This window comes from Mustelus asterias, unplaced genomic scaffold, assembly GCF_964213995.1.
Source record: "Mustelus asterias unplaced genomic scaffold, sMusAst1.hap1.1 HAP1_SCAFFOLD_2060, whole genome shotgun sequence".
Taxonomy (NCBI): Eukaryota; Metazoa; Chordata; class Chondrichthyes; order Carcharhiniformes; family Triakidae; genus Mustelus; species Mustelus asterias.
This window is the reverse complement of record NW_027592005.1, coordinates 1-66,000: the sequence shown is the minus strand read 5'-3', so window position 1 is coordinate 66,000 and position 66,000 is coordinate 1. Positions and strand designations below refer to the sequence as shown.

The 66,000-nt window shown below is 45.4% G+C and overlaps 5 protein-coding genes across 5 annotated transcripts; 2 read left to right on the top strand and 3 right to left on the bottom strand.

The window, feature by feature from the left end:
- Positions 1–15,832: 15,832 nt before the first annotated feature.
- Positions 15,833–20,247, bottom strand: LOC144489249 (uncharacterized). The gene has a single exon (XM_078207116.1). The coding sequence runs from the start codon at positions 20,166–20,168 to the stop codon at positions 18,063–18,065; it is 2,106 nt and encodes a 701-aa protein (XP_078063242.1). The 5' UTR covers positions 20,169–20,247; the 3' UTR covers positions 15,833–18,062.
- Positions 20,248–22,990: 2,743 nt separating this feature from the next.
- LOC144489252 (uncharacterized) lies at positions 22,991–23,838 on the top strand. Its single transcript, XM_078207119.1, has one exon. It carries the CDS (start codon positions 23,167–23,169, stop codon positions 23,821–23,823), a length of 657 nt encoding a protein of 218 aa, XP_078063245.1. The 5' UTR covers positions 22,991–23,166; the 3' UTR covers positions 23,824–23,838.
- Positions 23,839–30,685: 6,847 nt separating this feature from the next.
- Positions 30,686–31,900, bottom strand: LOC144489253 (uncharacterized). The gene has a single exon (XM_078207121.1). It carries the CDS (start codon positions 31,898–31,900, stop codon positions 30,686–30,688), a length of 1,215 nt encoding a protein of 404 aa, XP_078063247.1.
- A 4,170-nt stretch (positions 31,901–36,070) lies between these two features.
- LOC144489250 (uncharacterized) lies at positions 36,071–62,351 on the bottom strand. Its single transcript, XM_078207117.1, is given in 6 exon segments — positions 36,071–36,488; positions 36,654–37,251; positions 48,266–49,239; positions 54,341–54,878; positions 60,463–61,058; positions 62,219–62,351. Coding segments are annotated over 5 exon segments (2,985 nt in total). The 5' UTR covers positions 60,959–61,058; positions 62,219–62,351; the 3' UTR covers positions 36,071–36,109.
- LOC144489251 (uncharacterized) lies at positions 42,378–65,585 on the top strand. The gene is made up of 3 exons (XM_078207118.1): positions 42,378–43,077; positions 64,612–64,762; positions 64,847–65,585. The coding sequence occupies exons 1-3, from the start codon at positions 42,378–42,380 to the stop codon at positions 65,583–65,585; spliced, it is 1,590 nt and encodes a 529-aa protein (XP_078063244.1).
- The last annotated feature ends 415 nt before the right edge of the window (positions 65,586–66,000 follow it).

Here is a 66,000-nt window from a genome sequence, read left to right as displayed (position 1 = left end):
GTTCAGCAGCTGAGATCCTGGAATCTGTGAAAAAGGGGTCTGACTAATCAACAGACCGGGGTAGGTAGCTGACTAAGAAGTTAAGAAGCATTCTCAGGCATGTTTAAATTATTTTATCATAAATTTGTGATAACTGTGAGGGACTTGTGACCCGGTAGTCGGTGAAGTGACGGTACACTCCAAGTAGCACTGGACTGAAAAGGGGACCTCTAAGAGTGGATTCTAATGGTTATAATCTTACCCAAGCATGGCCAGTGAAAAATCAGAGCTCCAGTGGGGACTGGACAGGTCTCTTACCTGTCCTTTGGAAACTAAGAGCAAGAAACTTATCGATAAAATGATTTGAGAATAGAGCCAACATTTTGAGTCTAAATGAGACTTCATAGGAGTTCTCATGAAGGATCATCCAGACTTGAAACATTGGCTCGATTCTCTCCCTACAGATGCTGTCAGATCTGCTGGGATTTTCCAGCATTTTCTGTTTTTGTTTTACTTTTATAATAAATGATTTGGTCTGATTGGAATCCCCACGACCCTCCCGCAAAACAGAGAGAAAGTGGTGACAAAAGGAGAAAAAGGATATGGATGATAGAGTCTGGGTTCTGATTCCCGAGCCCATGTTGGATTAACAAAATGAGTGAACCAGTTTATAAAGAATAGAAATTACCCATCCCTAACAAAAAACTGATCAAATTAAAATAGGTTGAGAATATAACAAAACAATTAATAGATGAAGTTTAAAATCAAGTTTCTTTTGTTGTTAGAGAGGGGATTTTTCACAGTAACTTCATTGCAGTGTTAATGTAAGCTTACTTGAGACTAATTATAAACTTTAAGTTTTTTAAAGTTATTTAGTTAGAGGGGTTCAGAATACCTTGAGATTAAAAACTAATAAAGGCTATTGAAACAGGGTGGACTGACTTAGACTAATGTAGAATAAGGATCACAATGTGCCTTATTTATATTATACAAAGGTACTGTCTGCATAGAGACACATATAACCACTGGTAGAGAATTTAAACATGTATTTCAGATTTAAATATGTACTTTTTGTACTAAAATGTATACCTTGGCCAAACTGCAGACTGCCCTAAAGCATAATGGGATAAAAGCTGAGTGAGACAGGCCACATTCTTTCAGAACAGTGAAGCCACAGAACACAGTTTTTATCAGTATGAGTTATAGAAAATACGTGCTTCCCAGACATTAGAATGAATAGAATTATTCATTTTTTACTGATAAGGGATGGCTCAGCAGACAGTGAAAGGAACTTTTGAACCCTATAAGCTATGTAATAGAAGTTATCACAGAGTCACAGAATCCTACAGTGCAGAAGGAGGCCATTTGGCCCATCCAGTCTGCACCAACCACAATCCCACCCAGGCCCTATCCCCATTTACCCTAGCTAGTCCCCCTGACACTAAGGGGCAATTTAGCATGTCCAATCCACTTAACCAGCACATCTTTGGATCATGGGAGAAAACCTGAGCACCCGGAGGAAACCCACGCAGACACAGGGAGAATGTGCAAACTCCACACAGCCAGTGACCCAAGCCGGGAATCGAACTCGGGTCCCTGGCGCTGTGAGGCAGCAGTGCTAACCACTGTGCCACCGTGCCGCCCGTGCTGAGAGTCAGTCAGAAAGCAACCTTTGAACCCTATGGACCTCCGTAAGTGGATGTTGCAAAGTAACAGTGGGCAGGAACTATCAGATTCTACAGACCAATGAATTCCCATTCTTCCAGAAGAAAGGATGTTATTGGCCAAGGTAAATATTGTGCACAAACATGATTGGAGCATCCAGTTAGGATGACAGAGTGGGCGGGTGAAATTAACTTTCAAAATAGTATAACTACACGGCCAATGTATTGTAACTTTAGAAAGGAATTGGACTGCCCAGCTGCCTTTCTCAATAAGTAATGCCTTTAACCAGTATACTGTCTTTTGCAAATCATTGTATTAGCCGGGTTCAGCTCAATACTTAGCCTCCGAGAAAAACCCCCATCATATGTAAAGTGAAGTAATTGTGGGCCAAGTTTTTTCTGCTCACTCCCGACCCCTTTAGGTTCTGTAGAAAAGTTAACCCTTTCAGCAGACAGTTCATTTCTTTGTAAATCACCTGGAAACTCATGTGTCTATTTTAGTTTTTGATTGAGGATTTGTGGGAACCAGTGAAATGTGAAAATTTTATGTGGCGCCTGGAGGAATTTGGAAGAACTGTGAGGATTTTATCATGTTGTCACCTCAACCCCAGGTAAAGAACAACGATTTTGCAGCTGGCAACATGTTTGGGATTTTAAATCAACAAAGACTTGATGTTTCCGATAAAATCAGGCCTTGGAAGTTGGCTAAAAAAAAGTTTAAGTTATAATGAAGGGGAATGAAGGATCTTGTGTCTTATTTTAATCAAGGAGCAGAAATAGGCCACCAGACCCATCGAGTCTTCTCCGCTATTCAATCATGGCTGATATTTTTCTCATCCCCATTCTCCTGCCTTTTCCCCATAACCCCTGAATAATCCCCTTAATAATCAAGAACCTATCTATCTCTGTCTTACAGACACTCAATGAACTGACCTTCACAGCCTTCTGCGGCAAAGAGTTCCACAGATTCACCACTCTCTGGCTGAAGAAATTCCTCCTCATCTCTGTTTTAAAGGATCATCCCTTTAGCCTGAGGTTGTACCCTCTGGTTCTAGTTTTTCCTACCAGTGGAAACATCCTCTCCACGTCCACTCTATCCAGGCCTCGCAGTATCCTGTAAGTTTTAATAAGGTACCCCCTCATCCTTCTAAACTCCAATGAGTACAGGCCCAGAGCCCTCAACCGTTCCTCATACGACCAGCTCTTCATTCCAGGGATCATTCTTGTGAACCTTCTCCGGACCCTTTCTAAGACCAGAATATCCTTCCTTAGATGTGCGGCCCAAAACTGCTCCGAATACTCCAAATGTGTCTGACCAGAGCCTCATACTGTCTCAGGAGTACATCCCTGCTGTTGTATTCTAGCCCTCTTGACATGAATGATAACATTGCATTTGCCTTCCTAACTGCCAACTAAACCTGCACATTAGCCTTAAGAGAATCTTGATCAATGACTCCCAAGTCCCTTTGTGCTTCTGATTTCCAAAGCATTTCCCCATTTAGGAAATAGTCTATGCCTCCATTCCTCCTACCCAAGTGCATAATCTCACACTTTTCCACATTGTACTCCATCTGCCACTTCTTTGCTCACTCTCCTGGCCCATCAAAGTCCTTCTGCAGCCCCCCTGCTCCTTCAATACTACCTGTCCCTCTACATATCTTTGTATCACCTGCAAATTTAGCAACAGTGTCTTCAGTTCCATCTTCCAAATCATTAATGTATATTGTGAAACGTTTGTGGTGCTCTGTCGCTTTAAGAAGCTATAGCTGCGAGAGAGAATGCTGAGGATTCATTTGAAATTTACGAGCTGTGAGAATCTGTGTGTTTTGTTTGTTTTATGTGGATGTTTGTCGATGTGTTTTATCATTGTTTTGGGCTACATTTGTTAAGGTTTATCTTTCTGGAGAATTAACCTTCTCTTGAGTCTTTAATTAAAGGCATTTCTGGAAGTTTAGAAACAGAACCACAAGAACGCTTAAGGAATTAATTTCAGTTATTGTTGTAAAGCACATGCTAAGTTTCTCTGTTTGTGTGGATGATATTTGTGGGTTGAATGCTTCAAGCTTTGAGGTTTTCTGTCTGTGATTTAAATCAAACAGATTTAAATAAAGGACGTGTAATTAATGAAGCTTTTTTTCACAAAAGTTGTGAACCTAGAACCACATTCACTGGCCAGAGACATGATTCCAGGATACTGTGCTAAACTTGTGGGAATTTTAATCCGGATTCAAACTCACACATGTGAGAATGAGAGAGTTTTAATTGTAATGGTTATTTAAAATTTGGGACATGTGAAATGATTCTGACCATTCCTGTGTTCATTGAATCATAGAATCCCTCCAGTGCAGAAGGGACCATTCGGCCCATCAAGTCTGCACCGAGTCTCTAACAGAGCACCTTACCCAGGCCCTCTCTCCCTGTAACTTACACATTTACCATGGCTAACCTATCTAATCTGCACATCTTGGGACACTAAGAGGGAAATTAGCATTGCAAATCCACCTAACCCGCACATCTTTGGTCTGTTGGAGGAAACCGGAGCACCCGGAGGAAACCCACGCAAACATGGGGAGAACATGGAAAGTCCACATGGACACTCACCCAAGGCTGGAATTAAATGGGTCCCTGGCGCTGTGAGGCAGCTGCGCTGACCACTGTGCCACCATGCCACCCTATAGTTGAGGCCAAAACATTATCTGATTTCAAGAAGATATGAAATATAGCTCTTGGGGCTAAAGGAATCAAGGGATATGGAAGGAAAGTGGGAATCAGGAAATTGAATTCAATGATCAGCCATGATCAAGATGAATGGTGGAGCAGGCTCAAAGGGCTGAATGGCCTACTCCTGCTTCTAGTTTCTATGTTTCTCTCCACTGGGCCAGCATTCCACCCAGTGGCACAGTGGTTCGCCCTGCTGCCTCAAAAAAGCAAATACAGCAATGGCTTTGGCATCTGCTACAATGTGACTGACAGTTTGACAACGGAGTCAAGGGCATCAGGAATAAAAGATACCCTGGGAGGTGGAGAAGAATGTGACGGAGATTACGAGCGGGTCCTTGATAGGTTTCCTAAAGAGATTCAGAAAGGAAATAGTGAGTTGGAAAAAGTCCAGAATAAATTAATTTCCAGTTACATTGGAAACCTGTTGCCTCACAGCTGAGTACAAAATATAAAGAGTTGAGGGAACTGGTGGATAAGCTGCAGAATGGAGCTGATTGCTGGCAGGAGAGCACGTCTGACCTGGACAATCAGTTACATTGGGAACAGGGGGCAGATGATAGGGTGAGTGGAGCTCAGAAAAATCTACTGCTGTTCGGCCAAACTCTGGAACAAGATATTGATTTACAGTCAGAAAATATCAGATCAAGTGAAGAGTTAGAAAATGCAATGGGGATTTTGAGGAAGTTAACTCAGCCACAAAGAGACACCTCCCTGAGACAGACCACTCCCCGTGTTTAGCTAACATCAAACAACCTGAGACACAAATCAGTCACCGGTGAGAAGATGTCGTTGTTTTCTCCAAAAAAAAGAATCACTGAAAGCACTCCTCCCTCTCCTCTGCCTCTCCTGTGTGATAAGGGAATGCAGGTGTGTGAGGTTAGCCATGACTTCTGCACCGTCATGATCCACAACGCTTACTCCAAGTTGGTTTGCCCAGTTGAAGGAATACTGTACATTTGAGTCATAATTGTTGAAGCAGGGTGCTGTTTGAAAGCATCATAGATTCGAAGAATTAGTTTGGAAAGGGAATAAAAATTAATTTGAATTGCACTGCCGTGTGTTTCTGTTTGAAATAAATTCAGAATGTACTAAAATGTGAAAGGAATGTATTTGGGTTTGAATTGTGAAGGCCAATTTGCTCCCAAAACACAAAGATAAGGCTGCAGTTTGGCAGCAAACCAGTTCCAACTTTCCAAAACATCTGAGTTAAAATTGTTGAGATTCGGTTAACAACACATTTCACAAAGTATTTCTTTCAACTTTGATTAAGTAACAAATATTGAAAATTGAAATTGGTATTCAAAAATGGATAGAGAAAAGAGATGAAATTTGAACAAAATTGAAGAAAATAACATGAGGGAAGTTTTTTAAATTATGTAAGTTGATGCAATTGCCAAGTTTCCTCTGCCCACTCCCCGCCTCTCTCGGTTCCACAGAGAAGTTAACCCTTTCAGCCGACAGTCGATTTTTATAAATCTCCACACAGCCTTTGTTTTTTAATGTAACCTGTGATTGGACATATTAACTCACTGGGATCTTGGCCAGAGCCAGATGGATTGTTTGTGTTTTTTTTAAACAGGTGATGATGTTTTCCAGCTCTGAGTGAAGTCAACAGTTTTGAGAATTAAAGCAGAGAATAAAATACTTTACTTTTCAGAAAACCACCAAGCCTGCTTAGGATATTGGAATTGATAAACATCTGACGTGAGTTGCTATTTCAAGCATTGAAAATGGAAATCACCTGTTGTTTAAGGGAAAGAACAAAGTTGATAATGCCTGGAATCAAACACAAATTTGGGGCAGCACGGTGGCACAATGGTTTGCACTGCTGCCTCACAGTGGCAGGGAACAGGTTCGATTCCCGACTTGGGTCACTGTCTGGGTGGAGTCCCAGAGTCGAAAAGACGTGCTGGTTAGGTGCATTGGCCATGCTAAATTCTCCCGCAGTGTGCCAGAGCAGGTGCCGGAGTGTGGCGACTAAGGGATTTTCGCAGTAACTTCATTGCAGTGTGAATGTAAGCCTACCTGTGACGAATGAATAAACTTTTACTTCAAATATTGTTAAAGTTTTTAAAGTTTATTTATTAGTGTCACAACTAGACTTACATTAACACTGCAATGAAGTTACTGTGAAATATTTGGTTTCTTTTTAAAGTTATTATGAGTATATTTCATGTTTTAAAAGATTCTCCAGAACTCCGGAAAGTGTAGTTTAAAGGAATGCATACATTCGGGTACGGAACATTCTGGTAAAGGGGAAGTATAGACGAGGTAAATGAGGTGGCATCTTTTTCTTGGAGATATTTAAAGTTTATTTATCAGTGTCACAAGTAATGCTTACTGCAATGACGTTACTGTGAAATTCCCCGAGTCACCACATTCCGGCGCCTGTTTGGGACAATGCTCCTAATCAGCACGTCTTTCAGTCTGTGGGAGGAAACCGGAGTACCCGGAGGAAACCGACGCAGAGACGGGGAGAATGTGCAAACTCCACACAGACAGTGACCCGAGCCGGGAATCAAACCCAGATCCCTGGTGCTGTGAGGCAGCAGTGCGAGCCACCGTGCCACCCCTTGTTTGTTTCTTTGTCCATGAACTGTTTGAGAGAAGTGAATTTTATAATCTGGCCACCATCTGAGACATTGGGATTGTGCAGGGGGAAATCAGCAAATATGTCGAGATGGAAAACCCCTTTGACCCCGGCTTTTGACTTTCTTTTGAAGTTTCCAGCAGAATTATTGAATGGTGCATCCTTTGAAAGAGAGTGGAATTCAGGATGATGATTGGTAAAATACCCAGCACCATCGCTATAGACCTGATAAACCTTTCACAAATACAAAACAAGGATTTGTGGGAGAGGACAGAGAGATAACAACAAGCAAGACAAAGTACATGTCTAGTTAATAACAACAACATGAGAGACAACATTTAACATGCAGGGAAATGTGTGAAGATGGCTTATGAATGTGAGACTCCAACAGAGAATTAAAGAAGGAATTGGAACACTGATGTGAGAGTGCAGAATTGGTTTGTAAGTTGTGAATGAACTAACATCCGAGAGTGCACAGTGCAGCTGTGCTGAAGAATGAAGTGTGGCACGGTGGCACAATGGTTAGCAGTGCTTCGTCATAGCGCCCAAGGACCCGGGTTCAATTCTGGCCTCGGGTCACTGTCTGTGTGGAGTTTGCACAATCTCTCCGTATCTGCGTGGGTTTCCTCCAGGTGCTCCGGTTTCCTCCCACACTCCAAAGATATGCAGGTTAGGTTGATTGGCCATAGTAAATTGCTTCTGAGCGTCAGGCGAACTAGCAGGGTAAATAAATGGGGTTTTGGGGATAGAGCCTGGATGGGATTGTGGTCGGTGCAGACACGATGGGCCAAATGGCCTCCTTCTGCACTGTAATGATTCTATGATTCAAATGGGACTTTCTCAGCTGCTTGACTAACAGCGTGACATGAAATGGTTAATATGACTTGAAGAGTAAGAAATCATTTTGAAATGATCAAGGCACTGACACAGACTCCAGAGAAACTGACTGGAAGAACAAATTAAAGTAAATGGAATTTTGGACTGGGACAAATGAAGGCGCGGGAGAAATAATACTGAATAAGAATTATTACAAGATGGAGCAGGTTAAGGGACAGCTTGAGAATTGTTTTGAATCTATGCAATTTATACAGCAATTATATGTTATCACTGCTTTTATATCCAATTATACCATTTCAATTATGTCTGAAAATTAGTTGTGAGAAGGAGATTGTAAAGGGAATGGAAGTTGACTACCTTGGGCTAAGCCAATGAGGAAAAGGGGGAAAATGCCAGAGTGAATGAATAGATTTAGTAAAAGGGGTGATCGATGTAACACCCCTGCATTAGAGTAAAATCACATGTTAATCAAATGCTCCACATCAAGGTTCTAATATCAGCAAGGTTGTTTACTTGTTTGAGGAACAAACAGTTTCTGGATTACAGACAAGTCTTTGGGTGAAGTTTTAATAATAAACCTACATAGGCAAAATAGGAATTTTTGAACAATGTTCTGTGCTCTGACTAACAGTATAACATTTATAGCTGTATTGGAGCTGGGAGCTGTGTTAGAATGCTCAGTGGGATTTGTGAGTGATCTTGGGCTTTGCAGGTTGGACTCTAGTTGTGGAGGTACTGAGTGTCCCTGGGGCAGGATTTTGGGAAATCGCCTTTGGTTCAGGACCCCGAGGAAGATTCACATTTCTACTTGGGGTGGTCACTCAATGGAGTTCGTGAAAGTCATTATTGTTATTCATAATTTTACCTTTCTAAAAATAAACTTTGAAATGGGAATGGGAAAATGAGCTGTAGTCCAGAAGCCAGTGTTGAGTGTTGTGAGGTACTGAGGAGGGTATCAAGGTTGCAGGAGTGTACCGGCAGACAGGAAGGTGGGTTGAAGTGTGTCTACTTCAATGCAAGGAGCATCTGGAATAAGGCAGGTGAACTTGGAGTGTGGATTGGTACTTGGGACTACAATGTTGTGGCCATTACGGAGACATGGTTAGAACAGGGACAGGAATGGTTGTTGGAAGTTCTGGGGTATAGATGTTTCAGTAAGAGTAGGGAAGGTGGTAAAAGAGGTGGAGGAGTAGCATTATTAATCAAGGATAGTTTAACGGCTGCAGAAAGACAGTTCGAGGGGGATCTGCCTACTGAGGTAATATGGGCTGAAGTTAGAAATAGGAAAGGAGCGGTCACGTTGTTAGGAGTTTTCTATAGGCCCCCAAATAGTAATAGAGATGTGGAGGAAGAAATTGCAAAGCAGATTATGGATAGGTGTGGAGGTCACAAGGTAGTTGTCATGGGTGACTTTAACTTTCCAAATATTGATTGGAACCTTTATAGGTCAAATTGTTCAGATGGGGCAGTTTTTGTACAGTGTGTGCAGGAGGGTTTCCTGACACAATATGTGGATAGGCCGACAAGAGGTGGGGCCACATTGGACTTGGCCCGTTTCATTACCCAGTACCAAGTGTTCGGTTTGTTTGTGGGAGAGCACTTTGGAGATAGTGACCACAATTCGGTGTCTTTCGTTATTGCAATGGAGAGGGATAGGGCCATACGGCAGGGCAAGGTTTACAATTGGGGGAGGTGGAATTATGATGGGATTATTTTGATGCAGCGAATGGTAATGACCTGGAACTCGCTGCCTACGAGGGTGGAGGAAGTGGAGACAATAAACAATTACAAAGGAAATTGGATGAGCGTTTGGGGCATTTCAAAAATAAATGCTGACTAAATATCTCTGAACTTCCTCACACCCGGTCACTCTGTCATTCTTGTGAAATTTGAAATCAGGTATTTGCAACAAGACTCAAAGAGCATCAGCCCACTGGAGGCAAAGTTGTGAGACCGGCCAGTCCAGCAGAAAGAAACCCTCCGACCCTCCCCAATGACCAACTGTGAGACTGAACAAAATGCAGTCCTGGATGTAATTGAGAGCAGAAACAATAACAGCAGACTCTCATCCCCATATTCACTTCTGAACTCGCTGGTGTCTCAGCAGATTCGATAACTGAGTGAATCTTTTCCCACATGCAGAGCAGTTGAATGGCCGCTCTCCTGTGTGAACTCGCTGGTGTTTCTGTAGGTTGGATGACTTACTGAATCCCTTCCCACATTGAAAGCAGCTGTATGGTCTCTCCCCTGTGTGATCTCGCTGGTGTGTCTGCAGGCTTCATATCCGAGTAAATCCCTTCCCACACTGACAGCAGGTGAATGCACTCTCACCAGTGTGAACTTGCTGGTGTCTCTGCAGAGTGGATGAATCAGTGAATCCCTTCCCACACACCCAGCAGGCGAACGGCCTCTCCCCAGTGTGGCTGTGCCGATGAGCTTCCAGTGGAGAGGGCACTTTGTATCTCTTCCCAGTGTGTTGTGCCTGATTCAATTGACAAACAGTTTATTGAGTTACGCCAGCGGGGAGAAGCCACAGGGGCTGACCATGTGCAACTCCACCCAACAAAGAATATCATCAATTCTTATCCAGTTACTCAGCCCATCCCGGCTGGACATAATCCAATCAGAATGGTGATAGATTACATACATTATAGGTTCAATAAAATTAGTATCTGGGCATTATGGGGCTTTGTGATCATCTCATGGACAGGTGCCCCCATCATGATGCTTTCCAGACCCCCCTTGGGGGGGGGTCTTTCTTGGGCTTTCTTTGTACATCGACTCCCTTAGTTAGAAATGGGGCGGATTAAAAGTTCTCAAATGGACGTCAGCACCCTTCCTTTGTTTTAATCGAATGACCACATGGTCTGGGAATCATTTCTATTTAATACTCTCTCTTTTTAAACTCTTTTCTTCAGTATCCAATTCCAGAATTTTCCTTTCCTTTGTGTGACTTGTGTCAGGAATAAATCTTTGGACCTGACAGGAAGTTTAACCCAAGATCAATCCAACACAGGATTGGTCAGAATCATTTCACATGTGTCAAATTTTAAAGAACCATTACAAATTAAAACTCTCATTCTCACATGGGTGAATTGTATCCGGATTAAAATTCCCAGATGTTTAGTAAAATATCCTGGAATCCTGTCTCTGGCCAGTAAATATGGCTCCAGGTTCATAACTTCTGAACAAAAAAAGTTTTATTGATCACACTTCCTTTTTTAAAAATCTGTTTGATTTAAATCACAGACAGAAAACCTCAAAGCTTGAAGCATTCAACCTACAAATATCATCCATACACAAACAGAGAAACTTAGCATATGCTTTACAACAACAATGACCAAAATTAATTACTTAAGCGTTCTTGTGATCCTGTTTTTAAACTTCCAAAAATGCCTTTAATTAAAGACTCAAGACAAGGTTAATTCCCCAGAAAGATAAACCTGAACAAATGTAGCCCAAAACAATGATAAAACACATCTACAAACATCCACAAAAAACAAATGAAACACACAGGTGGAAAAAGTGGTGAAGGCATATGGCATGCTTGCTTTTATTGGACGGGGCATAGAGTATAAAAGTTGGCACATGATGTTGCAGTTATATCGAACGTTGGTTAGGCCGCATTTGGAATACTGCGTCCAGTTCTGGTCACCACACTACCAGAGGACGTGGAGGCTTTGGAGAGAGTGCAGAAAAGGTTTACCAGGATGTTGCCTGGTTTGGAGGGTATTAGCTAGGAGGAGAGATTGAGTAAACTAGGGTTGTTCTCTCTGGAAAGAGGTTGAGGGGGCAACCTAATAGAAGTTTATAACATTACGAAGGGCATAGATAGGGTGAACAGTTGGAAGCTTTTTCCCAGGTCAGAAATGACAAACACAAGGGGTCACAAGTTCAAGGTAAGGGGGGCAAGGTTCAATACAGATATGCGGGGGACGTATTTTACACAGAGGGTGGTGGGGGCCTGGAATGCACTGCCAAGCAAGGTGGTTGAGGCAGACACGCTAGGATCATTTAAGACTTATCTAGATAACCACATGAACAGATTGGGAATAGAGGGGTACAAACGGATGGTATGTTAGGAATACATGATCGGTGCAGACTTGGAGGGCCGAAGGGCCTGTTCCTGTGCTGTACTGTTCTTTGTACATATTCCAGACTTTCACTCGACTGTCGGTGGATATCAGATTGGTATATTCCATTATAGGGTCTGTTCTGTGCTGTACTGTTCTATGTTCTATAACATCTTTGTTGATTTAAAACCCCAAACACGTTACACCCAAACACCGGCAAAATCTTTGTTCTTTATCTGGGGATAAAATTCTCAGTTATTCCAAATTCCTCCAGGCTATGCTTAATATTTCCACATTTAACTTATTCCCAGAAATCCTCAATTATAAACTAAAATAGACACATGAGTTTCCGGGCAGTCTCAGGAATATGGTCAAGATAGTCCAGTCCCACAATGCCTCACATTCAATCTGCAGTCCTTCAATTATAACAGAATATGTGGCTGTATGTAGCTGCCTTGGCCATGGTCAACCCCAACCCCAAGGGTGCCTTCTTGAACTGCTGCAATGCCTGAGGTGTACGTACACCCACAGTGCTGTTAGGAAGGGACTTCCATCGAAACACAGAAAAACTACAGCACAATACCAGCCCTTCAGCCCACAAAGTTGTGCCGAACATGTCCCTACCTTAGCGATTACTAGGCTTACCTATAACCCTCTATCTTACTAAGTTCCATGTACTTATCTAAAAGTCTCTTAAAAGACCCAATCGAATCCGCCTCCACCACCGTTGCTGGCAGCCCATTCCACGCACCCACCAACCTCTGAGTGAAAAACTTACCCCTGACATCTCCTCTGTACCTACTCCCCAGCACCTTAAACCTGTGTGGTCTTGTGGCAACCATTTCAGCCCTGGGAAAAAGCCTCTGACTATCCACTCGATCAATACCTCTCAACATCTTATACACCTCTATCAGGTCACCCCTCATCCTTCATGTCTCCAAGGAGAAAAGACTGAGCTCACTCAACCTATCCTCATAAGGCATGTCACCTAATCCAGGCAACATCCTTGTAAATCTCCTCTGCACCCTTTCTATGATTTCCACATCCTTCTGTAATGAGGCGACCAGAACTGAGCACAGTACCCCAAGTGTGGTCTGACCAGGGTCTTATATAGCTGCAACATTATCTCACGACTCCTAAACTCAATTCCTCGATTGATGAAGGCCAGTACACCATCCACCTTCTTAACCACAGCCTCAACCTGCACAGCTGCTTTGAGCGTCTTACGAACTCTGACCCCAAGATCTTTCTGATCTTCCACTCTGCCAAGAGTCCTACCATTAATATTATATTCCGCCATCCTATTTGACCTGCCAAATGAACCACCTCACACTTATCTGGGTTGAACTCCATCTGCCACTTCTCCACCCAGTCTTGCATCCTATCAATGTCTCGCTGCACCTTCTGACATCTCTCCACACTATCCACAACACCTCCAACCTTTGTGTCATCAGCAAACTTGCCAACCCATCCTTTCACTTCCTCATGGAATTGCGGATAGCGAAGAGCATTGTCGGGCAATACAGCAGGATATAGATAGGCTGGAAAATTGGGCGGAGAGGTGGCAGATGGAATTTAATCCGGATAAATGCGAAGTGATGCATTTTGGAAGAAATAATGTAGGGAGGAGTTATACAATAAATGGCAGAGTCATCAGGAGTATAGAAACACAGAGGGACCTAGGTGTGCAAGTCCACAAATCCTTGAAGGTGGCAACACAGGTGGAGAAGGTGGTGAAGAAGGCATATGGTATGCTTGCCTTTATAGGACGGGGTATAGAGTATAAAAGCTGGAGTCTGATGATGCAGCTGTATAGAACGCTGGTTAGGCCGCATTTGGAGTACTGCGTCCAGTTCTGGACGCCGCACTACCAGAAGGACATGGAGGCATTGGAGAGAGTGCAGAGAAGGTTTACCAGGATGTTGCCTGGTATGGAGGGTCTTAGCTATGAGGAGAGATTGGGTAGACTGGGGTTGTTCTCCTTGGAAAGACAGAGAATGAGGGGAGATCTAATAGAGGTGTACAAGATTATGAAGGGTATAGATAGGGTGAACAGTGGGAAGCTTTTTCCCAGGTCGGAGGTGACGATCACGAGGGGTCATGGGCTCAAGCTGAGAGGGGCGAAGTATAACTCAGACATCAGAGGGACGTTTTTTACACAGAGGGTGGTGGGGGCCTGGAATGCGCTGCCAAGTAGGGTGGTGGAGGCAGGCACGCTGACATCGTTTAAGACTTACCTGGATAGTCACATGAGCAGCCTGGGAATGGAGGGATACAAACGATTGGTCTAGTTGGACCAAGGAGCAGCACAGGCTTGGAGGGCCGAAGGGCCTGTTTCCTGTGCTGTACTGTTCTTTGTTCATCCAGGTCATTTATAAAAATCACAAAGAGTAAGGGTCCCAGAACAGATCCCTGGGGCACTCCACTGGTGACCGACCTCCATGCAGAATATGACCCGTCTATAACCACTCTTTGCCTTCGGTGGGCAAGCCAGTTCTGGATCCACAAAGCAATGTCCCCTTGGATCCCATGCCCCCTCACTTTCTCAATAAGCCTTGCATGGGGCACCTTATCAAGTTTCCAGTTACTGAGAGAGACAAGAGATGAAATTGCTGGGCCTCTCACAAAAATCTTTGTTTCTTCATTGGACACAGGTGAGGTCCCAGAGGATTGGAGGATAGCAAATGTGGTCCCGTTATTTAAGAAGGGTAGCAAGGATAACCCGGGTAATTATAGGCCAGTGAACTTGATGTCCGTGGTAGGGAAATTGTTGGAGAAGATTCTTAGAGATAGGATCTATACACATTTAGAACTGAATAATCTCATTAGCGATAGACAACATGGTTTTGTACAAGGGAGGTCATGCCTCATAAATTTGGTTGAGTTTTTTGAGGAGGTGACAAAAATGACTGACGAGGGAAGGGCCGTGGATGTCGTCGACATGGATTTTAGTAAAGCGTTTGACAACGTCCCTCATGGAAGGCTGGTGCAAAAGGTTAAATCTCATGGGATCAAAGGTGAACCAGCTAGATGGGTACAGAACTGGCTTAGCCATAGAAGACAGAGGGTAGCAGTGGAGGGGTCTTTTTCTGATTGGAGGTCTGTGACTAGCGATGTTCTACAGGGCTCTGTACTGGGACCTCTGCTGTTTGTGATATATATAAATGATTTGGAGGAAGATGTAGCTGGTGTGATCAGTAAGTTTGCGGACGACACAAAGATTGCTGGAGTTGTGGATTGTGATGAACATTGTCAGAGAATACAGCAGGATATAGATAGGCTGGAAAATTGGGTGGAGAAATGGCAGATGGAATTTAATCCAAATAAATGTGAAGTGATGCATTTTGGTAGATCTAATGCAGGGGGGAGCTATACAATAAATGGCAGAACCATCAGGAGTATAGACACACAGAGGGATCTGGGTGTGCAAGTCCACGATCCTTAAAGGTGGCAGCACAGGTGGAAAAGGTGGTGAAGAAGGCATATGGCATGCTTGCCTTTATTGGGGCATAGAGTATAAATGTTGGCACATGGTGTTGCAGTTATATGGAACGTTGGTTCGGCCGCATTTGGAATACTGTGTCCAGTTCTGGTCACCACACTACCAGAAGGACGCGGAGACTTTGGAGAGAGTACAGAAAAGGTTTACCAGAATGTTGCCTGGTATGGAGGGTATTAGCTATGAGGAGAGATTGAGTAAACTTGGGTTGTTCTCCCTGGAAAGACGGAGGTTGAGGGGCGACCTAATAGAAGTTTACAAAATTATGAAGGGCATAGATAGGGTGAACAGTTGGAAGCTTTTTTCCAGGTCAGCAATGACAAACACAAGGGGTCACAAGTTCAAGGTAAGGGGGGCAAGGTTCAATACAGATATGCGGGGGACGTATTTTACACAGAGGGTGGTGGGGGCCTGGAATGCACTGCCAAGCAAGGTGATTGAGGCAGACACGCGAGAAACATTTAAGACTCATCTTGATAACCACATGAACAGACTGGGAATAGAGGGATACAAACGGATGGTCTAGTTAGGAACACATGATCAGCGCAGGCTTGGAGGGCCGAAGGGCCTGTTCCTGTGCTGTACTGTTCTTTGTGCTTTAAAATAGACACATGAGTTTCCGGGCAGTCACAGGAATGTGGTCAAGATAGTCCAGTCCCACAATGCCTCACATTCAATCTGCAGTCCTTCAATTATAACAGAATATGTGGCTGTATGGAGCTGCCTTGGCCGTGGTCAACCCCAACCCCAAGGGTGCCTTCCTGAACTGCTGCAATGCCTGAGGTGTACGTACACCCACATTGCTGTTAGGAAGGGACTTCCAGCTACATATTCCAGACTTTCACTGGACTGTAGGTGAATATCAGATTGATATATTCCATTCAACCACACCCAAGGTGTGTTATTCCAATTCCTTTATTGTCCAGGACAATACATTCACAATATCTTTCAAACAGAAATTAAACATTCCCATTTGATTTCAGACAGTAACATATTCTGTTAGTTTGTTCTTTATTGTCAATGTCAGGCTGGGGTTGTTTTCCTTGGAGCAAAGGAGGTTGAGGGGAGATTTGATAGATGGGGGACAAGATTCTGACAGGTTTAGATAAGGTGGACAAAGAAAAGCTGTTCCCATTAGCTGATGGAACAAGGACGAGGGGGGACACAGATTTCTTGTTTTGGGTTAGAGATGCAAGGGAGGGGGGAGTGGGGGGCTGGGGGGGGGGGGGGGGCAGTGGGGTGGGGGGGGAATTGAGGGGGGAGATGTGAGGAAGAATATTCTGATGCAGTGAATGGTAATGACCTGAAACTCGCTGTCTATGAGGGTGGAGGAAGTGGAGACAATAAACAATTAAAAAGGAAATTGGATGGGCATTTGGGATGTTCCAAACAGAACGAAGAACAAAGAAAATTACAGCACAGAAACAAGCCCTTTGGCCCTCCAAGCCTGCAGCAACCATGCTGCCTGTCTGAACTAAAACCCCCTACCTTTCCGGGACCATATCCCTCTATTCCTATGCTATTCATATATTTGTCAAGACACATCTTAAAAGTCACTATCGTATCTGCTTCCACTACCTTCCCCGGCAACGAGTTCCAGGCACCCACCACCCTCTGTGTAAAAAACCTGCCTTGTACATCTCCTTTAAACCTTGCCCCTCGCACCTTAAACCTATGCCCCCCAGTAACTGACTCTTCCACTCTGGGAAAAAGCTTCTGACTATCCACTCTGTCCATGCCCCTCATAATCTTGGAGACTTCTATCAGGTCTCCCCTCAACCTCCGTCGTTCCAGTGAGAACAGACCAGGTTTCTCCAAACTCTCCTCATAGCTAATGCCCTCCACACCAGGCAGCATCCTGATAAATATTTTCCGTACCCTCTCCAAAGCCTCCACATTCTTCGGGTAGTGTGGTGACCAGAATTGAACACTAGATTCCAAGTGCGGTCAAACTAAGGTTCTATAAAGCTGCAACATGACTTGCCAATTTTTAAACTCAATGCCCCGGCCGATGAAGGCAAGCATGCCATATGCTTTCTTGACTACCTTCTCCACCTGCATTACCACTTTCAATGACCTGTGTACCTGTACACCGAGATCCCTCTGCCTATGAATGCTCTTAAGGGTTCTGCCATTTACTGTATATTTCCATTCTGTATTAGACCTTCCAAAATGCATTACCTCACATTTGTCCGGATTAAACTTCATCTGCCATCTCTCCGCCCAATTCTCCAACTGCTCTATATCCTGCTGTATCCTTTGCCGTTCCCCATCGCTATCCGCAATTCCACCAACGTTTGTGTCGTCCACAAACTTACCAATCAAACCAGTTACATTTTCCTCCAAATCATTTATATATATTACAAACAGCAAAAGTCCCAGCACTGATCCCTGCGGAATGTCACTTGTCACAGCCCTCCATTCAGAAAGGTACCTTTGCACTGCCAACCTCTGTTTTCTTCTGACTAAATATCTCTAAACTTCCTAACACCCTGTCACTCTGTGATCCTTGTGACATTTGAAACCAGGTATTTGCAAAAAGACTCAAAGAGCATCAACCCACTGGAGGCTGAGACCAGCCAGTCCAGCACAAAGAAACCCTCTGACCCTTCCCATTGACCAACTGTGAGAATGAACAAAATGCAATCCTGGATGTAATTGAGAGCAGGAACAATAACAGCAGAATCCAACCTCTGGAATCACTCGTGAACTTGCTGGTGCCTCAGCAGCCGGGATGAAACGCTGAAACCCTTCCCACACACAGAGCAGGTGAACGGCCTCTCCCCAGTGTGAACTCGCTCGTGCGTCTGCAGGTTGGATAACTGAGTGAATTCTTGCCCGCACTGAGAGCAGGTGAACGGCCTCTCCCCAGTGTGAACTCGCTGGTGTGTTTGCAGGTTGGAAAGCTGAGTGAATCCCTTCCCACACTGAGAGCAGGTGAACGGCCTCTCCCCTGTGTGAACTCGCTGGTGTGCCCGCAGGCTGGATGACTGAGTGAATCCCTGCCCACACTGAGAGCAGGTGAATGGTTTCTCCCCTGTGTGAACCCGCTGGTGTGTCCGCAGGTCGGATGACCGAGTGAATCCCTTCCCACACTGAGAGCAGGTGAATGGTCTCTCCCCAGTGTGAACTCGCTGGTGTGTCTGCAGGCTGGATAACCGAGTGAATCCCTTCCCACACTGAGGGCAGGTGAACGGTCTCTCTCCAGTGTGAACCCGCTGGTGTGTCCGCAGATGGGTTGACCGAGTGAATCCCTTCCCACACTGAGAGCAGGTGAACGGCCTTTCCCCAGTGTGAACTCGCTGGTGTGTCTGCAGGCTGGATAACTGAGTGAATCCCTTCCCACACTGAGAGCAGGTGAACGGCCTCTCTCCAGTGTGAACTCGCTGGTGTCTCTGCAGGCTGGATAACTGAATGAATCCCTTCGCACACTGAGAGCAGGTGAATGGTCTCTCTCCGGTGTGAACTCGCTGATGTGTCTGCAAGTGGGATGACAGAGTGAATCCCTTCTCACATTGAGAGCAGGTGAACGGTCTCTCCCCAGTGTGAACTCGCTGATGTCTCTGCAGGTGGGATGACCGAGTGAATCCCTTCCCACACTGAGAGCAGGTGAATGGGGGCTTCTCCCCAGTGTGAACTCGCTGGTGTGCCCGCAGGTCGGATGACCGAGTGAATCCCTTCCCACACTGAGAGCAGGTGAACGGCCTCTCCCCAGTGTGAACTCGCTGGTGTGCCTGCAGGTTGGATAACTGATTGAATCCCTTCCCACACTGAGAGCAGGTGAACGGCCTCTCCCCAGTGTGAATTCGCTGGTGTGTCAGCAGGCTGGATGACCGAGTGAATCCCTCCCCACACTGAGAGCAAGTGAATGGCCTCTCCCCTGTATGAACTCGCTGGTGTGTCCGCAGCTCGGATAACTGAATGAATCCCTTCCCACACTGAGAGCAGGTGAATGGCCTCTCCCCAGTGTGAACTCGCTGGTGTCTCTGCAGGCTGGATAACTGAGTGAACCTCTTACCACACTGAGAGCAGGTAAATGGCCTCTCTCCAGTGTGAACTCGCTGGTGTCTCTGCAGGCGGGATGACTGAGTGAATCCATCCCCACACTGAGAGCAGGTGAACGGCCTCTCCCCAGTGTGAACTCGCTGGTGTATCTGCAGGCTGGATAAATGAGTGAATTCCTTCTCACACTGAGAGCAAGTGAACGGCCTCTCTCCAGTGTGAACTCGCTGGTGTCTCTGCAGGTGGGATGACTGAGTGAATCCCTCCCCACATTGAGAACAGGTGAACGGCCTCTCTCCAGTGTGAACTCGCTGGTGTGACTGCAGGCGGGATGACCGAGTGAATCCCTCCCCACACTGAGAGCAGGTGAATGGCCTCTCCCCAGTGTGAACTCGCTGGTGTGTCTGCAGGCTGGATAAATAAGTGAATTCCTTCTCACACTGAGAGCAAGTGAACGGCCTCTCTCCAGTGTGAACTCGCTGGTGTCTCTGCAGGCTGGATATCCGAGTGAATCCCTTCCCACACTGAGAGCAGGTGAAGGGCCTCTCCCCAGTGTGAACTCGCTGGTGTCTCTGCAGGTGGGATGACTGAGTGAATCCCTCCCCACATTGAGAGCAGGTGAACGGCCTCTCCCCAGTGTGAACTCGCTGGTGTCTCTGCAGGTTGGATAACTGACTGAATCCCTTCCCACATTGAGAGCAGATGAACGGCCTCTCCCCAGTGTGGCTGCGCCGATGAGCTTCCAGCTCTGATGGGGTTCCGTATCCCTTCCCACAGTCCGCACATTTCCATGGTTTCGCCATGGTGCAGGTGTCCTTACCTCACTCTTGAGTGGACAATTAGTTGAAACTTCGTCCACACACAGAACAAGATTACAGTCTCCACCTGCTGTGAATGGTGTGATATTTATTCAGACTGTGTAACTGGTTAAAGCTCTTTAGTCAGTGCATCGGAACACTCTCACTCGAGTGTGGCAGTGTGTTGACGCTTTTTCACTCACACTGACATTTCAAATCTTTTCAAATCGACAGACTGGACAATCATTTCTCCTTCTGGATTCAAAGTCCGATGATATTGAGGTCCCAAGGAATATGACTCTGTCAGATCTAGACGTGACGTTTGAGATTTCAGCCTGTGATTCCTCTTTCAATATCCTGGAAAATGAGTTTCCAAAAGTCATCAGTGTCAGTACAGGATAGAAATTCAGAACAGACAATTTCTATGGAACATTCTTTCCTCTCTCATTCAGAGGGTGGGTTCTCCCCCGCATATGCACAGCTTCCCCTCTCCCTCGCACATTTTGCAGTCCCGGGCGGGGGGAGGGGGAGATCACCGAGCGGCTTCTCGCTCTGGCCAGAGCCGTCAGCCGGTTGCCTGGAAACCTTGGCTCGATGTGGTGTAGGGGGAGGGGAACAATGGGTGGGGGCAGGGCTCCCGGGTCCGCACGCCCGGGCCTGCACCATGGAACCCGGAGACATCACCGCGGAGCGCAGTGATTCCTATTGGCTGATTCAGGCAGGGTTCTATCGTAGCGTCACAATGCGGAAGTTGTCCAATGAGCTTCAGAGTGAAATTTCGCTCTCCGATCACATTCCATTGTGACGTCACACACTCACCCATTCCATTGTGATGTCACACCCTCACCCATTCCATTGTGACCTCACACTCTCACCCATTCCATTGTGACGTCAGGGCTTCCCTCTCCGATCACAATCCCTGCCGGCCTCCCACATGCAGCCTCAATGGCGGCAGTCAGCCCGGGTCTAACACTACAAGCTGCCGCTCCATTTGGTACAAAGGGGGGACCGGGAAGTTCATTTCCGGGGTCTGGGTTTGAACAACATGTTTACAAAGTCTCTCCACCCACTCGCCACATTTATCATTCCCCGCGCGCCGCCCCCTACCTAGTATTGATCTCGCCTCCAAATTAAAACCGCCCGTCTACCCGTCGCCATTACCCGCACTGCGCATGCTTCAGGTCCCGCCTCTCATTCACTCCGATTGGTTGGAGGATCAGCCGCTCCCGCTCGGTCCTCCAGTCCCGCCCCTCGTTCACTCCGATTGGTTGGAGGACCAGCCGCTCCGGCTCGGTCGGCCAGTCCCGCCCCCTCTTCCTATTGGTCCGGAGCTGCCGTCAATCAGTCCCCGGGCATTGTGATGTGGAGCATGCGCAGTGTCATTGCTGTCCTTGGCGCTTGTTTGTCCCGGAGAAGCGGAGTCAGCGTTAGGCGGTGGCTGGGAGGATTTGGAAACACTTTGTGGATCCGCAAACCCTTCAGAATCATTGTCAGCTCCCTGGTTTGCAGCTGCGGGGCTTCTCCCTCCCTCCCTCCCGGGAACAGGCCCAGGTTAACGGCCCCATCCTGGCTCAGCCACTGGAGGATGGTTCACATCAGAGGATGGGGGAGGGGGACAATAAATAAGAGGTTACACTTTGGCCTCAAATCAATGAGGACTCTGATCTCTGGGAAGGAAGGAAACCCTGGGAGGTGGGCGGGGAGGATTCACAAACACCCGCTGGAGGCCCCAACACCCCCAATAAGACCCATTGGTTTTATTGTCAGTCTGCAGACAGCAGCTGGAGAACTGAACCCAGTAAGAAGTCTCACAACGCCAGGTTAAAGACCAACAGGTTTATTTGGTAGCAAAAGCCACTCGCTTTCGGATCACTGCTCCTTCATCAGGTGAGTCGGACTTGTGTTCATAAACGGGGCATATATATTGACACAAACTCAATTTACAAGATAATGGTTGGAATGTGAGTCTTTACAGGCAATCAAGTCTTAAAGGTACAGACAATGTGAGTGGAGAGAGGGTTAAGCACTGGTTAAAGAGATGTGTACTGTCTCCAGCCAGGACAGTTAGTGAGATTTCCACATCAAGAACTGAACCCAGACAGAGGAGAGGGAGGGAGAAAACTGGGAGTGGAGGGAAGAAATGGTGGAGATGTTGAGATGGGTTTGGATTTCAGTCCAGGGGAGGAGGTAGAGTGTGTGGGACGGGGATTTATAGATTTGGGGGAACAAGAGAGGAAAATATGTTCCAGAGAAACTATGAATTGTCTGTTCAGAATTTCTATCCTGCACTGACAGTGATGGTATTTGTAAACTGTTTTTGCAGGGTATTATGAAGCAGGATTTACAGATGTGAAACTCAAACCAAACTTCACATCAAGATCTGTTTCAGTGATTTGATTCATCAGAAACTGAATATCATCAGCCTTTGTCTACAGAAGGAGAAATGTTCATTCTGTCTGCGGGCAAAGATTTCAAACATCAGTGTGACTGAAAAAGCACCTAGACACACAAACACACCTGAGAGTTTCCAATGTGCTGAATGTGGAAAGTGGTTTAACAAGTCTGAAAAATAATCACATCATTCTAACTGAGTAGTGACCCGACACATATTCTGTGTAAACGAGGCTTCAACTCATCATCCAACCTGGAGTCACATGAGGACACCCGCAGCACAGAGAAACCATTGAAATGTGTGGACTGTGGGAGGGGATTCAATTACCCGTCCGAATTGGATATTCATCGTCGCATTCACACTGGAGAGAGGCCGTTCACCTGCTCTGAGTGTGGGAAAGGATTTGCTTACTCATCCAGCCTCTATACACACCGGCGTGTTCACACTGGTGAGAGGCCGTTCACCTGCCTCGAATGTGGGAGGGGATGTCATGCTTTATCAAGCCTCCTGATTCACCGGGAGGTTCACTCCGATCAGAGACTGTTTCAGTGTTCTGATTGTGAGAAAAGCTTTAAAAGCACAAAGGACCTCCTGAGACACCAGCGCACTCACATGGCGGTGAGACCGTTCACCTGCTCAGTGTGTGGGAAGGGATTCACTCAGTCATCCCACCTTCTGACACACCAACTTGTTCACACTGATCGGAGACCATTTCAGTGTTCTGACTGTGAGAAGAGATTTAAAAGTAAAAATGATTTACAAGTCCATCAGCGCACTCACACTGGGGAGAAGCCATTCACCTGCTCCGTATGTGAGAGGAGATTCGGACGTTTATCCCAGCTGCAAACACACCAGCGAGTTCACTCTGATAAGAGACCATTTCAGTGTTCTGACTGTGAGAAGAGCTTTAAAAGTAAACAGGATTTGGTGACACACCAGCGAGTTCACACTGGGGAGAAACCGTTCACCTGCTCGGTGTGTGGGATGGGATTCACCCATTCATCCCACTGTCTGAGACACCAGCGAGTTCACACTGGGGAGAAACCGTTCACCTGCTCGGTGTGTGGGATGGGATTCACCCATTCATCCCACCGTCTGAGACACCAGCGAGTTCACACCGGGGAGAAACCGTTCACCTGCTCGGTGTGTGGGATGGGATTCACCCATTCATCCCACTGTCTGAGACACCAGCGAGCTCACACCGGGGAGAAGCCATTCATTTGCACTGTGTGTGTGGGAAGGGATTCACTGATTCAGCCCAGCTTCTGATACACGAGCGAATTCACACTGGGGAGAAACCCTTCACTTGCTCCACATGTGGGAAACGATTCACTCAGCCACCCCAGCTCATTGCACATCAACTGGTCCACACTGATCAGAGACCTTTTAAATGTTCTGACTGTGAGAAGAGCTTTAAAAGCACGAAGGACCTGCTGAGACACCAGCAAATTCACACTGGGGAGAGATCATTCACCTGCTCCATGTGTGGGAAAAGGTTCACTCAGTCATCCCACCTGCTGAGACACCAGCAGGTTCACACGGGAGAGAGATCGTTCACCTGCTCCGTATGTGGGAAGAGATTTGCTCGGTCAGCCAATCTGCTGAGACACCAGCAAGTTCACAAGTCACTGCAGGGGTTGGATTCTGCTGTTGCTGCTAATCCCATGCAGGACTGAATCATGTTCATTCTGTTATTAAGGAGACTGGGATGGGACACAGATAATCTCCGTGCAATCAGGCAGAGTCAACATGGTTTTGTGCAAGGGACATCCTGTTAATTGATGTGTTGGATTCTTTGAGGAAGTAACAAGCAATGTGGATAAAGTGGAACCTGTGGATGTGGTGTATTTAGTTTTCCAGAAGGCATTTGACAAGGTGCCACATCAATGTTTACCACACTTAATAAGAATTCGTAGCATAAGGCATATTAGCATTTTATCCATGTTGATTCTTTATATTAGCATGGATAGAGGATTGATGAGCTAATCGGAAACAGAGAGGAACATAGAACATAGAACATAGAACATAGAACATTACAGCGCAGAACAGGCCCTTCGGCCCACGATGTTGCACCGACCAGTTAAAAAAAAAAACTGTGACCCTCCAACCTAAACCAATTTCTTTTCGTCCATGAACCTATCTACGGATCTCTTAAACGCCCCCAAACTAGGCGCATTTACTACTGATGCTGGCAGGGCATTCCAATCCCTCACCACCCTCTGGGTAAAGAACCTACCCCTGACATCGGTTCTATAACTACCCCCCCTCAATTTAAAGCCATGCCCCCTCGTGCTGGATTTCTCCATCAGAGGAAAAAGGCTATCACTATCCACCCTATCTAAACCTCTAATCATCTTATATGTTTCAATAAGATCCCCTCTTAGCCGCCGCCTTTCCAGTGAAAACAATCCCAAATCCCTCAGCCTCTCCTCATAGGATCTCCCCTCCATACCAGGCAACATCCTGGTAAACCTCCTCTGCACCCTCTCCAAAGCCTCCACATCCTTCCTGTAATGTGGGGACCAGAACTGCACACAGTACTCCAAGTGCGGCCGCACCAGAGTTGTGTACAGTTGCAACATAACGCTACGACTCCTAAATTCAATCCCCCTACCAATAAACGTCAAGACACCATATGCCTTCTTAACAACCTTATCTACTTGATTCCCAACTTTCAGGGATCTATGCACACATACACCTAGATCCCTCTGCTCCTCCACACTATTCAAAGTCCTCCCGTTAGCCCTATACTCAACACATCTGTTATTCCTACCAAAGTGAATTACCTCACACTTCTCCGCATTAAACTCCATCCGCCACCTCTCGGCCCAACTTTGCAACCTGTCTAAGTCTTCCTGCAAACTACGACACCCTTCCTCACTGTCTACCACACCACCGACTTTGGTGTCATCAGCAAATTTGCTAATCCACCCAACTATACCCTCATCCAGATCATTAATAAATATTACAAACAGCAGTGGCCCCAAAACAGATCCCTGAGGTACACCACTTGTAACCGCACTCCATGATGAATATTTACTATCAACCACCACCCTCTGTTTCCTATCCGCTAGCCAATTCCTGATCCAATTTCCTAGATCACCCCCAATCCCATACATCTGCATTTTCTGCAGAAGCCTACCATGGTGAACCTTATCAAACGCCTTACTAAAATCCATATATACCACGTCCACTGCCTTGCCCCCATCCACCTCCTTGGTCACTTTCTCAAAAAACTCAATAAGGTTAGTAAGGCACGACCTACCTGCCACAAAACCATGCTGAGGGAGAAACAAGTCATTTTTGGGATGGCAAAGTGTAGCCTGTGGAGTGCCACAGGGACCAGTGCTGGGCCCTCAACTATTGACAAACTATTTTCATGATGTGGATGACAGGATCAAAATTTGTTGATAACACAAAGGTAGGTAGGAAAGTGAGATGTGAATGACCATAACAAGCCTGCAAAGCGATATAGATAGGGTCAGTGAGTGGGCAAAAAGTTGGCAACTGGAACAAGATTTTTGGATAATGTGAACTTGTCCATTTGGCAGGAAGGATGGAAAAGCAGCTGATTATTTAAACAGAGAGAGATTGCAGAACTTTGAGGTACAGAGGGATCTGGGTGTCCTGGTACCGTAATCAGGAAAAGTTAGTGTGTGGATCCAGCAAATGATTAGAAAGGTAAATGAATTGTTGTTTATTGCAGAGATGTTTTGCTGCATTTGTTCAGGGTATTGGTGAGACCACATCTAGAGCACGGTGTACAGTTTTGGTCTCCTTACTTAAGAGAGGACTTGTGTGAGAAGTAGTTCAGAGAAGGTTTAGTTGACTGATTCACGGGATGAGGGTGTTATCATACAAGGAAATGTTGGACATGTTCGGCCTGTATCTAAAGGGGTTTAGAAGAATGAGAGAGGATCTGATTGAAACATAAAATTCAGAGGGGACTTGACAGAGTGGATGTTGATTGTAGAGAGAGGAGAACTAGAGGCACAGTTTAAAAATACGGGGTCTCCCATTTAAGACTGGGATGAGGAGAAACCTTTTCTCTCAGAGGGTTGTTACAGTGTGGAATTCTCTTCCACAGAGAGTGGTGGAGGCTGGCTCACTGAATATTCTGAAGTCTGAATTTAATAGATTCTTGATTGACGAGAGTGAAAGGGTGTGAGGGGTAAGAAGGAAAGTGGAGTTGAAGCTACAATCACATCAGCCGGGACCCTATTGAATGGTGGAGCAGGCTCGAGGGGCCGAGTGGCCTTCTCCTGCTCCTAATTCACATGTTCCCATTGTGATAGTTGGAGTTTGTTTCTGCTGATGTTAATTTCCCAAAAAACTGAGCTGCAGCTTAATCTACAGAATAGAATCAAATAAATCTTGCCAATCTGATTGTTCAGCCAGGGTCTAACTGGGCGGCACGGTAGCACAGTGGTTAGCACTGCTGCTTCACAGCTCCAGGGTCCCGGGTTCGATTCCCGGCTCGGTTCACTGTCTGTGTGGAGTTTGCACATTCTCCTCGTGTCTGCGTGGGTTTCCTCCGGGTGCTCCGGTTTCCTCCCACAGTCCAAAGATGTGCAGGTTAGGTTGATTGGCCAGGTTAAAAATTGCCCCTTAGAGTCCTGAGATGCGTAGGTTAGAGGGATTAGTGGGTAAATATGTGTGGGTAGGGCCTGGGTGGGATTGTGGTCGGTGCAGACTCGATGGGCCGAATGGCCTCCTTCTGCACTGTAGGGTTTCTATGATTTCTATGAATGACAGAGCGGACTGGAAGAGCTGAACAACCAACTCCAGTTCCTGTGTAGTTTCTCCCAGGCTTCTCCCACTCTCTAACTCTGCTCCAGTGCTGGTTTCTGATGAAGTCTCTTCTCCCCAGGTCTCCCATCACTTTCCATTCATCAGCTGGTGTCTGAGTCCAAGTTTACCAGGAACAGGAGGAGGTCATTTATCCCTCAAGCCTGTTCTCTCATTCACTGAGGTCATGGCTGATCTGTGACCTAACTCCATTTACCCAGATATTGTTTTAATCCTGACTTCCTCAGTCTGTTACAATGAGATTTAAAAAATAACTTTTGTTTACATCAGACCTTCAATGTAGGAGAGTGTCCCAAGGTGAATCTCAGAAACATCAATTGATAAATCAGACAACTGGCACTGAGGGGATGTTAGGAGGCTGACTGAAGACTTGGTGCAGTGTAAAGGGTCAATGTTAAATTTGTAAATATTCTACCCAGTGATGTAAGATCAGATGATAAGAGTTTGCTGAGAGATGGTTCTATGCTGAGCCTTGTGCTGTACATATTTAGAAGAAGGTGCAATAAAAAGTTATATTAACCAATAGCCTTGCCTCCAGCAGTCTTTGTCAATCCTGGCCAATCCCTGTGGCATAGGGACACCCACACTTGTTTGGGAGGAAGCTCCAGGATTTTGACCGAGTGACAGCGAAGGAACAGCGATATATTTTGAAGTCAAGATGGTGAGTGTTACGATCCCAGTTGATGTTATAATTGGACAGGATGATTCCAGGATGGAACACTGGCTCAAAAGACCGCAACTTTTACTTTTTGTAGAAAACATAAAGGAACAGAATCACAGGACTGCCAATTAGCTTTTAACAAAATATTTATTAAACACGAAGAGTTTGACGATAACAAAATACTCCTTGACTCACACTTACCTTCACAAATGTATCCAGATTTCAAGAATAACATAGATTTAAAATTCCTTATGCTATAATGTTCTCAGTAAACACATGGTTCCTTTAAACCCACAGGTTGGCTGTGATCAGACAAGCCCCACTCTGAAACCAAGTGGCAGATGCAACTCAATCGATCCTCTGTGGATTTCTCCTCAAATTTCCCCCCAGATGATTGTCACGAGTGTTTCCAAACTTGGCTCTCAAAAAGACACGTGTTAATATCTCCTTCCAAAGCAACTTTCTCACTTCCAGGTCTTCCAATTGTTCTTTCAAACAAGGCTTTCTCTCCACTCTTTTAGCAAGAAGCTGCCTCTAGGTTTTTAACTCTCAGAATTCCTTTGCCTTGAATTGCAACATGCTTCCAAAATTCTGCATAAACTCAGATCATCAGTCCGTAACAGAATACAATTGCTTCAAAATCTGGATTTAAGGACATCAAACCTTCCCACTATTTCAGATATGCGGCTTCTCTTTCGCCAACCTCATCAGTTCTTTTCTTCCCAGGTCTGAGTTTAACTTCCATGAATAGTATCCTGTTCCAAAGACAATGCTGTTCCTTTTTTACTTAAATATTCCTGAAACTTCTTTTCCATTCCCGGGTTTCTCAAACGAACTGTCCTTTAATTCCTCTGGAGCTTGCTTTCGGACACATTACTCCATTGTATGGCTTTCCTGCTTCTAGTAGAGCTGAGAGCTGCTCACTCTCTCGTTTCCTCACCCCAACTGCTATAGAACAACGAACAAAGAAAATTACAGCACAGGAACAGGCCCTTCAGCCCTCCAAGCCTGCACCGGTCATGCTGCCCGACTGAACTAAAACCCCCTCCCCTTCCGGGGACCATATCCCTCTATTCCCATCCTATTCATGTATTTGTCAAGACGCCCCTTAAAAGTCACGACCAAAGACTATAAATTCAACTAATACTACACTCAAAAAACCTTCTCACCCTCAAGGTGCCCCTGGTTGCTATGCAACAATGCATTATTTCTCCAACTTCACGTTTATTTTTCACGCCATAAACTCTCTCAGCACAACAGGAATACAATTTCAATTGAAACCTATCCCCCACACATGCAAACACCTTTGTTCAACATGAATCCAACCAAAGTTCTCCTCTTCCTACACAGAAACACTAAATCAAACTTACTTAAATCTATACTTTATTTCTAATATTTAACAATAGAAACATAGATCACTTAAAACTATCTCTGTTTTCCTGACATGAGTGACTTAGAGAGGAAACTCCAGGTGGTGATATTCTCATGTATCTGCTGCTCTTGGCCTTCTAGATGGTAATGTTCCTGAGTCTGTAAGATGCTGCCTAAGGAGTCTTGGTGAGTCCCTGCAGTGCATTTTGTAGATGGTACACACTGTTGCTCCTGTCCGTCGGTGGTAGAGGGAGTGAATGTTTGTGGTTAGTGTGTTGATCAAGTGGGGCTGCTTTGCCCTGGGTGGTTTTGAGCTTGAGTGTTGTTGGGAGCTGCACTCATTCAGGCAAGTGGAGAGTATTCCATCTCATTCCTGACTTGTGTCTTGTAGATGGTGGACGGGCTTTGGCTGGGGGAGTCAGAAAGTGAGTTACTCTCCTCAGGGCTGCCAGTCTCTGACCTGCTCTGGTAGCCACAGTGTCTATGAGTTTCTGGTCAATGTAACCCCCGCAGGATGTTGATAATGGAAGGGGGATTCAGTGATGGTAATACCCTTGAATGTCAAGGGGTGATGGTTAGATCTTCTCCTGTTGGAGATGGTCATTGCCTCGGACTTATGTGGCATGAATGTTACTTGCCACTTGTCAGCCCAAGCCTGGATATTGTTGTATTTGGACATGGACTGTTTCAGTATCTGAGGAGTCACAAATGGTGCTGAACATTGTGTATTCATTGGCGGATATCCCCACTTCTGATCTTATGATGGAGGGAAGGTCATTGATGAAGCAGCTGAAGATGGTTGGGCCTCGGACACGACCCTGAGAGATCCCTGCATTGATGTCCTGGAGCTGAGATGACTGACCCTCCACAACCACAACCATCTTCCTAATTGCCAGTACACGTCCAACCAGCAGAGAGTTTGCCCCTTGATATCCATTGATTCCAGTTTTGCCAGGGGTCCATGATCTGGGTGGCACAGTGGTTAGACCAGTTGGCTCACAGCCCCAGGGACCGGGTTCGATTCCGACCTTGGGTGGCTGTGTCGAGTTGGCACATTCATCAGCTTTTTTTTTGTGGATCATTTCAGTGGAAATGTGCTCTCCCAGACTCAAAGAGCATCAGCCCACTGGAAACAAAGTTGTGAGACTGGCCAGTCCAGCAGAAAGAAACTCTCCGACCCTCCCACTTCACCAATTGTCAAAATGAACATGGTTCAGTCCTGGATGTGATTAACAGCAGCAATAACAGCAGAATCCAACCCCTGTCATCACTTGTGAACTTACTGGTGTCTCAGCAGGTGGGATGACTGAGTGAATCCCTTTGTGAATCCTTGTGAACTCGTTGGTGTGTCTGCAGGTGGGATGACTGAATGAATCCCTTTCCACACTCAGAGCAGATAAACGGCCTCTCTCCAGTGTGAACTTGCTGGTGACTCTGCAGATAAGATGAAAGAGCGAATCCTTTCCCACACTCAGAGCAGGTGAATGGTCTCTCCCTGGTGTGAACACGTCGGTGTGCCTGCAGGTTAGCTGAACGAGTAAATCCCTTCCCACACTCAGAGCAGGTGAACGGCCTCTCCCCGGTGTGAACTTGCTGGTGATTCTGCAGGTCAGATAACTGAATGAATCCCCTGCCACACTCGGAACAGGTAAATGGCCTCTCCCTGGTGTGAACCTCCTGGTGTGACACTAGGTGGGATGATTGAATAAAACGCCTCCCACACTCGGAGCAGACGAATGGCCTCTCCCTGCTGTGAACTCCCTGGTGTGACATTAGGTGTGACGATTGGATAAAACGTTTCCCACATTCGGGGCAGCTGAATGGCCTCTCCCTTGTGTGTGTTCCTTTGTGTGTCACTAGATGTGATAACTGAATAAAACGCTTCCCACACTCGGAGCAGGGGAACGGCCTCTCCCCCCTGTGGACTCCCTGGTGAGTCACTAGGTGTGATAATTGAATAAAACACTTCCCGCACTCAGAGCAGTTGAAAGGCCTCTCCTTAGTGTGGGCTCGCTGGTGTATCTGCAGGTGAGATGACTGAGTGAAACCCTTTCCACAGTCGGAGCAGGTGAATGGTCGCTCTCCGGTGTGGATTTGTTGGTGATTCAAAAGTTCAGATGAATGATTGAATTGCTTCCCACACTCAGAGCAGTTGAATGGTTTTTCCCCAGTGTGAACTTGCTGGTGTGTCAGCAGGTGGGATAACTGAGTGAATCCCTTCCCACACTCAGAGCAGGTGTACAGCCTCTCCCTACTGTGAACTGCTTGGTGATTCCACAGGTCGGCTGCCTGGAGAAAACCCTTCCCACACTCAGAGCAGATGAAGGGCCTCTCCCCAGTGTGGCTGCATTGATGAATCTTCAGGGCAGATGGGGAGCAGTCTCCTTCCCCACACTTGGAGCAGGGGAACAGTCTCTCCCCAGTGCGAATATGTTGATGAGTTTGCAGTGCAGACGGGATATGGAATTCCTTACCACAATCCTCATCTTTCCCCGGTTTCTCCATGGTGTGGATGTCCTTGTGTCTTTCCAGGTTTAACAATCAGTTAAATCCTCATCCACACATAGAGCATGTGCACTGTCTGTCCCCGCTGTAAATGATGTGATATTTTTGCAGTCTGTGTAACTGGTCTTTTGACAGTCAGTGTACTGGACACTCTCACTCAGGCCTGTGTTTCTTGGTGCCTTTCCAGTCACACTGATGTGACAGAAAAAACAGATAAATATTTCTTCTTCTAGATTCAAAGTCTGATGATATTCAAGTTCTGATAATTTGAGTGACTCTATTAAGCCTTAACATGTTTTGAGATTGCTGGCAGCAAATCTTCCCCTTATAACTTCCTGTAAAATGAGTTTACAAAAGTCATCACTGTCAGTATCAAACAGAAATTCAGAATAGACAATTCTAGTTTCTGTGGAACATTTCTTCCTTTCTCGTTCCTCTCGATCTGTACATCTCCATCCCACACCCTATCCCTGTCTCCTCACTCTGCTGTATGTATAATACACCCTTCCAATTCTCCTGAAGGTGTTGATTCATGCTGATCAACAAATCCATACTCACTGCTTCTTCTCCAGCACTGAGATATCTTCATGCAGGCTGCCAGTCTAAATACCTAAATATACTTAGTGAAGTAAAATGTATGTAACATAGGGGACCAGTTTAATAAATAGAAGTACAGCAAGGCTATGAGATAGAACATTATTTCAACAGTGAACATTCTTGAATATCAATTGTTTGGCTATGAGGGTGGTGCATTTTGATACATTCAATATTTCAAAATGAAATTAGATGGGCAGTCAAAATAGACTGGCAGGGGAGCAGGGATACAGACGGGATGAGGAGCATATCAGCCATGATTGAATGGCGGAGTGGACTCGATGGGCCAAATAGCCTAATTATGCTCCTATATCTTATGAACTTAAGGGGGAATGGGACTGACTGGATTGCTCTACAGAGAGTTAGCATGGACTTGAGTTGCTGAATGGACTCCTTGTGTGATACAATAACCCGATTACTGAAAATAAACGACTTAGTTACAGTATTAACAAAACTAAAAATAATAAAAAATGAACTTTATTACTGGACCATGCATAATATATCTAATTTGTATCATCTTACAAGACTGCACACATCTCTGTCCTATATTAATTTACTGCCCCTTAAATTTCAGCTATTTCCTCGGGAAATCACCCCTTTAAATTGTGAACATTAGGAAAGAGACCATCCTCTTAACCAGACAAATAAATGTGACAAGTTGAGGAAGCAAAGGATGGCAATGTCTTTAAGAGGGAGAGAGATACCTGGGCCAACCTTTCCAGAGTCTGCAGCTCCCTGAATTCACTTCCTTTCCCTTCAGTTGCTGCAAGTCCCCAATTTAACCCCAGAATGAGAAGAAAAAGGAGAGAAGAAAACAAAGAGTTTTACTGACAGATGTTGACGACAGGAAGAGATTTCAGTCCGTCTGAAATCCAATCTGCATTGTCACAAAGCCCGCACTCTGATTGGCTGGAGGACCAGTGTCCTTCCGGTCCTCCAATTCCTCCCATTGGTCAATGCCCCTCATGAAGACAGTGGTGCAGCGGAAGTGAGTGGGAGACACTTTGACCCTGGATCGCTCGAAGTTGTTGGCCAATGGGAAACGCTATCCTCCGCACATGCGCAGAACTTCTCTGGGTTCATCATGCGCAGTCCCACCCGGCGAATAGAGCGATTTCCTCAGCGCGGGGGATTGTGGGAGCCACGGCCGCCATTACTCGGCCGGAGCCGAGTCTCCAAACACCTGGGACTGCGATGGATGGGATGGGGAGGAGGCGAAGTGACCCCATCCGGATATAATGTACATCTGGGTAGTCACTGGAATTGATAGCGAAGCCGCCTTCGCAAAATTCAGGTGTAAAAATTTAGACACCTGGGTGACATATTGGGGAGTGGAATAGCTCAATGTGAAACTGAACCCCAGAGTCAGCAGCGTCCTTGGGGGAGAACTGGGGAAAAATAAGGAGGATGGTCAAAAGAATTAGGCTTACAATTGATAGGGAGGAGGCAGATGTTTAAAGTTTGAAATTTGATTAGATTTGATTTATTATTGTCACATGTATTAGTAGACAGTGCGAAGTATTGTTTCTTGTACGTTTTACTGACAAAGAGAAGGAAAGAGGAGGGTGCAGAATGGAGTATGACAGTCATAGCTAGGATATAGAGAAAGATCAAATTAATGTGAGATAGTTCCACTCAAAAGTTTGATGGCCACAGAGCAGAAGCTATTCTTGATTTGGTTGTACATGTCCTCAGACCTTTATATCTTTTTCCCGATGGAAGAAGGTGGAAGAAAGAATGTCCAGGTCTTTGATTATGCTGGCTGCTTTTCTAAGACAGTGGGAAATGTAGACAGAGTCAATGGATACGAGGCTGGTTTACATGATGGATTAGGTCATTCATGACCCTTTGTAGTTTCTTGTGGTCTTGGACAGAGCAGGAGCAATATCAAGTTGTGATACAACCAGAAAGAATGCTTTCCAGAAAGGGAGGAGAATGTTACGTGACAACCAGAATATCAGTTTCAAATTTCTATCCTGTGCTTACATTCATTGCTTTGATAGATGTTTTTATTGACAAGGGATTAGAATGGAAGGATTTTCAGTCAGAAACATCTTGATTCATTCGGACACGACTATCATCAGTGATCAAATGTCAGAGGAACACTGATGCCCTGTTCAAAAAGATTTCAATCATCAGTGCGAATGGAAAAGTTGTGTGATGCACATTCCCAAGAGAGAGAGAGAGATTTCCAGGAAAAGAGACATAAGAATATATGGACAAATGAACTATGAGCAGGCCACTCAGGCCGTTTCAGTGCTCAGCACCGACAACTGCCAGTTTCCAGATGCAATTTTACAACTCATCCGCTTAATCCTGGACCACAATGTCTTCACCTTCAACAACCAGTTCTTCATCCAGACACACGGAACAGCCATGGGGACCAAATTTGCACCTCAATATGCCAACATCTTCATGCACAGGTTCAAACAAGACATCTTCACCGCACAGGACCTTCAACTGATGCTATACACTAGATACATTGATGACATTTTCTTCCTTTGGACTCATGGTGAACAATCACTGAGACAACTATATGATGACATCAACAAGTTCCACCCCACCATCAGACTCACCATGGACTACTCTCCGGAATCGGTTGCATTCTTGGACACACACATCTCCATTAAGGACGGTCACCTCAGCACCTCACTATACCGCAAGCCCATGGATAACCTCACGATGCTCCACTTCTCCAGCTTCCACCCTAAACACGTTAAAGAAGTCACCCCCTATGGACAAGCCCTCCGTATACACAGGATCTGCTCGGATGAGGAGGATCGCAACAGACACCTCCAGGCGCTGAAAGATGCCCTCATAAAGAACAGGATATGGCGCTCAACTCATCGATCGACAGTTCCGACGTGCCACAGCGATAAACCGCACCGACCTCCTCAGAAGACAAACACGGGACATGGTGGACAGAATACCCTTTGTCGTCCAGTACTTCCCCGGAGCGGAGAAGCTACGGCATCTCCTCTGGAGCCTTCAACATGTCATTGATGAAGACGAAGGTTTGTGACAAATCCCCACATTAACATGGTCAATTCCCCATATTTCTGTGCTTGTGTCTCCAATTGGGCCCCCAGACTGCCATCATTTCCATCCACTAATGGAAATGTTCATATATTTGGCATGGTGTGACAGCCCTATGGCTGTAAAATGGTAGATCCTCTGGCTCAGTATGAGCTGTGACTTGGTGGATGGGCTATGAATGTGATATAAATACAGCCTTACAGATGATGCATTTCGTCCAAGTCAACTTGACAGTCAAATGATGAGGGCTGAATGGACTCCCCGAACTCTCTCGTTGCATATTGTTCTTATTGAATGGGATCATACCTATCCAAGCAGTGTAAAAAAAAGGAAACAACAGGAAACAAGTAGCCAGAGTAAATCTTGGTCCAGAGAAAGCTCACTTCAAAAGCAACTAACTTGTGTTAATATTAAAAACATTTGCCATATATTGTTTGACACAAAACTGATTCAGTTTAATTTTATCCAGAACATTAACACCTATTACCGAGCTGCAGTTTATGACCACCAGCAGAATAGGACCCTAATGAATGTTGTTCAGTCCTGGGTGTGATTAACAGCAAACTCTAACTCCTGCCTTCACTTATGAATTCGCTGATGCGTCAGCAGGTTGGATTTCCGAGTGAATCCCTTCCCACACTTGGAGCAGGTGAATGGTTTCTCCCCAGTGTGAACTCGCTGGTGTTCAATTAGTATCGACGATCGACTGAACCCAGTCCCACATTGAGAGCACATGAATGGCCTCTCGTCAGTGTGAACACGTTGGTGGGACCTCAGATCTCCAGATCGTTTGTAGCACTTCCCACAGTCTGGGCATTTGAAAGGTCTCTCCTCAGTGTGAACCCGCTGGTGAGCCATGAGTTGGGAGGACTGAGTGAATCCCTTCCCACAATTGGAGCAGGTGAACGGTCTCTCCCCAGTGTGAATTCGCTGGTGTTCAGTGAGATGGGATGATTGCCTGAATCCAATTGCACAGTGAGAGCATCTGAACGGTTTCTTGTCAGTGTGAACATGCTGATGGGATTTCAGTTCTCCAGAACTTTTATAGTAATTCTCACAGTCGAGGCACTTGAAAGGTCTCTCTCCAGAGTGAACCCGCTGGTGCACCATGAGTTGGGATGACCGACTAAATCCCTTCCCACACTCCGTGCAGGTGAATGGCCTTTTCCCAGTGTGAATTCGCTGGTGTACAGTGAGTTGAGATGATTGCCTGAACCCAGTCCCGCAGTGAGAGCACCTGAACGGTCTCTCCTCAGTGTGAACACGTTGGTGGTACGTCAGTTCCCAGGAACTTTTATAGCCCTTTCCACATTCTGCACAGTGAAAAGGTCTTTCCTCCGTGTGAACTTGCTGATGGCGTGTCAGTTCCCGGGAACTTTTAAAGCACTTCCCACATGCTGGACATTTAAAAGGTCTCTTGTCAGTGTGAACTCGCTGGTGTGATAGCAGGTTGCTTGTGTGAATGAATCCCTTCCCACACTGGGAGCAGGTGAATGGCCTCTCCCCGGTGTGAACTCTCTGGTGTACCAGCAGATTGGAGGACTGAGTGAATCCCTTCCCACATTTGGAGCAGGTGAATGGTCTCTCTCCAGTGTGAACTTGCCGGTGTCTCAGCAGGTTGAACGACTGAGTGAATCCTTTCCCACACACAGAGCAGGTGAACGGCCTCTCCCCAGCATGAACTCGCTGGTGAATTTCCAGTTCAGATGGGGAATAGAATCCTTCCTCGCAGTCCCCACATTTCAACGGCTTCTCTTCAGTGTGACGGCACTTGTGGTTCGTGGGGTCAGATGATTCATACACAGAACACGCGTACAGATTCTCCCCACTGCAATCGATGCTTTTTTCTTCCATGTTCAAAATCCAATCATGATACAATGGTTACAATAAATTGGGCGACTCCATCAGATCCTGATGTGATGTTCGCTTTGTGTTTCCCGACTGAAAATCCTCCTCTTCTAATACCCTGTGAAATTGATTTAAATGGAAAAAAGGCAGTGAGAGAGAACCCACAGAAACACAAAGGCAGGTTGTGAAATTGAGCTGAATGAATCTGGTCATTTGTGGGGCCGGCACTGGGAAAAAGTTACCAGGGAAACTGCCGGATTGTCAGTGGGCGGCACGGGGGCGCAGTGATCAGCACTGCTACCTCACAGCGCCAGGGACCCGTGTTTGATTCCCAGCTTGGGTCACTGTCTGTGTGGAGTTTGTACGCTCTCCCTGTGTCTGCGTGGGTTTCCTCCGGGTGCTCCGGTTTCCTCCCACAGTCCGAAAGACATGCTGGTTAGGTGCATTGACCCGAACAGGTGCTGGATTGTGGCAACTAGGGGAATTTCACAGCAACTTCATTGATGTGTTAATGGAAGCCGACTTGTGACTAATAAATTTTTAACTTTAAAAAAACCCAACTGATTCACTAATGTCCTTCAGGGAAGGAAACCTGCTCCCTGGTCAGGGGTGACACAAGACTCTGGACAATCTGGGAGAAGAGATCGAGGGGGAAGAGGCAGAGAGACAGAAGTAGGAGAGGGTGAGACAGAATTGGGCAGCACAGGAAAAAAGGAATTTCAAATATTTCAAACTCCCACAACCTCGACCACCTCGATGGAGCAACGAAGCAGGTGTATGGGAACACCATCATCTCCAAGTTCCTTTTCAACTCACACACCATCCTGACGTGTCTGACATCCAGTACTGGATGAACAGAAACTTCTTCCAATTGAATATTAAGAACCAAGCCGTTGTCTTCAGTCCTCACAACAGACTCCACTCTCTCTCCCTGGCAACTGTCTGAGGCTGAACCAGACTTCTCACAACCTCAGTGTCCTGTCTCATCCCAAACTGAGCTTCCAGCCACATATCCTCATCATCACCCAGAATGTCTATTTCCACCTCAGTAACATCGCCCGAGTCTCAAATCATCTTGTTCAGAAACTCTCATCCATTCCTTTGTTACCTCTGGACTTAACTCTCCCAGAGCACTCTTTGCTGGCCTCCCACATTCAGCCTCCCTGCAATCCTCAGGTCATCCAAAACTCTGCTGTCTGTGTAATTATTCAAGACTTGTTCACCCATCACCCCTGTGCTCACTGACCTATAAAGGTTCCTGTTTAAGAACCACTAACATTTAAAAACTCCCGTTCTTGTTTCCAAATTTCTCCATGACTGCGACCACTCCTCTCTCTGTAATATCCTTCAGTCACACAATTCTCCATCATCGATGCTCGCCCCTAATTCCAGCCTCTCTTCAGTGTGAACATATTGATGGGATGTCAGTTCCTGGGAACTTTTATAGCACTTCCCACAGTCTGGGCAATTAAAAGGTCTCTTGTCAGTGTGAACTCGCTGTTGTGTCATGGGTAATGCCGACTGAGTGAATCGTTTCCCCACATACAGAGCAGGTGAATGGCCTCTCCCCCGAGTGAACCTGCTGGTGTTTCAACAGGTTGTTTGACTTATTGAATCACAACCCACACTCAGAGCCGGCTCACGGCCTCTCCCTTGTGTGACTGCGTCACTGAGTCTCCAGTTTAGACGGTAACTGAAGGCCTTCTCACAGTCCTCATGTTTCCACAGTTCTCCCCGGTGTGATAGTGTCTCGACAGGTTAGACGATTGGTTGAAGCCTCATCCACACATAGAACATGTGTACGGTTTTCCCCCCACTGTGAACAGTGCTTTTTCCTTCAATGTTCAAAATCCCATAATTTGGACACTCCATCAGATCCTGATGTGAATGTTTGGTTTGAGTTTCCTGACTACATATCCTCCTCTTTCAATACCTCATGAAATTAATTTAAAACAGAGAAAAGGGAGTGAGAGAGTGCCCACAAAAACACAAAGGCAGGTTATGAAATTGAGCTGAATGAATCTGGTAATCTGTGGGGTCGACACTAGGAAAAAGTGATCATGGAAGCTCCTGGATTGTCATAAAAACCCAACTGGTTCACTAATGTCCTTTAGGGAAGGGGACTTACCACCCAGTCTGGGCCTACACAAGACTCTGGCCTCTACGGGAGGGGAGAGAGGTGAAAGACGCAGGGGCAAAGGAGGTGATTTTCTATTTTGAATTCTAGAACTTTGACAAAATTCTCCAAACCTTCAACTTCCACACCAAGGAGGACCAGTTGCATTCGAACACCATAATCTCCAAATTCCCCTCCAACTCGCACACTGTCCTGCCCTGTCCGATACCCAGTACTGAATGAACAGCAATGTGCTCCATTTAACTACTGGGAAGAAGAAAACCATTGTTTCTCTTCAGTCCCCGCTACAAACTCCACTCCCAAACTACTGACTCCATCCTTCTCCCTGACAACTGTCTGAGACTGAACCGGACTGTTCCCAGCTTCAACAACAGCTTTCATTCGAAACTGAGCTCCTGACCTCATATCTGAATAATCACCAAGACTGCCAATTTCCATCTCAGTAACATCATCTGACTCTGTCCTTGATTTTGCTCATCTGCAGCTGGAACTCTCATCCATTTCTTCAATAACTCCAGACTTAACTATCCGAATGCATTTCCAGCCTCCTACATTCAATCTCCCTGAAGTCTTTAAGACTTCTCATCCAAATCTCTGCTGGCCGTGTGCTTACTCACACCAAGTCTTGTTCATCATCACCCCTGAGCTCACTGACCTGCAAAGGCACTTAATGTACAACACTTCTTTGAAATGCCCTGGGAAAGTCTATGACATGGAAGACATATAAATACAGATTGTTATTATTGACATGTATCATCGTTCCTTCATCATCACTGGGTGAATAACCTGTAACTCTTACCTAACGCATTGTGGGAGCATCTTCACCACATGGACTGCAAAGTTCAAGAAAGTCAAAGATCATCTTGCCCACAGATACCTGGGGATGGGGAATGTTTGCTGCTGGTCTTGTTAGTGAAAGGACACAGTCTATTTATCTATTAGCATCATAAGTAGGCTTACATTCACATTGCAATGAAGTTACTGTGAAAACCCCATAGTCGCCACACTCCGGCGCCTGCTCGGGTACACTGAGGGAGAATTTAGCATGGCCAATGTACCTAACCAGCACGTCTTTCGGACTCTGGGAGGAAACCAGAGCAGCCAGAGGGAACTCACGCAGACACAGAGAGAACGTGCAAACTCCACACAGACTCCACAAGGCTGGGAATCGAATCCGTGTCCCTGGCGCTGTGAGGCAGCAGTGCTAACCACCGTGCCACCTTAATTTTCACATCAAAGCAAAAACTGACTTAACTATTTGGGACTTTCAAAGGTGGTGATTTTAACCAACATCCCCCACGGTGGTGAATGTTGAGTATAAAAGTTGGCAAATTATGTTACAGTCATATAAAATATTGGTTAGGTCACATTTGGAATACTGTGTCCAATTCTGGTCGGCATTCTACCAGAAGGACGTGGTGGCTTTGGAGGGAGTACAGAAAATGTTTACCAGGATGTTGCATGGTATGGAGAGTATTAGCTATGAGGAAAGATTGAATAAACTGGAAAGATGGAGGCCATGGGGCAACCTGATAGAAGTTTATAAAATTATGAGGGGCGTAGGTAAGGTAACAGTTGGAAGCTTTCTTCCTGGGCAGAAATGACAATCACAAGGGGGCACAATTCAAAGTAAGGGGGGGAAAAGTTCAGTGGAGACACGGGGGGGGGGGGGGGGGGGGACGTTTTTTTTACACAGTGGGTGGTGGGGCCTGGAATGCACTGCCAAGTGAGGTGGTCGAGGCAGATACATTAGCAACATTTAAAACTTATCTGGATAAAAACATGAACAGACGGTGTATAGAGGGATATAAGCGGTTGGTTTAGATAGGACAACGTGATGGGCGCAGGCTTGTGGGCTGAAGGGCCTGTTCCTGTGCTGTACTGTTCTTTGTTCTTTATCCCCTAGCCACACCATAGGGGAACAGTGCGCAGGCGCAGTACCGAACATGGTCGGGAGCATGCGCGATGTCAGTGATGGCGAAGGGGAGAGAGGATCCTTTTGTCTGATCCGCAGCCGGTGAAGATGTGGAAACGCGCAGGGCCGATGGAGTCGGCGGGTGAACGGGGAGGGTTTCTAAATACCTGCTGAAAGCCTCAAACCGCGAATACGGACCTGCAGGTTCCGCGTTTGCAGCTCCGGTTTGTTCTCCCGGGGCGAAGACCCCGGTTACCAGCCGCCATCTTAGTTCAGCGGAGGGCAGAGCGCATGCGCTGACGTCTTGGTGACGCCCATTGTGACACAACAGAGAGTGGACGGGATTCAGGATTTCTGTTTTTAACTGGGTCCTAGTGCCTGAGTCACATAAAAGGATCAGTCACACTGGTCAGAACTTTCTGGTTCAGTTAGGAAGGTTCCCATTGGTTTTGTTGAGGCTTTGGTTGTTGATTTTTGTCTTTCAGTTCGTTTGGACCATATGATTGGAGGGAATAAGAAAGGAAAGAATGTTCCATCCAAACTAGAATTGTCTGTTCTGAATTTCTATCCTGTATTTACACTGATAACTTCTGTAAAACTCCTTTTACAGGGGATTAGGATGGGAGGATTGACAGGTGGGAAACTTAAATCAAACATCACATTGAGATCTGACAGTCATTCGATTCATCAGGACCTGAATATCAATGTGGAAGGAGAAATGTTTGTTTGTTCTGTCTGTGGGAAAATATTTCAAACATCAGTGTGACTGGAAAAGCAGCGAGACACACAAGTGAGAATGTTCCAGTGAACTGACTGTGGAAAGAGCTTTAACCAGTGACACAGCATGAAAAAACATCACACCATTCACGACGAGGAGAAACCGTACATGCGTTTGGGTGTGGACAAGGCTTCAACTGATCACCAACCTGGAGAGGCACATCGGCACCATGGAGAAACCATGGAAATGTGAGGATTGTGGGAAGGGATTCAAATGGCCGTCCCAGCTGGAAATCCATCAGCGCACTCACACTGGGGAGAGGCCATTCACCTGCTCCATGTGTGGGAAGGGATTCAGAGAGTCATCCAACCTGCTGCAACACCAGCGAGTTCACACTGACCTGAGACCTTTTAAATGCCCAGACTGCGGGAAGGGCTATAAAAGTTCTGGGGACCTGATGTCCCATCAACGTGTTCACACTGACCAGAGGCCATTCAGGTGCTTTCACTGTGGGACTGGGTTCAGGAAATCATCTGAATTCACTGTACATCAGCGCACTCACACTGGGGAGAGGCCGTTCACCTGCTCCATGTGTGGGAAGGGGTTCATTAATTCATCCAACCTGCTGAGACACCAGCGCACTCACTCTGATGCAAGAACTTTCAAATGTCCTGACTGTGAGGAGAGCTTTAAAAACAGTGATAATCTGCTGAGACATCGACGGACTCACACTGGAGAGAGGCCGTTCACCTGCTCCGAGTGTGGGAAGGGATTCACTCGATCAGCCGCACTGCTGACACACCGGCGAGTTCACAGCGGAGAGCGGCCATTCGCCTGCTCTGAGTGTGGGAAGAGATTTACTTGTTCATCTCATCTATTGAAACACCAACGAACTCACACTGTGGAGAGACCATTCACCTGCTCCATGTGTGGGAAGGGATTCACTCAATCTTCTAACCTGCTGACACACCAGCAAATTCACAAGTGAGTGCAGAGGTTGGAGTTCTCTGTTATTGCTGCTGTTGATCACATTGAGGACTAAATGTGTGGGTTAAACCTGAGGTGGGTAAGAAATGTGTCCCAGCTGCTCTCTTCCATGGTTCAGAGCTCCTAGACATGGAACAGAGGCTCCTTTACAACTGTGTTTAGAGTCAGGAAGAACAACAGTGAATGCTGGAAACATGCCGTCAAATCAGAGATTGTTGTAAAACTGGGATCTGTTCCTGAGTGAGAGCGAAACAGCAGGTTTAAGTTTCCTGTCTGGAACTGATTGTGGTAATTATGGTAATCATAGAATCCCGACAATGCAGAAGGAGACCATTTGGCCCATCGAGTCTGCACCGACTCTCTGTCAGAGCATCTTCCCCAGACACACCCCTCCCACGCTAGCCCCATAACCCCACGCATTTACCCCACTAATCCCCCTAACCATAACATCTTGGGACATCTATGGGGCAATTTAGCATTGGTCAATCTGCCTAACCTGTACATCTTTGGACTGTGGCAGGCAACCAGGGAGTATTTACATGGAGATGCTGCTTCTACCCAGAGTGTAATGGGAATGCTGCTGCACTTTGATACGACTGCTCAGACATTAGACAGTGTCAGCTCTTATTGATACTGAATAAAATCTAACCACTGTCACCAATAAGGGTTATCACTGGGAATCATTTCAGAGTTTGGGAAAAGAGAATAAAGGGTTAATGGACTCCCCGAATCCCAATTCTATAGATTAAAAGGATGTTCACAATGCTCTGGGCCCAAATGGTTTCTCTTCAGCTCCTCTGCACCCTGTTACTGTGACTCCACACTTTGGGAACATGGACTGAACCCCAGGGGTTCCGTCACCATCTGCCCCAATCGCCCCGTCTCCTGCCCCGATTGGCTGGAGGCCCATTTCCCAGTCAGTCCTCCAGCACATTCCTGAATCTCTATCAGTGCGACGCCCAGGGCAGCTTCCCAATTGAGGCTCAGGCCCTGTTATTCTCAGCTAAATTCAGCTCTCAACTCCGTCACCTGGCTGTCACTAACATGAGCAACAGAGAGAGAAAGGTGCCCCAGGCTGAAATGGGAACTTGAAACTTGTGGCTCCAAACAAACTCTTCAACATTTGTGCATTCAATACCTATTTTTGTATGAGGTTGTTATTTTGACATTGAGGCACTGGAGGCGAAGAATAACTTTCCCTTTCTAACTTTGAATTAGAACCATAGAACCATAGAAAATTACAGCTCAGAAACAGGCCTTTTGGCCCTTCTTGTCTGTGCCGAACCATTTTATGCCTAGTCCCACTGACCTGCACTTGGACCATATCCCTCCACACCCCTCTCATCCATGAACCCGTCCAAGTTTTTCTTAAATGTTAAAAGTGACCCTGCATTTACCACTTTATCTGGCAGCTCATTCCACACTCCCACCACTCTCTGCGTGAAGAAGCCCCCCCTAATATTCCCTTTAAACTTTTCTCCTTTCACCCTTAACCCATGCCCTCTGGTTTTTTTCTCCCCTCGCCTCAGCGGAAAAATCCTGCTTGCATTCACTCTATCTCTACCCATCAAAATCTTATACACCTCTATCAAATCTCCCCTCAATCTTCTACGCTCCAGGGAATAAAGTCCCAACCTATTCAATCTCTCTCTGTAACTCAGCTTCTCAAGTCCCGGCAACATCCTTGTGAACCTGTCTATTGTCTATTGTATCAGCCACAGCGCAGTGGATCCACACGCTTCCACAAGAAACTGCAAAGGGTGGTGAATGTACCCAGTCTATCTCACAAACCAGCCTCCCATCCATTGCCTGTGTCTACACTTCCTGCTGCTTCGGAAAAACAGCCAGCATAATCAAGGACCCTACACAGCCCAGACATTCTCCCTTCCACCTTCTTCCATTGGGAAAAAGATACAAAAGTCTGAGGACACATACCAACTGACTTCCCTGCTGCCATCAGACTTTTGAATGGACCTACCTCATATTAAGTTGATCTTTCTCTACATTCTAGCTGTGACTGTAACACTACATTCTGCACTCTCTCCTTTCCTTCTCTATGAACGGTATGCTTTGTCTGTATAGCATGCAAGAAACAATATTTTTCACTGTATACTAATACATGTGATGATAATAAATCAAATCTTCACTCTGAATCAGAAGATTGTTCTTTCCAATCCCAGTCCATTGACCTGAGGCCAACATTCAAAGTGCCAGCACTGAGGGAGTGCTGCATTATTAGAGCTGCTGCCTTTAGGATGAGATGCCAACCCAAGTACCCCATCTGCCCCTTCAAGGACATAGATGTTGCCATGGGTATGATTTTGAAGAAGAGCAGGGGGCCTATCCCCAGAGTCTTGACCAATATTTATCAATCAACATCACTATAAACAGATCATCTGCTCGTGATCATGTTGCTGCTTTTGGGATCTTGCTGTGTACACATTAGCTGCCACATTTCCTGCATTACAACAACGACCACACTTCAAAGCTGCTTCATTGGTTGGAAAGTGCATTGGGACACCCTGTGGTCCTGAACGATGCTAAATGCAAGTTTTTTAATTTCAGATTTGTGTTCCCTGATCTTGATATCTGAATCTGAATTGACTTCAGCCACCCCCAAAACTTGCCATTTAACAAATTCACTTTGGATCAAAGAATATTTTAACCAATTAAGGCAACAGCAGGATTCTCCGGTGAGTACATTTTAAAAATAAATTTATTCAACAAGAAATGTTTACTTCAAACATTGGCTTTTACAGCTTGATGTGGGTGATCAGTCTGTCGAAGGTTAACCCTCTCTGGCTCCTTCTTTGACAGGAATTCTTGTGGATTTCAACCTCAGAAGTCTGGTTCCTTCTTTGACAATAATTTACCTGGAACTCGACCCTGTGAATATTCAGTACTTGGCTGGCAGGGAAGATGTTGGGAATCTACTTTTATCCCCAAAGTGACCATTACCTGACATCAGAGTTGGGCTGATTGTGACATGACACTTGGTCAATTTGGTTACCAGATTAATTTAACCGGATCCCCAATTACTGACACCACCTTCTCTCAAAATCTTAGACAGGAATACAATTGCACAGTTTCATACTAACCCTTTATCTGATTCTATACAATCAGGTATTCAGACAATTTCAAATTCTGAGACAAATCAGAGCTTGAAGGTCTCTCTTACCAGTACATTTATCATCATTGCACATTCTTCACATACACAGCAATTCAAATGATATGTTTTTACAGCAAATAAAACTCAGTCTTTTACTATAAGACTACTTGTGACACTAATAGATAAAAAAATGACATTCTTTATCGATTTATTAACCGTAACTCAATTAAATCTCACTACTTCTCCAGTTATTTGTTACTGAATGCGAGCTAATTAATACAGTAATCTTTAGTTAATAAACTTGGTTACTACAAGATAGACTGGTTCAAAAAGACAGTTTGTCGAAAGATAACAGCTTTCTTCCTTACTAATCCTGACCAGACTGAACAATGAACCTTATTCTTTAGTTGGACTTTGGAAGAATATGATATCCTGTAGCTTATCAAAATTATAAAATAATTTATTTCTTTAAACAACTTCTGCCGGCTCTGCGGTTTCTGGAAACTTTTCAGGTTATTCAATGTTAATATTTTAAAATAAAGATCTAGCCTTTATATAATTGTCTATTACACTGAGTCACTGACGATAGCTTATTCAAGGTTCATTCCTGAATAATCGTATGTTACATGACTGGCTTTTCATATACAATCAATTTGTAGCTAATAAAGCCAGTGACAGAAGGGGAATAGACTGTTAGAAGCCACATGTTCGATTTTAAAATGGTTTCCTTGACCTTGTTACTTATAGCAATGAATATAGATAGTTTTCTGATCGATAAGGGAATTAGGGGATAGGGGGAGCAGGTGGCTAAGTGGAACTGATTCGCTTCAGATCAGCCATGATCTTGTTGAATGGCGGGGCAGGCTCGAAGGGCCAGATGGCCTACTCCTGCTCCTATTTCTTATGTTCTTATGTTCTTATATGGTATGAAAGCGATTGATTTTTGAAACTAAATTTGGTTACTCAGGCCTGCAATTTCTTCCATTACAACAGTCACTACAATTCACAGAACTTCATTCACTGTATAATGCTTCAGGACAAAGGCATAGATAGAGAAACAAGGTGGTGAAAGGTTATCGGGGGAGGTGGGAATGTGGAGTTGAGGTTTCAATTAGATCAGCCATGATCGTGTTGAATGGCAGAACAGGCTCCTGAATCATATGTTCATCTGACACCCTGTGGTTGTGAGAGGTGCTACAGAAATGCAATTTTTTTTTGTTCTCCACAATATTGTATATATTACACTCAGTCCCTGCATCAAAATCATTGTTAAAGGTTGAGTCTAAATTTGCCACATTTTGAATGATGGGGTGGTTTTCTCCAAAGAGAAGACGAAGAAGTGATCTGATGGAAGTCTTTAAAATTATGAAGGGGTTCAATATTCCAATAGGTATTTCAGTGAGAAACCTCTTTACCAGCGAGTGGTGAGAATGTGGAACTCCCTACCACAGCGAGTGGTTGAGGTGAACAGCATGGATACATTGAAGGGGAAGCTCGATACATACATGAGGGAGAAAGAAATAGAAGGATATGCTGATGAGGAAGATGAAGAGGGGTGGGTGGAAACTTATGTTGCGTATAAATAGTGACGCAGACTGATTGGGCCGACTGGCCTGGCCCTGTGCTGTAGACTCAATGGAACAGAGACAAATGTATTTTAGATCTACCTGGAGTGCTATTAAAAGCACTATTTACTATCCAAGATAAAATAAATATCCTTCATCAGCTTTTGTGGATCATTTCAGTAGAAATGTGCTCTCCCAGGCTCAAAGTGCATCAACCCACTGGAATCAACATCGAGACCAGCCAGTCCAGCAGAAAGAAACTTCACCAAAATGGTTCAGTCCTGGACATGATGAACAGCAGCAATAACAGCAGAATCCAACCCTGTCATCATTTGTGAACTCGCTGGTGTCTCAGCAGCTGTGATGACTGAGTGAATCCCTTCCCGCACACAGAGCAGGTAAATGGTCTCTTCCCAGTGTGAACTCTCAGGTGTGCCTACAGGTTGGATGAATTACTGAATCCCTTCCCACACTGAGAGCAGGTGAATGGTCTCTCTCCGGTGTGAACTCGCAGGTGTGTCTGCAGGTGGGATGACTGAGTAAATGCTTTCCCACAATCAGAGCAAGTGAATGGCCTCTCCCCAGTGTGCACTCGTCGGTGTTTCTGCAGATTGGATGCATCTGGGAATCCCTTCCCACAATCGGGGCAGGTCAACGGTCTCTCCCCAGTGTGAACTCGCTGGTGTATCAACAGATGCGATGAATCAGTGAATCCCCTCCCACATTCGGGGCAGGTGAATGGCCTCTCCCCAGTGTGAATTCGCTGGTGCATCAACAGATGGGATGAGCGACTAAATCCCTTCCCACAGGTAGAGCAGGTGAATGGTTTCTCCCCAGTGTGAACTCGTTGGTGCATCAGCAGACTGAATGAATCACTGAATCTCATCCCACACATTGAGCAGGGGAATGGTCTCTCTCTGGTATGAACCCTCTGGTGCATCAGCAGGTTGGATGAATCAGTAAATCCCTTCCCACACTCGGAGCAGGCGAATGGCCTCTCCCCAGTGTGAACTCGCTGGTGCCTCAGCAGGTTGGATGAATCACTGAATGCCTTCCCACACTCAGAGCAGCTGAATGGTCTCTCCCCGGTGTGAATGCGCTCGTGTGACTGGAGGTGGGATAACTGAGTGAATTCCTTCCCGCACTCCGAGCAGGTGAACCGCCTCTCCCTGGTGTGAACTCGCTGGTGCATCAACAGGTTGGATGAATCACTGAATCCCTTTCCACAATCGGAGCAGGTGAATGGCCTCTCCCCAGTGTGAACTCGCTTGTGTGTCAGCAGGTGGGATGAACTTGTGAATCCTTTCCCACACTCAGGGCAGGTGAATGGCCTCTCCCCTGTGTGAACTCGTTTGTGTGTCTGCAGGGAGGATGAATGAGCGAATCCCTTCCCACACTCCAAGCAAGTGAAAGGCCTCTCCCCAGTGAGACTGCGTCGATGAGTTTCCAGCTGATATGGGAAATTGAATCCTTTACCACAGTCTCCACATTTCCATGGTTTCTCCATGGTGTAGGTGTCCATGTGTCTCTCCCAGTTTGACAGTCAGTTGAAGCCTTGTCCATACATAAAAAACCTGAATAGTGACTAGTGATGTCTTTTCAAGCTGTGTAACTGGTTGAAGCTTTATTCCACAGTCAGTGCACAGGAACACCCACTCATGTCTGTGTCTCCACGTTTTCCAATCACACTTATGGTTGAAATCTCTTGAAGCAGACAGAACAGAGAAATATTTCTCTTTATAGATTCCAAAGGCTGATGTTGTTCAGGTCCCGATTTATCAAGTTAATCTGGCAGATCACCACGAATATTTGTTTTGAGAAGTCCAATTCTGATATTCTGTAAAATGAGTTCCAAAATTCATCACTGTCAGTGCAACTTAGAAATTCAGAAAAGACAATTCTAGTTTTTATAGAAAATTCTTTACTTTCTCCCGCCATTCTTACCCTGCATCTAATACACATCATAGAACAACACTCGACATATCCCTGTCCTGTATTAATTTACTGTCTCCTTAATATCAGCTATCTCCTGGGGATCCACCCCTTTAATTGTGACCATTACGAATATAGACCATCCTTTTAGCCAGACAAATAAATGTATTAAGCTGAGGGAGCTAAAGAATGTTAATGTCTTTAAAAGAGAAAGGCTTGGGGCAACCTTACCAGAGTCTGCAGCCTCCCTGGATTCACTTCCTTTCCCTTCAGTTGCTGCAAGTCCCCAGTTTCCCCCAGAATGAGAAGGGGGTTGAAAAGAAAGTGTTTCACTGACAGATGTCGGAGACAGGAGAACGTTTCTGTCTGCATGAAGCTCAATCTGCATTGTCACAAAGACAGCATTCTGATTGGCTGGAGGACCAGAGGGCTGCCGGTCCTCCAACTATTCTCATTGGTGAATGTCTCACGCGACATAATGGTGGGTGGGACCTCCTCCGTACATGCGCACCTTCCCTCTCCCCTGGACATGCGCATTCGGGGTCGCCTGCTTGCGTGGCGAATAGAGCGGTTTCCCCAGCGCCGTGGATTGTGGGTATGCGGCTGCCATTATTCAGCCGGTCTCCAAACTCCTGGGACTGGGGTGAAAATTCGTGGGTTTGGGTTTGGTACCTGTGGGTTTGATTGTGACGCCCCTTTCGCAAAAGAGTTTGTTAAATACAGCTGTAAAGATTTGGACAGTGGCACAGTGGTTAGCACTGCTGCCTCACAGCGCCAGGGACCCAGGTTCAATTCCGGCCTTGGGTGACTGTCTGTGGGGAGTTTGTACATTCTCTCTGTATCTGTGTGAGTGGCTGGGCTTCCCCGTCTTGCCAGCGGTTGACATGAGCTGGCCATGTCAATGATGAACCTCATGCAGGAGGACACCAAGGGCAGCCTCAAGGCTGGTTTGGCCCTTCTGGTTCCCCTCTCCCCCTGCTCCAGTGGCACAGACATTTGGAAATATGTAACCAATGTCCAACTCCTCACAGCCAAAAGATATTGCTGATTTTTAAAATTACTGCCTCTGAAAACTGGCATGGTTTGCAGAGATTAACAATTTAATGCACTTAACTGGACAGACTGGAAAATGCCCACATCTTTTCTCTGTCTAGTTAATCCACTCGAATGATCATCTGATGAATCAGCTGACACTGTCCCATGCAGGGAGCCTTTTAAAGTGCTGGCCGTGACCTTGTTCTGGGTCACTGCCTGCAGTCTACAACACTAGACATCCCACTCTCCAACACTCATTGAGCAAAATGAAGGTCTACAACCCACCCTTGCTGCTAATTGGTGACAATGAATGTATTATCAGACACGCAGTGATGGCGGCACAGAAGTCGGAATGCTGCCGAATTCCGGATGTGGAATGCGCTGTCATAGAAACGAGAAGCAGGAGTAGGCCATTTGGCCCTTCAAACCTGCTCCACCATTCATTATAATCATGGCTAATCATCGAATTCAATGGGCTGATCATCGAATTCAATATCCTGATCCCACATGACTGCATTGTTCAGCTGTTGGAAGTTACCTCAAAACTGATTGCAAACGTTTATGTCTCTGATGTAAATCACCATTTAAAGTCAATAAGGCTGAGTGTAATTATTGAGCTCTGATGGAGGGTCATCTAGACTCAAAATGTTGGCTCTATTCTCTCTCCACAGAGGCTGTCAGACCTGCTGAGATCCCAGCATTTTCTGTTTTTGTTTCAGATTCCAGCAGCCACAGTAATTTGCTTTTATCTTAAGAGATTATTCCTCAAATTGAAATTGACAAAATAAATTGATATGAATGGCTGATTTGAACATCCAAAGGGAAAGTTTAAGGGAATAATCACATTGTCAGAACAAAAAGAAACTAACAACTAACAGCCAGGTGGTTCCTCAGTGTCAAAAACGATTTCTTTTTCACAATAATATTTCTACTTGAATTTGGGTTAATTTCAGAAAAAAAGTCAGAGAAAATTTGTGTTATTTTTAGGAAATAAAAGACCATCTAAAACAAAGATCTTGATAATGCCTGAAATCAAATATGATTATAATATATGAAATATGATATGGGGAAGTTTATGAGTGAGAGGAGGAGAAATTTCTTCATGCAGAGAGTGGTGAACTTGTGGAATTTGTCAGCACAGAAGGCTGCGGAGGCCAAAACATTAGAAATATATCTGTTTACCTTCTGAGATATATTCAGACTCTAAAAGCCTCAAGGAGTTTGGGGGGATCAGTGGAGAATGGTGTTGAGATAGGGGATCAGTCATGATCATATTGAACAGCAGAACAGGATCGAAGGGCCACATGACCTATTCCTGCTCCTATTTTCTATGTTTCTGGAAGTCAACAAAACAAGAATCTCATCAGGACTGTTGTTAAAAATGGAAACGAGGAATTACACATCTTCAGCCTGATCAACCAACATAAATTATAAAAGTCTGTTCTGTTAAGTATATTTTTCCATTCTATATTGACAAGTATTTTTCTTTTAAATAAGCTTCCTTCAATTGATTATCTGAGATTCCTGTCATAGAATCCCTACAGTGCTGAAGGAGGCCATTCGGCCCATGGAACCTGCACCAACAACAATCCCACCCAGGCCTAACCTCATAACCCATTTACCCTGCTAATCCCCCTGACACTCAAGGTCAATTTAGAACAGCCAATCAAGCTAACCCACACATCTTTGGAGTGTGAGGAAACCAGAGCACCCGGAGGAAACCCACGCAGACATGGGGAGAACGTCTTATCCAGTGGTTAAAAGTCTTGTTTAAAGTAAAATAACTGAGAGAGTTGTTTACAGGCATCGGTGAATTGGGCTGATTGCAGACAGAATGAGCAGGACAGTGAGAGAGAGAGCTGTGTCTGCACTGGCGCAGAGACAGAAATCCGATTGGAGGGTTGAAACATGGAGTTACAGGATTTGGGAGGTGACAAGGACGTTACAGGGGAAAAGACGATTAGAGATTGGGGCGAGAGTTTACAAGGATATTGGGAGTTAAGGGTTGGTTTCATTGGGGGAGGGTGCTGGTGATGATGGCAGAACTGAAGGACATAGGAATACCTGAAGGGAGAGAACCATGAACGATATCAGTGAAAATAGGGAAGCTGGGTGAGGAGCAGTTTAGTGGGAATAAGGTCGAGGGAGGAGGTGGGATTGCTGGAAAGATATACTCTGAGAGGATACAAGGAGAGATAGGAGAGAATTGAAACAAAGGATCAAATTCAGGGCTACAGCAAAGGGGGGTCATGAGAGAGAGTTTGGCTCGGTGGGCTAGGGGAAGGGAGGGAAGCAGTAGAGGCAGCTGATTACATTGTCTAAATCTTAATGACAAAGAAGCTCCATGAGCTCCTCACACTGGAGGTGAAGATGGAGGAGACAGGGGAAAGAGAGACCTTCAAAGGATCCAAATTGTGTTTGAGATATTAAAAAAGCTCAACACTCTTCATGTCGAACACAAACTGAATTTATTTTACTTAACAATGTATAACTTAACATTTATAACTATGCTTTGTTTATAAACAGCAATACTGTGATAACTTTCCACACAAATATCAACATACAAATTAGGAGCAGGAGTAGGCCACTCGGCCCCTCTAGCCTGTTCCACCACTCAATAAGACCATGGTTGATCTGATTGTAACCTCAAATCCACATTCCTTTTACCCCTTGTTAATCAAGAATCTATCCAGCTCTGCCTTCAAAATATTTAAAGACACTGCTTCCAATGCTTTTTGAGGAAGACCCAGAGACTCGCTGCCCTCTAAGAGAAAACATTTATTTCTCATCTTTGTGTCAACTGAGCAACATTTTATTTTTCAATAATGTATTCAATAATAAGAATTAGATTCGCTCACATGAGAAATCATCCTCTTTAAATCGATCCTGTCAAAATACCTCAGGAACTGAAAAAGATTTGAATCAAATTGCCTCTTACTCTTTTAAGCTCCAGCAGATACAAGCTCAGGCTACTCAGTCTTTCCTCATAAGAGAACCTCCCATTTCTGGTATAGTCTAGTAGACCTTCTCTGAACTGCTTCTAACACATTTACATTCTTCTTTAAATAAGGAGACAAATACTTTAATCATATTCCAAATCGCCAGTGTTCTGTAAAGCAGAAGCATAACCTCTGTTTTGTATTCAATTCCCCTCACAATAAACAATAACATTATGTTAACTTTCCCAATTACTTGCTGTACCCTTCTACTAGCCTTTTGTGACTCATGAACCAGGACACTCAGAATCCTCTGACGGGGAACTGAATTTCTCCTCACAGTCTCCACATTTACACGGTTTCTCCCTAATGTGACTGTGGATGTGAATGGTACTGTCTCCTTCCATGTTCAAAATTCTCTGCTGTTAAGGTTACGATAAATTGTGCAGCTCCATCCAATCCTGATATTCTGTGTGAGTTTCCTGACCCCAAATCCTCCCCTTCTAAGCCAATTATATTAACACCTATAACAGAGCTGGAGTTATTTTTCAATTCAGCAGAAACAGACACAAACAAACATGGTTAAGTCTGAATATGATTAACAGCAAAATCCAATCACAATAGTTACTTGTGAATTTGCTGGTGTTTTCGCAGCCTGGATGAAGTAATGTATCCCTTCCCACACTGGGAGCAAGTGAATGGCCTCTCTCCAGTGTGAGTTCACTGGTGATTTAGCATCGTGCATGAGGTAATGAATCCCTTTCCACACACAGAGCAGGTGAACGGCCTCTCCCCAGTATGAATTCGCTGGTGTTTCAGCAGCATGGCTGAGGTAGTGAAACCCTTCCCACACTGGGAGCAGGTGAACGGCCTCTCCCCAGTGTGAACTCGTTGATGATTTAGCAGCGTGGATGACTGAGTAAATCCCTTCCCACACTGAGAGCAGGCGAATGGCCTTTCGTCAGTATGAATTCGCTCGTGTATCACTAGGTTGGATGACTGATTGAATTCCTTCCTACACACAGAACATGTGAACGGTCTCTCCCCTGTGTGAATTCGCTGGTGTTTCAGCAGATGGGATGAGGTAGTGAATCCCTTCCCACATTGAGAGCAGGTGAACGGTCTCTCCCCGGTGTGAATGCGTCGATGAGTTTCCAGGTGGGATGGGTAATCAAATCCCTTCCCACAATCCTCACATTTCCAAGCCATCTCCCTGTTGTGACTGCAATTATGTCCTGAAAGGCCAGATGATTGGGTGAAGTCTTGTCCACAAACAGAACACAGTTTCTCTCCACTGTGAATGGTGCTTTTTCCTTCTATATTCAAAATACAATGATATTCAGGTTACAATAAATTGGTCGACTCAATCAGGTCTGAGATCATGTTTGATTTCTGTTTACCAACTGCAAATCTTCCTCTCCTAAAAGGTTGTGAAATTGATTTAGAACAGAAAAAAACTCATTTTCTCCTCATGCAACTGGCAAACATTATCTTATCTATGGAAAGAGACATAAAGTTAAAAGGCAAAAGGGATCAAAGGATATGGGGGTTTGGGCTATTATCATAATGAATAGAAGAGCAGGCTTGAAGGGCCAAATGGCCTACTCCTGATCCTATTTTCTATGTTTCTATGCAACTCAATGTCTATGAGGATGGTGGAACAGTAAACAAATGGTTTCAAAATGAGATTGGATCGGCACACAAAGGAAATGAACATGCTGCACTAATGGAGATATAGAGGGGAATGGGGCTGAGTGGATCACTCTGCAGAAAGTTGACATGGACTCAAGTTCCTTCTGAAGTGTAGAGTCCATGATTGGAAATGTATAACATAGCTGCAGTACTAGATTACAAGAATGGAAATAATAAATACATTATTTTACTGAAATATAAATATTATACCTAATACGTACTATAAAACAACACTGGATATATCTCTGTTGTTACGTCCCAAGCCAACTGATAACCTTATAATAAACACATTCCTGACAATTCCAAGGATAAAATGAGTGAGGTTTCACTTTTTAAAATGTTTCATTGTAAAAATCAAAATAAAAGCAACATAAATGAATCAGGCATTGACAGACAAATAGTATTTGAATAGATGGGATACTTTTACTTCAATAAAACCAGTCTCAACAAAATCACCAGCAATTTCTCCCTTAGAATTCGTGGCACTAATTCAATTTACCACAACTCTCTGTATTTCCCAGAGAGAGAGAAAAAACACAGGAGAATGGCACTCAGTCAAAATGCTCATTTGGCGAGTCGGGTACAGATATGATGGCCCATATATATGGCCCATATATATTTTATATATTTGCATATTTAATGGATAATAAATGTGTGTAATATACAGCACTCTGTTATGTGATTGGCAAGATAGGGATCAGTGAGGAAGAACTTTTTTTAGGCCCTGGAACTTGCTGCTGGTGAGAGTGGTGCAACTGGAGATAATCAGCGATTTCAAAATGAAATTTGATGGACACTTGAAGGAAATAAACTTTCAGGGAAATGGGGATATTGAGGGGTATGGAATTGACTGATTTTCTGTACAGAGAGTTGGTATGGACTTGAGTTGCCAAATAGATTCATTTTGTGCCACAGTGACTCTATGGCTTGAAATATAAAACATAGCAACGCTGCTATATATTTCAAGACAAGAAATAATTATAATGAACTTCAGAGAATCATAAATGATTTTGTATGTGCCATATGACCACACTATCTCTGTCCTCATTTGATTTACTGTTCCTTTAAACGTCATCCATCTCTTGGGAAAACGTTTTAATTGTGAGCATTAGGTAGGAGGCCATCCTATTAACCAGACAAATAAATGTGTCAAACTGAGAGAGCTAAAGGATATCTTTGAGAGAAAAAGGAAAAGATACCTGGACCTTGTCCTGCTCCTAATTCCGATGTTCGTCTGTTTCCTTTCCAGAGTCTACAGCCTCCCTTGATTCACTTCCTTTCCCTTCAGTTGCTGCAAGTCCCCAATTTCCCCCAGAATGAGGAAAGAAATGGAAAGGGGGAAACATTGATTTCCTCCCAGATGTTGTCCAGAGGCGGAAGCTTCACTCTGAAGCTCATTGGACAACTTCCGCATGTGACGTCACAAAGGAGCCCCCCTGAATCAGCCAATAGGAATCAGTCTGCTTCGCGGTGACGTCATGGTTTTCCAGTGCGCAGGCCCGGCCCGCAAACGCGGGCCCCGCTCCCGCCCATTGTTCCCCTCCTCCTGCACCTCCTCGAGCCAAGGTTTCCAGGCAACCGGCTGGCGGCTCCGGCCAGAGCGAGAAGCCGCTCGGTGATCTCCCCCTCCCCCCTCTCCACGGCGGCTGCTGCTCCAAAAAGAGACCCGAGAGCGACCGCTGGCGGCAGCCGCACTGCGCCTGCGCCGGACAGCTCGGCTCAGCAGCGCTCTCTGCGCCTGCTCCGGACAGCTCGGCTCAGCAGCACTCTCTGCGCCTGCTCCGGACAGCTCGGCTCAGCAGCGCTCTCTGCACCTGCTCCGGACAGCTCGGCTCAGCAGCGCTCTCTGCGCCTGCGTGCTGGGCTGCCAGCTGAGGGAGTGGGGGAGGGGACTTTGCAAAATCTCTTCCCATCATTTTCTTCCAAGTCCCGCAGTTTGATTTGAAACAGCACAGCTTTTGTTTCAGACTCAAACGTCCTTCTCTGGCCAACATGTGTGAGTAAAACCTTGGTTAGGCGCATTTGAGGTATTGCATGCAGTTCTGGTCACCACACTACCAGAAAGACATGGAAGCTTTGGAGAGAGTGCAGAGAAGGTTCACCCGGATGTTGCCTGGTCTCGAGGTGTGGACCATGAGGAGAGATTGAATAAACTAGTCTTGTTTTCAACTGGAAAGATGTAGGATGAGGGGAGACCTGATAGTCCAAATGCGGCACGGTAGCACAGTGGTTAGCACTGCTGCTTCACAGCTCCAGGGACCTGGGTTCGATTCCCAGCTTGGGTCACTGTCTGTGTGGAGTTTGCACATTCTCCTCGTGTCTGCGTGGGTTTCCTCCGGGTGCTCCGGTTTCCTCCCACAGTCCAAAGATGTGCGGGTTAGGTTGATTGGCCATGCTAAAATTGCCCCTTAGTGTCCTGAGATGCATAGGTTAGAGGGATTAGTGGGTAAAATATGTCAGGATATGGGGGTAGGGCTTGGGTGGGATTGTGGTAGGTGCAGCCTCGATGGGCCGAATGGCCTCTTTCTGTACTGTAGGGTTTCTATGATTCTATGATTCATTTCAATGCAGCCTAACCAAGGTTTTATATAGCTGCAACATGATTTCCCAACTCTTGTACTCAATGCCCCGGCTGATGAAGGCAAGCATGACTTCTGCTTTTTTAATCACTTTGGCAATCTGTGTTGCCAATTTTAGGGAACTGTGAACCTGCATGCCCAGATCCCTTTGTATCTTAATGTTCCTAAGGGTTCTACTATTTACAATATAATTCACATCTAATTTGATCCTCCAAAATACATCGCCTCGTGTTCGTATGGATGAAACTCCATCTGCCATTTCTGTGCTCAAGTCTCCAATTTATCTAAATTCTGTTGTATCCTCTGACAATCCCTGGCACTATCAGCAACTCCAACAGTCTTTGTGTCATCTGCAAATTTACTAATCCCTCACATTTTCCTCCAGATCATTTATATATATACTAACAGAGGTCCCAGTACAGATCCCTGCAGAACACCATCCATCTAGTATCCATCTAGCCAGCCCACCCTGAATCATGTGATTTTTAGTTTATGTACCTGTCTGCCATGTGGGACCTTGTCAAACACCATAGTAAACTACGTCCACAGCCCTTCCCTCATCAATTATCTTTGTCACCTCTTCAAAAAATTCAATCAAATTAGTGAGACATGACCTTCCCCATACAAAACCCTGCTGCTTGTCACTAACTCGTCCATTTTCTTCCAAATGTGCATATATCCTGTCCCTCAGTATCTTCTCCAAAAGCTTCTCCACCACTGACATAAAGCTCACCAGCCTATAAATTCCTGGATTATCCCTGCTTCCTTTCTCAAACAAGGGAACAACATTGGCTATTCTCCAGTCCTCTGGAACCTCACCTGTGGTCAAAGAGGACGTGAAGATATCTGTTAAGGCCCCGGCTATTTCTTCCCTTGTCTCCTGCAGCAACCTGGGATAGATCCCACCTGGCCCTGGGGACTTGTCTACCTTAACACAATTTAGGATACTCAACAATTCTTCCTTCGATATATTTACATTCACTAGAGCGTTCACACACCTATCCCTGAACTCAACATCCATTATGTCCTTCTCCTTGATCAATACCGATACAAAGTACTCATTAAGGTTCTCACCCACTTCCTATGGCTCCACGGAAAACTTCCCTCCATTGTCCTTGAGTGGGCCTACTCTTCCTCTTGCTACCCTCTTGCTCCTAATATGCGCATAAAAAGCTTTGGGGTTCTCCTTGACCCTGTTTACTAAAGACATTTCATGGCCCCTTTTAGCCCTCCTAATTCCACGGTTAAGTTCCTTCCTACTTTCAATGTGCTCCTCAAGCGCTTCATTCATTTTTAGACGAGGCCTGTCATATGCTTCTTTTATCCTTTTGACTGAAATTACAATTTTCCTTGTCATCCATGGTTCCTGAATCCTGCCATTTCTATCTTCATTTTTTGCGAGAACATGCCTGTCCTGCACTTCAATCAACCGGCCTTTAAAAGCCTTCCACATGCCAGACATGGATTTACCTTCAAATAGCTGCTCCCAGTCCACATTCCCCAGTTCCTGTCTAATTTGGATGTAATTGGCCCGTGCCTAATTAAGCACCCTCACCCGAGGGCAACTCTTGTTCTTATCCACGACTATCTGAAATCTTATGGAATTATGGTTGCTAAACCCAAAATGCTCCCCCACTGAAACATTGATCACCTGGCCCAGCTCATTCCCCAATACCAAGTCGAGTATAGCCCCCTCCGGGTTGGATTGTCAACACACTGTATCAAAAAGGCCTCTAGGACAATCTAACAAATTGTTCTCCATCCGAGCCCTTGGCTGTCAGGGAATTTGTATAGATATTTAATAAGAAAAGTTAACAAAGTGAGCATTGGTCCCATAGAAAGTGATCTGGAGAATTGGTTGTGGAAAGTAGGGCTATGGTGGATGAACTAAACAGATATTTTGCACCTGTCTTTGCTATAGACAGCACAAGTAACCTCCCAGAGATAGTTGTAAATCAGGAAATGGAAGAGATGGTGCAAATCAGGAAAATTACGAACAGTGGTATTGAGCACATTGTTGGGTGTGTGCGCTGACAGGTTCTCTGGTCCGAATGGACTTCTCCCTAAGGTCTTGAAAGAAGAGGCTACTGAGATCATTGATGCAGTCATTTTAATTTTACAAAATTTCAGCGATTCAGGGAAAAATGGCAAATGTTTTATTATTCAAAAAGGAAGAGAGAAAGTGGGAAAGTTCAGGCCAGTTAGCCGAACATTTGTCACAGGGAAAATGTTAAAAGCCATTCTCTTCCTCTGCAGTGGAAGCAGAGTCTTTGAATATTTTTAAGACAAAGCTAGATAGATTCCTGACTAACAAGAGGGTGAAAGGTTATGGGATGTAGGCAGGAATGTAGAGTTGAGGTTACAATCAGATCAGCCATGAGCTTACTGAATGGTGGAGCAGGCTCGAGGGGCCGAATGACCTACTTCTGCTCCTAATTTTTATGTTCGTATGCTCGCTGGTGTTTCAGCAGCTGGGATGACTGAGTGAATCTCTTCCCACACTCAGAGCAGGTGAATGGCCTCTCCCCAGTGTGAGTGCGCTGGTGTACAGTGAGATGAGATGATTGTCTGAACCCAGTCCCACATTGAGAGCACCTGAATGGTCTCTCATCAGTGTGAACACGTTGATGGTACATTAGTTCCTGACAATTTTTATAACACTTCCCGCAGTCCAGACATTTAAAAGGTCTGTCCTCACTGTGAACACTTTGGTGTGTCATCAGGTTAGATGAATTAATGAATCCCTTCCCACACACACAACAGGTGAATGGCCTCTGCCCTGTGTGACCACGCTGATGAATTTCCAGCTGTGATGGGTAATTGAATCTCTTTCCACAGTCCCCACATTTCCACGGCTTCTCCCTGTTGTGACTGCATTTGTGTCTTGACAGGCCGGATGATTGGCTGAAGTCTCGCGCACACACAGAACATGTGTACGATTTCTTCCCACTGTGAATGGTGCTTTTTCCTTCCATGTTCAAAATCCAATGATGTTCCGGTTACGATAAATTGGGTGATCCATCAGATCCTGACCTGATGTTTGGTTTGAGCTTTCTGATTGCAAATTCACCCCTTCTGAAACAGAAAAAGTGAGAGTGAAGCCACAAAAACACAAAAGTAGGTTGTGAAATGGAGCTGAATGAATCTGTTAATTTATGGGGCCGGCACCAGGAAAGAGTGACCATGAAAACTGCTGGATTGTCATAAATTTAACAATTGGTTCATTATATCCTTCAGGAAAGGGAACCTGCCACCCAGTCTGGACCGATACACGATCCAGTATCTATGGAAGGGAATGAGAGGGAGAGAGAGGTTAGAAGAAGCAGAGGATGAAGAAGAGGGATTTTTCTGTATTTGCAGCTTGATCAGAACTCTGACAGAATCACCTTAACCCTCAACCTCCACCACCGACAACGGCCAGAGTATTCAGCATATGTTAAGACCATTACCTCTAAGTTCCCCTCCAACTCACACATCGTCCTGACTTGTCTGACATCCAATACTGGAACATCAGAAATTTTCTCTCATTTAAATATTGAGAAGACTGAAGCCATACTTTCCAGTTCCCACTCCAAACTTCATTCTCTAACTACTGACACCGTCACTCTCTCGGCCAACTGTGTGGCTGGCACAGTGGTTAGCACTGCTGCCTCACAGCGCCAGGGACCTGGGTTCGATTCCTGGCTTGGGTGCCTGTCTGTGCAGAGTTTGCACATTCTCCCCGTGTCTGTGTGGGTTACTTCCGGGTGCTCCAGTTTCTTCGCACAATCTGAAAGACATGTTGGTAAGGTGCATTGGCCATGCTGAATTCTCCCTCAGTGTATCCGTACAGGCGCCGGAATTCTCACATTAACTTCATTGCAGTGTTAATGTAAGCCTACTTGTGACACTAATAAATAACCAGGTTGTTCAGAACCATGATGTTATATAACCATGGTTGAGGGGGTGGCACAGTTGTTGTGCTGCATCAGTGAGAAATTGGAAGTGAAAGAGTGAAGCAGTTTGATGGGCAAGTTGTCCACGTTCTGTCACTGGAGAAATTTCAAAATTATTGCCCCCAACAAAAATGGCATCTGCGCATGCGCCCTATTGCGAGTGCCCCCGCTAAAGATGACAGCTGCGCATGCGTCTTGCTGCGACCACCCGAAAAAGATGGCGGCGGTTAACCCGGGTCTGTAACTGAGAGAAAGTTACGGCCCTGCTCTGTGCAAAGGGCCGGGGACCATCCCAATTACCGGTAGGTTCTTTTTCAAGGATTCGCGGTTTATGTAACGTCTTTACGAAGTCTCGCAAACCGCCCCCCTGATCCATCGCTCCCTCTGCCTCGCCATTCCCACCTTTTCTCATTGTGGATCTGAGCAAGATTCGGCTCCACCGCCATTAATCACACTGCGCATGCTTCATTTATACCCCAGCCCCGCCCCTCAATAACTGATTGGAGGACCAGCTGCTTCCGCTCCGTCCTTTAGCCCCGCCCCCTCTTCCTATTGGTCCGGAGCTGCTGTCAATCAGTCCCTGGGCATTGTGAGCGAAACAAACCCTTCAGAATCATTGTCAGCTCCCTGGTTTGCAGCTGCGGGGCTTCTCCCTCCCTCCCTCCCGGGAACAGGCCCAGGTTAACGGCCCCATCCTGGCTCAGCCACTGGAGGATGGTTCACATCAGAGGATGGGGGAGGGGGACAATAAATAAGAGGTTACACTTTGGCCTCAAATCAATGAGGACTCTGATCTCTGGGAAGGAAGGAAACCCTGGGAGGTGGGCGGGGAGGATTCACAAACACCCGCTGGAGGCCCCAACATCCCCAGTAAGACCCATTGGTTTTGTCAGTCTGCAGACAGGAGCTGGAGAACTGAACCCAGACAGAGGAGAGGGAGGGAGAAAACTGGGAGTGGAGGAAAGAAATGGTGCAGATGGTGAGGAGGAGGGAGAGTGTGTGGGACGGGGATTTACAGATTTGAGGGAACAAGAAAAAAAAATGTTCCAGAGAAACTAGAATTGTCTGTTCAGAATTTCTATCCTGGACTGACAGTGATGGATTTTTGAAACTGCTTTTACAGATGAGGATTTACACACAGGAAACTCAAACCAAGACAAATGTCACTTTGTGATTTCTATCGTGCATTGACAGCAATGGGTTTTGTAAACAGAGATTGAAGGGGTTGAACCATTTTTCTTTAGAAAATAAGGGATTACGCAGTGACCCGATAGTCTTTTAAAATTATCAGATGCTTGGACAGGGGAGATGTGGAGAAAATACTTCCATTTGAGAGAGTTCAAAATTAGCGACCATCAATAAGCAAAGAGTGATAAATACATGATAGTTACTAATCAATCCAAGATGAAGCTGAGGATAAATTTCTTTACTCACAGGTTGAGAATGTGAAATTCATTAATACAGGAAGCAGTTGAGGAAATTATTGAGCTGTTGTCAGAAGGAAAACATAAGACCATAAAATATAGGATTCAGCTATTTGGCCCATTGTGTCTGCTCCACTATTCAATCATGGCTGATAAGTTTATCAACCCCATTCTCCTGCTCTTTCTCTGTAACCTTTGATCCCTTTACCAATCAAGAACCTTTTTATCTCTTTGAAATGTACTCAATGACCTTGCCGCCACAGTCTTCTATGGCACTGAATTTCATAGATTCACCATCCTCTGGCTGAAGAAATTCATGACAAACACATCAGAGAAAAAGGAATAGAAAGATCAGCTGAAAGATTGAGATGTGGTAGGTAGAATTTATAGTGTTCCTACAATGTAGGAGGCCATTTGGCCCATTGAGTCTGCACAACCACAATCCCACCCTGACCCTATACTCATAACCCCACTTATTTAACCTGGTAGTCCCCCTGACAGTAAGGGACAATTTAGCATGGACAATCAACCTAACCTGCACATATTTGGACTGAGGGGGCAAACCGGAGCACCCAAAGGAAATCCACACAGACACGGGGAGAATGTGCAAACTCCACACAGACAGTCACCTGAGGCTGGAATCAATCCCAGGTCCCTGGCATGTGAGGCAGCAGTGCTAACCATTGTGCCGCCCATGATGGGATAGGAGGAGATGTGTGTCGAGTATAAACAACAGCAGGTTAGTTGGACCAAATGGACTGTTTGTGTCTGATAAGTTTGAAGTAATTCAATTTAAACTCCTTTCGCAGAATATTTGCAGATTGGAAATTCAAACTGAATATCATGTCAAGATTGGTCAGAGTCACTTGATTCATCAGGAGCTGATCATCATCAGCCTATGAATGTGGAAGGAGAAATGTTGTCTGTTTTGTCTTTGGGAAATGATTCAAATATCAGTGTGACTGGAAAAGAACCGAGACACACATCTAAGCGATTTTCCGCAGTTTTCTGGAACAGAGCTTTAACCAGTCACACAGCATGAAAAGAAACTGCACATTTACATCAGGAGACACCTTACTCGTGTTGTATTTGTGGATCAGGCTTCAACTGATTACCATATGAACAAGGAACAGCAACAGGCCATTCGGCCCCACCAGCCTGCTCTGTCATTTAATAACATCATGGCTGATCTGATAGTGACTTCAAATCTCACCCCACCTACGCCCAATAACCTGTCGTTAACCATGGAGAAACCATGGAAATGTGGAGACTGTGGGACGGGATTTAATTACCCGTCTGAATTGGAAACTCATCGACGTATTCACACTGGGGAGAGACCGTTCACCTGTCCCGTGTGTGGGAAGGGTTTCACTCAGTCATCCAGCCTCTACACACACCAGCATGTCCATACCGGTGAGAGGCCATTTACTTGTCTTCAATGTGGGAAGGGATTTAATGCTTTATCAAACCTCCAGACTCACTACCAAGTTCACTCTGATCAGAGACCGTTTAAATGTTGTGACTGTGGGAAGAGTTTTAAAAGTAAAACGGATTTATTGATTCACCAACGCACTCACACTGGGGAGAGGCCATTCATCTGCTCCGTGTGTGGGAAGGGATTCACTCAGTCATCCCACCTCCTGACACACCAAAGTGTTCACACTGATCAGAGACCATTTAAATGTTCTGACTGTGAGAAGAACTTTAAAAGTAAAAAGGATTTACTGATTCATCAACGCACTCACACTGGGGAGAGGCCGTTCATCTGCTCCGTGTGTGGGAAGGGATTCACTTGTTCATCCCAGATCCTGAAACACCGATTTGTTCACACTGATCAGAGACCTTTCAATTGTTCTAAATGTGAGAAAACATTTAAAAGCAAAAAGGATCTTCTGAAACACCAAAACACTCACACTGGGGAGAGGCCGTTCATCTGCTCTCTCTGTGGGAAGGGATTCACTCGATTAGCCCACCTTCTGAGACACTATCGAGTTCACACTGGGGAGAGGCCGTTCACCTGCCCTGTGTGTTGTCAGGAATTCATTGATACATCTGACCTTCTGATACACCGGCGAGTTCACACTGGAGAGAGACCTTACACTTGCCTCCTGTGCAGCAAGAGATTCACTCAGTCATCCCACCTGACTACACACCAACTTGTTCACACTGATCAGAGACCTTTTGAATGTTCTGATTGTGAGAAGAGATTTAAAAGTAAACAGAATCTGCTGAAACACCAGTGAGTTCACAGTGGGGAAAGGCCGTTCAACTGCTCCATGTGTGGGAAGGGATTCGCTCAGTCAAACAACCTGCTGAGACACCAGCAAGTTCACAGGCGACAGCAGGGGTTGGATTCTGCTGTTATTGCTGCTGTTAATCACATCCAGGACTGAATAGTGTCTGGTTACCAGTGAGGTTCCACAGTTTTGTGGTATATATCAATGACTTAGACTTAAATGTAAGGGTCATGATCCAGTTTGCAGATGATACAACAATTGTATTTGTGTTTAACAATCCAGAAGAAAGCCGTGGACTGCAGGAAGATATCAGTGGGCTGGTCAGATGGGCAGAAAAATGGCACATGGAATTCGATCTGGAGCAGTGAGAGAGAATGAATTTGGGACATTAGACAAGACAAGGGAATGAACAATAAAGGGA

Excerpts from the sequence above, each read along its gene's own strand:
- LOC144489249 (XM_078207116.1), bottom strand. The coding sequence starts at position 20,168 with ATGGCGAAACCATGGAAATGTGCGGACTGTGGGAAGGGATACGGAACC.
- LOC144489251 (XM_078207118.1), top strand. The coding sequence starts at position 42,378 with ATGGAGAAACCATGGAAATGTGAGGATTGTGGGAAGGGATTCAAATGG. Across the intron at positions 43,078-64,611 it reads ACCATTCACCTGCTCCATGT|ACTGTGGGACGGGATTTAAT; the intron begins GTGGGAAGGGAT and ends GGAAATGTGGAG. Across the intron at positions 64,763-64,846 it reads CATGTCCATACCGGTGAGAG|ACCGTTTAAATGTTGTGACT; the intron begins GCCATTTACTTG and ends CTCTGATCAGAG.
- LOC144489252 (XM_078207119.1), top strand. The coding sequence starts at position 23,167 with ATGGCGGTGAGACCGTTCACCTGCTCAGTGTGTGGGAAGGGATTCACT.
- LOC144489253 (XM_078207121.1), bottom strand. The coding sequence starts at position 31,900 with ATGGAGAAACCGGGGAAAGATGAGGATTGTGGTAAGGAATTCCATATC.